This window comes from Tetrao urogallus (assembly GCF_951394365.1).
Source record: "Tetrao urogallus genome assembly, chromosome: 1".
Lineage (NCBI taxonomy): Eukaryota > Metazoa > Chordata > Aves > Galliformes > Phasianidae > Tetrao > Tetrao urogallus.
In genome coordinates, this window is record NC_136813.1 from 139783690 (window position 1) to 139843360 (window position 59671).

General features: G+C 42.0%; 2 protein-coding genes across 3 annotated transcripts; one reads left to right on the plus strand and one right to left on the minus strand.

The window, feature by feature from the left end:
- Positions 1-299: 299 nt before the first annotated feature.
- On the plus strand, positions 300-16911 carry HCFC2 (host cell factor C2; the record flags this gene model as incomplete). Its single annotated transcript, XM_079532563.1, has 15 exons — positions 300-465; positions 2710-2858; positions 2989-3149; positions 4137-4345; positions 4814-4898; positions 5954-6057; positions 6605-6793; positions 8087-8272; positions 8691-8794; positions 9727-9889; positions 10574-10774; positions 11932-12002; positions 13216-13353; positions 15403-15588; positions 16519-16911. The coding sequence occupies 15 exons, from the start codon at positions 300-302 to the stop codon at positions 16909-16911; spliced, it is 2505 nt and encodes an 834-aa protein (XP_079388689.1).
- An 11542-nt stretch (positions 16912-28453) lies between these two features.
- On the minus strand, positions 28454-35437 carry NFYB (nuclear transcription factor Y subunit beta; the record flags this gene model as incomplete). Of its 2 annotated transcripts, XM_079549225.1 has the most annotated exons (6): positions 28454-28486; positions 28697-28776; positions 30721-30802; positions 32746-32943; positions 34714-34844; positions 35344-35437. In XM_079549225.1, 6 exons carry the CDS (start codon positions 35435-35437, stop codon positions 28454-28456), a joined length of 618 nt encoding a protein of 205 aa, XP_079405351.1. The 2 variants fall into 2 exon arrangements, with proteins under 2 accessions (XP_079405351.1, XP_079405352.1); XM_079549226.1 differs by lacking the exon at positions 32746-32943.
- Positions 35438-59671: the final 24234 nt, after the last annotated feature.

Below are 59671 nucleotides of genomic sequence, written 5' to 3' on the forward strand. Positions count from 1 at the left end.
ATCTCATGGGCTGAAGTCAAGTGGACAGGGCAACAGGCACACACTGAAACACATGAAGTCAGCGGCCTATCGCTCAGCACACTCAGCCATGGCCAACTTAACAACAACCCTGTGACACGTTTCCGAAGGACGTCTCCTCCCCGCCTCTCCCCTCAGGGCCGTAGGGTGCCCGCCCCGCCGCCATCACGTGACCCGCGGCGGCCGCCCCGCCGCCTCCCGCGGGCTCGGCGCTGCCCCTTCCTCCCTCCTTCCCCGCGGCCTGTCCTGGCCGCGCGGTGCATTGTGGGAGCGGCGCTAAGATGGCGGCGGCCGCCGCTGGGCTGAGCTGGAGGCGGGTGTCTTCCTTCACGGGGCCGGTGCCTCGCTCCCGTCACGGGCACCGCGCGGTCGCCATCCGCGAGCTGGTCATCATCTTCGGAGGTGGCAACGAGGGCATCGCCGACGAACTGCACGTCTACAACACGGGTGCGCGGGGCGGGGCGGAGCGGCGGGCGCGGTCCCGCCGCGGGCGGGGGTGGGGAGCGCGGGGCGGCGGGGAGCCGAGCGCCGCGGCGCCGTCACGTCCCTGCAGGGTTCGGGCGCTGGACTCGGGCCCGCTGCTCGGCCGGGGGTGGCGCCCTAACACCGCCCGCAGCCTCCCGCCCTGCCCTGAGGCCACTGAGTGGAAAAGCGTCGCCCGGCTCGGGCAGGGCTCCGGGGGTCTCGCCGCGCCGCGTAGCGCCGGGTTCGTTCATAGGGAAGGGAGCTGAACGAGCTGAGACGCACATCTCGCTGAGGAAAGCGAACGTGCTGGCATCGGGAGGTTTTCCAGGCAAGAAGCTGCTTCAGTCTGGTTTGTGTGCGGAAGATGGGATGCCTGAAGAGTTACTCCGCGCCGTGCTGTATAAGGCTGGGAAACTTCCGCGCGATTTCAGTCGTGGGCCTGAAGTGGGGGAGCTGAGCGGCGCTCCGCAGCTGCTTCTCGTTGGCTGCCGGCAGCGTGTATTGATAACACGAAGGCTGCAGCGTGTGGGCTGTGCTTTCAACTCGCCGACTCTTAGGAATCATTCAGAAATGCCTGCCTTCCCCACATACTCCAAAAAGGAGTTTGTTTTTCCGTGGTAGTGTAAAAGTGTACTTGATCACCTTTTCAGGAGGCAAGGGAGGGGTCTCTTAACCGTGCTCTTGTGACAGGTAATCAAAATAAAGCATTTTGGTATGAACATAGGTCGCTCTGAAAGTAATGCCTCCTATTTATTTCCATGGAAACTGCAACAGATGCAAAGAACACAGTAACGCTATTTGATAGAACAAAATCGCAGCTTCAAAAGACTATTTTTTTTTTTTAACACGGTCACCATAATTAGCTGTGCGTTTTTGCCACTGATGACTAAGAGCCTGTATACTGTGCGCATAAAAATCTGCACTGGCAGAGGTGACCCAGTGTTTCACAGTATTTCACCACCCACCACCTCACTGTGCCTCACATCTATTGTTTGGTCTCCGTAAGCATTCAGCAGGTGTCAGTGAATGTCAGCGGGTGTCATTTCTTTGCATGGAGGAATTCAGTGGCGCACCTTTGCTTCGTACACAGGCTACGTTCTGTCAGACTGTCACTCTGCAGTAACATGTAATGGGGCTTTGGTGGGAAAGTTCAACCTTTACTGCTGTACTAACAACATCCTTCTCTGACGTTGTGAGCCAGCATCATAAAATAGAAGGCATTACATTTGGAGCAGCTTTTATATGCCTTTTAGAACAAGGGCTGGGATTGGTGCCTTTTCAGTGAGTCTTAAAATCAAATTTTTATTTTTCTGCCCAGATTCCAAAGGCATACCCCCCTTTGCCACAGTAGCAGGAAGGGCCATGACTCAGTTGTTGCAGTCCCGAGGCAGGTGTTTGGTTCAGACCAATGATGTTTTTTGGCTGAGGACTGAGGTGCAGGGCTGTGACCTGGAGTGCTTGAGCTTGGGATGGCACCCATTGCTTCTGTGTGATGACTTCCACAGACCTGGCACATGGGAAGGACTCCGTAATCCCTTGCAACAGTGGTCACTGGAAGCTTTGAAGTTCACACATTTCTTGTTCTTAGCCATGGAAAAAAAAAGCTTTGGAAAAGGAGAATGCAGTGTTTCCTTTAATTCCTTAGTTCTAACACAGTTTAAACAACAACATGCTACTGTATCAGCCAGTCTCAATTTTTCTTTCCTGCCTCTGTGTTTCTCCTCTCCCTTTTCAGTGCCATACTCGGTAGATACAAACATTGGTCCCAGAGTTGTGTAATTACTTTTTCAATAGGGCTATTAAATCCAGGCACACTGCCATGTTGTTGCAGCTACGATAATTCTGTTTCTAGGACTGGTACTCTGACTTAGTGTAGTTACCTCTTCTGTGTGGAACAGCACGTGTATTCCTTGTTAGCTTCTTTTTTCAGCAAGTCTATTAAATTGCTGTATGACCCTCAGTAAGTGTCTTGGTGCCCTGGAATTCATATACTGAGTAACACTGGTTTCATAGAGGTGTTGGGAGATTGTTTGGGCTTTTTTATTTGTTTTATTTTTCTTTCTTAAGTGTTTTGTTTTAAGGCATTGTGTTAAGCAGCCCATTCACAATCACCTACTGGAAAAGGTAGTTAACAGTGGAGATGTTTTAAAATACACTTTTTTTTTTCTGTGTTTCAGTGTTTAAATCCCTTTTTTTTTTTTTTTTTTTTTTTTTTTTAAACTGTAGCTACAAATCAGTGGTTCCTTCCTGCTGTAAGGGGAGATATTCCTCCAGGCTGTGCAGCACATGGATTTGTTTGTGATGGTACCAGAATACTAGTCTTTGGAGGAATGGTTGAATATGGAAGATACAGTAACGATTTATATGAATTACAGGTAGGAGATGTTTGAAAATGTTCCAATTTTGTGGAGTACTTCATTTATCTACTGAGGAATAAGCACATTTTACATTACCAACTGGGATATGAATGAAGGTATTTCTGATTTTGCATTTCTTGTGTTTAAGGCAAGTCGATGGCTCTGGAAGAAAGTAAAACCTCAAGCTCCTTCCACTGGATGTCCGCCTTGTCCTCGACTTGGCCACAGCTTTTCTTTGTATGGTAACAAGTGCTACTTATTTGGTGGCCTCGCAAATGAAAGTGAGGATTCAAACAATAATGTTCCCAGGTATGCTAGTTTGGATTGATTTCAGTGACTCAACAGAAAAAGACTAGATGCAATAACTTTGAAGAGGAACGTTCTAGGGAGACTGTCCTGCATGATGCACTGATTGCAAGGTGAATGAATTGCGTGCTAAGAAGCTTAGATGTTCCTTCTGTTTATCACACTGAACAGAGCATGGACTGAAAGCTCTGACTTTTTTTGAGAGAAACCTGAGTAGACTTTGGTACTTTCCCTGGCTGATATTTTTAAGAATTCTTGTTAGTTAGAATTAAATAGGTGAAGTCTCATGGGTCATCAGGGAATTCACAATGGAATTGTCACCTATAATACTGTGGAAGATAGTTAAAATCTTTTCAGAGTAACAGCTGGAGTTGCCCTTATTATCAGTAAAAAAGTTCTATGGCACTGAAATTGAGTACGGTGTTGACCTACAGTTGAGAGTGCTTATATCCACTTAGCAATTTGAAACTCATTAAACAAGAGGTACCCAAAGTGAGTGCCAAGATTCAAAAGTTACCTAAAAATAACTTACCAACATCAACACATGGCTAATTGTCTGTTGGGCAGCCTGAACACGTCAGAAAAGAAGCAGCTTCTTTTCACCTTTGTTGCCTTAGAGTTGCAGGAGTTCTTGAACATCCTGTGTGCGTTTCTTACAGCTCTGCAGTTTGTTCCAAGTTTCTCCACACGTAGTAATTTCAGCTGAGAATGTTGTTTGCTGGTTTGGAATGTTTATTTGATGAACCGTAGTGCATGAATTACGATATGAAAGACTACTATCTTAGAGGCAAGAAGCTACCATAGTTCATTTTATGTTCTAAATTAGTTTTGTTTAGGTGCTGCCCTAATGCCATCAAATGTTCTGGGATTTTAAAATTTTCTCACTCTTTCAAGGCAGAAGTCATAATACATGGAAACAGTAGAGGTTTAAAGCTCACTTACGATCTTGTTAATAAGCATGCTTTTCATGCTTCCTCAATAATTCTCCAGATATTTAAACGATTTCTATGAGCTGGAGCTGCAGCACGGATCTGGGGTTGTTGGCTGGAGTATTCCTGTGACAAAAGGGATCTTGCCATCTCCCCGAGAATCACACACGGCCATTGTGTACTGCAGAAAAGATTTGGGAGTTCCAAAGATGTATATTTTCGGAGGGATGTGTGGCTGTCGGCTCAACGATCTCTGGGAACTTGACATAGGTGAGTTTGTTTGCCAGTACAAGTGCGAGGACCTCGCTGGCAATGATGAAATTAATGTATGTGAGGATTAATGGCATTCTGTGGTGCTATTGAGAATTGAGACCTTTGGTAATTTTTGAAATGAGACAGATACAGCATTGTTTGCATTTATTATCCTCACTGATTTGGGTTATGCTGTGAGGTTGTCATCTGAGATTGCTTTAAAAACTCTCGCTGTGGTAACTGTGTTGAATAATCATAAAGTGGGTTTAATATATCCTTTTGAAAAACAGTTGTTGAGAATTTTGTATGATTTTTTTTTTGAAAGAAGCTCTAAGTGCGTGTTATTGCACTTTCTTTTCTAAATTGGCCACCTTAAAAGGTGAAATTTTGTTTTGTTGAATTCTAGAGGCATGTTCCCACCTAAACCCCAGGTAGTATAATACACAACAGTAAGTTATTTGAGGATTTTTATTCTTTTTCTTTTAGAAACCATGACCTGGTCAAGACCAGAAACTAAAGGGACAGTACCACTTCCTCGCAGTCTGCATACGGCCAATGTAATAGGAAACAAGTATGTCTGTTGTTAAAAGCTCAACTATAGAAAGGTACACCTAGTAGGAGAATGGCGATGCTTATCCACTACTGCTCAGTATAAACCGTCAGCCCTGTAGAGTGCTTCTCTGCTTCTGTTCCTCTACCTCAGTGGAAATTTAGAAGTATTATTTTTGATTTAGAGTTATCAAACTGTTGGTGTTTCCATACAGCAGGATGGTCTGCTCAACCCACAGGCATTTTTCCAAGCTTCTCGATGCATCTCTGTGCATTCTGTGGCAGAATCAGCTGGACCTGAGCTGGCTCTGTCAGAAGCCAACTTCAGTGCCTGTCTGTCTGTGACAAGGAGATACCTACACAAATTAACTGGCCCAAATAATAGAATTAGTTCTAGGCAAAATCATTCTGTATTTTTTGTGGACCAGTTTTTCTGTGGTCTGTTCTTCATTATTTCACAAGTCAGTATGACTTGTTTTGTCAGATAGAACTGACAAAATGGACTTTTAAACAGGCATTTCAGTCCATTTTGTATCAGTTTACAAGCCAAGGTGAGGAGAAAGAGGCAACAGATGGGAAAAAGGTGAAAAAAGCTTTGTGTTTTCTGAGTCAGGAGCTTAGCTTTTTTTTTTTTTTAATACATGAAGTTTTATTAGGTTGTAGCCTGCATTGTGCTTTGAAGTTTCGATGCCTGACTTAGATACCTGCCTTCTAACTATAGAATTATTTACTGAAAGATCTACAATGAAAGTGTAGAAATTCCATGTAAATGCATGATTTTTGGAGAGTCTCAGCAGTTTAGTTGTGTGTGAAAAAATGAAGTAGTAACTTCTGTATCTGGGAAGTTGTTTGAGTTTGTTGTTTAGCTGTTCTATTTTCAATCAGTTAACTTACTCAAAAATTTCGAAAGGTAGATGTCTGCAACAAGACTCCCATATAATCTGATGTAAATCAAAACTGTAAAGCACTGGAAATTTTCTGTTTTGTCCTAGATTGAGAGAGCACGTGCAGCAGGTCTTGAAATGTTAATTGGCTTTTCTTTTCTTTTTCCCTCTTCCTTCTTTTCTTTCATTTCAGAATGTATATTTTTGGTGGATGGGTTCCACAGTCAGCAGGAGGAGAAATTTCTACTCATGATGGTGAATGGAAATGTACCGGTTCATTTGCTTATCTTAATTTGGGTTAGTGTTTCTGCCTTTCTGGGAGTGGGCATTTTGAATAAATACTTTCCTAACAGAGCAGAATAAACATTCTGAAGACACTGAGAAAAGTTTGAAGACGTACAGCTGCAAACCCAGCTGACTATAAAGATACAATCCTTTTCTTCAACTTTCTTAAGAAGTTTTTATTTCCTTTGGAACATTCAGCAGATTTGCTGATGCAAATCTTTGTTCATGCATCTTTAGTACTAGGTAATATAGATAGTACTTCTCCATTTGGAGTGGGACTCAAGAGACAGATCCTGACGTGAGTTTTTTCTGAATTGCAACAGAACTGTCCCTGATGTTGTGTTTGAAAATTGATCCTATATTAGTTGAACATAGCCTGCAAATTAACTGGAAAGTGACCTTCATGTTGTAGTATTGAGAATGCAAATGTAGTCATTATAAAAACAGAGTTATTTATCCTCTCTATTTATTTTCTCTGAGCAGTTACATGTATTAACATACGTATTGCGAGTTTTGAAAAAACAACTAGAAACTAAATTTTCCGAGTTTCATTTGCTAGATACCACAGAATGGATAGGCCTCATCTCGGATTGCCACGAAGACAAAAGTAACTTGTTACCAGGGCCAAGAGCAGGACACTGTGCTGTAGCAGTTGGCACTCGTCTGTATATCTGGAGTGGTAGAGATGGTTACAGAAAAGCTTGGAACAATCAAGTTTGCTGCAAAGATCTTTGGTACCTTGATACTGGTGAGTCAGAGATAAATAAAGGAATTGTTCTATGCTCTGTGTTTTATTAATGTGTAGGAAGCTGCCGTGATCAGAAGCTCTGAAGCTGTAGCAAACACAAAGGTGTTTTAAATTTTAAAGCTTATTCCCGTGAACCGTACGTACTTGGCAGTCAGCTGTTTGAAGGCTACAGCTGTAGTTCCATCTGGAAAAAAAAAAAAAAAAAAAAGAAATAATAAAAAGTTGTGTTTAAAGCCCCTGAAAGAACGTGGCTAGATTCGGTATTGCATGCCACAGTTGATAGATACAAGATTCTCATGGAAGTTTTACCTGAAGTCTGAGTTCCTTACATTTCTTCTGAGAGTGATCTTTTCTGTTGTTGCTACTTTTTTTTTTTTTTTTTTTTTTTTTTACCAAACCCCTCCTTCTCATGGGATCATTGCTGCTGCTGCTGCTGCTTCCTCATGTTCTGGACCGCTAAAAGATACAGAGAAAGGACCAAATTGTTCTGCGGTTGAAGGAATTTTTGGAGCACTGATTGCACATTAGTGGCTGAAATGATGGATATTTATTTGATAGCAGGACCTTGAGATAGTACTGGGAGTGAGGGACTAGAATAGTACTTTCAAGTGGAAGTTCCTGTCTACTCGAGCAGAAGTGTGAGTTATTGGAGACTGTGAATTATTTAAGGCAGGGGAGAACGTGTTTTTGTTGAGTTTTTTTGGTGGTTTTGTTTTGTTTTTCCCCCTTTGAAAGGGTTGAGTAAAAAAAAAAAAGGAGCAGTAAGGGAAGAGTGCATCCTAGTCAGGCATCAGGGCAAGCGAGGGGAGCAGGTTGTTGGCATTGAATCATGCCTGGGCTTCAGCCTGCACAAGCTTTTGAGGGAAAGTTCACTTCAGCTATAAAGAGCAAGCAGAAAGGAAGTGCAGTGTTCTGTGAATTCTTTCCAGGAATGTGTAAAGCATTAGGAGTCAGAGCTGTGTCCAGTCTTCTGGGAGAAGACGAGGATCTCTTATGTGTGTAATGCCTATGGTGATGCCTACGCAACCCAAAGGCATAGCAGCAGCAGAAAACCTAGCTGTCAAAACCCTAAGAAAAGGCATAAAAATGTTAATTCTGAATGCTCTAGAATGGCAATTTGCAATTTTTTGCTTGATTTGGCACTTTTGACACTATCTCCTGCTTATTTTGGTATATATTGTACTTATGTGAAAAGGGAACTCTTGATTTTGCTAGCATTACACAGATATTTCTTAAACTGTTAGAAGAGAGCCATTTCAAACATGGCACCTGTGTCTTTCTGGTTTCTTGTAGAGAAACCTCCAGCCCCCTCACAGGTCCAGCTGATAAGAGCTACAACCAACTCCTTCCAAGTGAAATGGGATGAAGTACCCACTGTTGAAGGATATCTTCTTCAATTACATGCTGACTCACCGGTGCCATCAGCAGCTGGAACACCTGGCACTGGGGTTCCTGAGACATCGGTGCTGAGTTCACAAGGTAGTCATCACATCACTTCATGCTATTGCTTGTGCAAAGGCAGAGTAGATATTTGTGTAAGTAATGAATACGAGTTTGTTTTAAAAAATAAGATAATTTTGAGAGACTCTATTTTCTTTGACTGTTCCAGAAATACATATGTCATAGTTGTAGAAAACTCAGCTTTAATGTCTCTCTGTCTGTTCTGGTCAGCAGTCTGAATGCTGAAGATATCTGTGCAGTGCTGGATTGTTTGAGAGCAGGCAGTGAGGAAGGGATTATAACTGACTGTTTGGCCACGCAGTTTCATTTCAGTTTAACACCTGAATCGTCCTTTAGGCAACTTCATGTTTCCCTCTTGCTTTCTGGAATGGATCCCACCCAACGTAATACTAAGCTTTGTGTAACTGATTGCAATTTGCTTTTGTTTACCTGAAAGGTGGCTCTTCTCTACATCAAAGTCCACAATCGTTGCCCAGTGTCCCCTGCCCAGAAATGAAGGTGGATCATCCCAGCCAAGCAAATAATGTCATTCCTAATAATGTAAGTGTAAACTGACAAACACCAAGGTGGCAAAGTAGTGTGGGAAGTAAGGGATCTGCCAAATAATTTCCCAGTTTTTAAAATCCCTGCATACATTTAAACCTTAGAAAACCGCCAAATCGAACAACAAAGAAGACACCTGAAGTGCTTGTTTACTTCCTTATATTCATCTAATTTTCATGATTGATGCAGTCTTAAAAGTCCTCTTTGTGGTAATGTGTAAAGGATATTGTGACTGTGTTGACTTCCAGAGTGCTAACTGGGAATCTTGTAACAGTAGAGATATTCTACATCCTCAAAATGTTCGTGAAATTAACATGGGAAGCAGGAAGGATGATGCGTGTTTCTTCTTTGTTAGGGTTTTCATGCTGTTTTAGATATTCCACTGTTTTGGCAATTTGAAAGAAAGAGGAAAATCTCTGGCGGGAGGTTCACAGTTTTAGAAATGTAGGTCTTTTCTTAGCTGGGTAAACCCTCAGATCTGTATGGAATCCATAATATACTCTTACAGAAAATGAATGTAGAAGTACCGTGAATTTTGCTAACAATAGAAATCTTAGATATGTACCAGAAGAGCAATGGGTGAAAGTTTTTCTGATTGTCATTTTGCTGTACCCCAGTCCCCATTTCTCATCTGCCTCGTAGACAAAATGTATGCATCAATGCACTTCCACATAATAAGAATTTGAACTTGCTCAGATAAAATGTAGTATGGGCTAGGGGTACTTTTAAGTCAGTTTAGAGCTTGAGTCCTTGTTTTATGTGGCTAAAAGAATGTGGAGTCTTAGGTTGCTTGCTTGTTTCAATTTAAAACGCTAAGGGTATTGGAGGATTTTCATTTGTTGCTTTTGAGCAAGCCTTTTCATGTCATGTTTGCAACTGACAGCTCTGAACTTGGCAGTTACACATTAACCAATGTATTGTTCTGGTAGGTCCAACTTTGCCTTTCATCCAACTCACTCTTAAAAATAGAAGGAAAAGAAAAGGCTGCAGCACCCGAAAACAAGATTACACAGGAGACCATGAAAAACCGTGCAGATGCGACAGCGTTCAAGGAATCAAATGCCCCTTCTCTTTTGCCTGTTTGTACTTCAAGTAAGATATCTATAGAGTAAAAACTAATAAAAAAGCAAGTGTTAAATTCATCTAATAAGCATAAAGTAAGATTATTTGTCTTGCAATTTAAAATTAATTTACCTGTCCTTGTGGTTTATAAAATTCCTTGTGCTAGCTAATACTGTGCATATTTCTAGAAGGTATGAGGAGAAATGAGATGCCAGGCCCAAGCACACAATCTGTTTATATTTGATGTTTATGTAATTTAGATGGCGTGACCATTTTTATTATCCTCAGTTTAATTTAAGTATTGCCTGCAAATTTTGGGTCTTAGTACTGAGTGAGAAAGAGACTTGCACTGTTGGCGATGAAGTTGTTTGTTATGAAACTCTGATGATCATTTGTGTGGGTGTTTCTTTTTTTTCCCAAATGAATTCTTTCGTCACCAAATGGGTATGAAATACATCCAACACAAATGAAATTGCAGTTTTAGTACAACTGTGTACATATATTTATATTTATTTACGACTGTGCAGACAGGGTCTTATTCAGCTATATACATAAAGCATCTGCTTTATTTGTTCACAGTATTCCTTATTGATTTCATAATCAGATCTAATCTAAATCTCTGTTTTTATGTGAAACTAAAGCCATTAGATTAAGTTGAGGTCCATGTTGGGTATCATCAGTATTGAATTCTGTTTAATATTTTCTTTTTCTAAGGTCCTCAGACTTCAGCAAATGTAGGTGAATTACATGACTTGGACAAACGAACTGTAATTCCTGATGCTTCTGTATCCAGTACTGTCTCCAGCACACAAACTATGGTAACCCAGCAGGCTGTTAAAACTGAGTCATCAAGTACAAATGGGGCAGTTGTTAAAGATGAAACTTCACTAACAACATTCAATTCAAAATCTGAAGGTTTGAAATGTGTTTCACATACTGTATTTTGAGCCATATGTATCTAAGGCCATCAGAGTTCCTGTGGTGTGGTGGGGTTCCCATCTTGACTTAGTACCTGGGTTAGAGATAGGGCTTTGGGCTATGGAGGACCTCAGGCAGCCTGAATGATCTCTGCTATGATTTACATATCTCTAAAATCAGGATATTCTTATACTTTAGTAAGCTGCTTGGTTTTCTGTAAGTGAGAAGTCTTTCAAATCTTTATGCAGATGCCTGTTTTATAAATAGCCATGGTGGGCAGTTTTGTTGCCTGTGAGACATTTGCTTTCATCTGGCGATTGCTTTTTTTAGTCAGCAGAAGTCTATTGTTTGTAACCTCGGATTTTCTTCATTTTAAATAACTGACCTCTGTAATGAACATGGCAGCTCACGTGGCTGGCTCACCACTAGGCAGACGTGGTGACCTCTCTACAGTCTGTTTGAAATATCCAAAACAAGCATCAGTACAGAAGCTAAACATATGGGTAGTTCTTCACATCTTGTTTTTCTTGGAAATCACCAGGATGTGCTTGCTGCTTTTTGAGTGTTAGCTAAAGAGTGGTATTCTTTATTGGCACTGAGTAGTGTACTTTTTACTGGACAGTATTGTTCTTTAAAAGCAAAACACAAACACAAGAATAGAGTACTAATATTCCCTTGTATTGTTCATGTGCTTTGATTTATTTTTAGGAAGCATTATTTTCCCATTTCTTAGGATTGCTAAAAGATTAATTGCTCTTATTACTGCAGTCTGAATTCTTTATGTCAGAAACAGTGCATTAAGATTTTAGGCTTAGTGATGACACTTGTATGAGCAGCCTATATGCCTCGATCTGATACTTTGATTGTTTGCAATATTCTCTGTTGATTTCATAATTGTGTCACACCTAAGGATAGAATTTCTGAGACCTGCCTTCCAAGTTCTGTTATCTGCAGTTATCTGTGGTGTCAGCTTCTGTGAATATGAAGCAAGCCAAAATTAGTTGTCCGTGTTATAAATAGAACTGCATGCAAAAGAACTTTGAGACATGCTTTTGCAGCAAACGCTTGTAAATGGCTGCTGAGGTCAACTCTGTGGACTTCGTGTTAAATTTTTCTTAGAGTTAAGCTTTTTCAATGTAACTTTTTGTTTCTAGCTGCTGAAACTGCTTATTTCATGCCTTCAACAAAGGTCAATACTGGACAGGCAAATGATTCACATTCCTCTGTAAGTCTGCAAAAGCAAAATCAAATTGTATTCTGTTGATTAGTTGTAAGGGTTCTTCTGTTTTTCTTCAACCGTGCCTCTTTGACAGAGAAAAAAAGAGCTGGAAGTGAATAATACAGGGGTAAAAATTTTCTGTTGTAAAACTAATTACGTTGTGCGGGTTAGATTTGAGTCTAAGAAGCAGTTGTTTAGTTGGGAGGAGATCCAAGAATGTGTTTCAGCTGTTGAATCATTTGAATCGACTGGCGCAGTGGAATGGGCTTTCTGCTGCATGATGTGCAAATGTGGAATGTTCTTCTGTCTGCACAACTGAATTTAAAATGAGATATGCATTAAATCAGGTGTAGTGTTTGCTGCTGATGTGTAGGTTTGAAACGTAACTGAACTGACATCTTGATGTTTTTCCCTAGAAGAGATGGGGACTGACTATGCAAGCTGTAAATACTTCCTGAAAAAAGTAAATGCCTCCTATTTCACCTGCTTACATCTTAATACACAAAACCAAGGTGCAGTTTTTGCCACCAAAAGAGTGGAGCTAAGGATGGGAAGAAGCAGCAGCTAGTTAAGAGTTGGGTTGCTTTTGCCAATAGCAGCTGACACTTCTGCCCCTTTTCCACTCTAGCAGGAACACCATCTGTCTGTGCTGGATTGCCCTGGCCATGCAGGTGCTCTTCCTGGTGCCTGGAGTCAAACAAGAAAGATAGCTTGTCTTTCTGGGTCAATCCACACAGTTCCCATGCCTTCTACAACCACTGTGCCATGCCACAGCAGCAGTTCTGCTCTGAGCTGCAAGTTTAGCAGTTGCTTGCTGCAGGGAGTTGGGGCTGAAGTGCAGCAGAATCCCAGACAGAGCTGCTGATGTACGACCACGTCACACTTTTGTTAATCGCTGAGCTTGTGAGTGATTACATGCTGCTCCACACACCTAGTTCTACAGCTTTAAGCTTCTTCCCCTCCCTGCTTCAACTAGGATGTCAGAGATGACATCCCAGCTGCAGTTACTCTTATTTTTTTAAGTGATGATCTGTTCCTAAATTTCTGAGAACCTGCTGGTTTTGAACAATGTATTAATAATAAATGCATATTCGTTTGAAGTATACAGAGTTACTCACTGGTATGGAAGGGAATTCTACATATTCTAGAATCTTGAAATGTTCTTTTAATGCTATATTGAAGTATGGATGGTCTACATAACCTATTCTTCAAATACTAGAGAACTCCACAAAGACAGACGGCACCGGTGAAATCAAGGGAACGACAGTGGTATGATGTTGGAATTTTTAAGAACAGCAGTGCTGTGGTGAGCCAGTTCTACTTGCTGCCTGAGGAAACTCTGAATGCCTCTAACAAGGTAACTGCTAATTTTCCTCTGATGTAGTTTGCACTTGTGCATTCTCAAATATGGTGCTCATATGCTTGACGACAAAATATGTGATTTTCTGATACTGCAGCACAAATGTGTCATTATAGGTCGTATTTTATTACCATGTAGTTCCTGGTGCATTTGGCCTATGTTTTTCCTAAACCAGATACATCTTCTGTTGCTTTCTCCTAATTGTATGGAACATCTTATTGTGCTGTTGCTAATTCTTTCCATCTGTCTGTTCTACAAATAGTTCCCTTAGGAAGGAGCTTTCAACTTAGTAAACTTTCAAGTCCCTGGAAACTGAACAGTTCAGCACTTTGCAGTCTGTGATTTCACTAGAGCATTTCCAGTCAGTTTCTTCTCTGTCTCAAGGATCTTCGCTTAGAAACTTTTAAAAATACTAATAATGCCTAGTGTAGGATGTTTAAAAAGATCAGATGTGGAGGTGTAGTGATTTTTGTATTTGATTTCTGTAAGTTTATGTTGTTAAGCGTAGAAGTTTGTATATTAACATACTAAATGTGTGTAACTTGCAAAACATTTGTAGTTTTGGTGGTGAAAGTATAATTTAATGATGACTAAGTGGACTAGGAACAAAACTAATTACTGTGTCAGCTAAATGGCCAGAAGTGCCTACAGTCAGGAGGCGGTTCCTCTTGAAAAGATGTCTGAGTTGATTTCAAACTCAGAAATCAGTGTTCACTTACACACACCTGACACTTACTCGTGTGTGATCTGGCCGTCACCAAATGGCCAAGTATTTAGCCATGCTTTCCTTTTACCAGAGCAGGTCTCTGCTTTACCTGAACTGTTTAGGTCTGCTGCTTGTAGATGGAGCATATGAGGGAAAATAAAACCCACAGAGGATTTTGATCTCTGCTGTGTATGTATGTGTAAATGGGCAATCTGAGCACATTTCTCTCTACTTCTGCGAATACTGATTATGCTGTCCTGTTATGTAAGGTACCTATATCTTTCTAGAATGTATTTGCAGGATTCATAGTATAAAATTGTTTGTTAGTTGCTGAATGTATTCAACATACTGTCTTTTACAGCAGTTTGTATAGATTGTGATTGCTTGCACATTATTTGCAAGGAAAATAGTTTTGAATAGGTTGGTTCAAGGATGTATCAGTGCGCATGGTAAGCATGGAAATACATTAGTACATAACATGTCAGAATCATAGAATGGCTTGGGTTGGAAGGGACCTCAAGGATCATCAGGTTCCAACCCCCCTGCCACAGGCAGGACTGTCAGCCACTAGATCAGGTTGCCCAGGGTCCCATCCAGCCTGGCCTTGAGCCTCCAGGTTTGGGGCATCCACAGCTTCCCTGGGCAGCCTGTAGTAGTGTCTCATTGCTCTCTCAGTAAAAACTTCCCCTGGTATCTAATCTAAGTCTCCCTTCCTTTAGATTAAAATCATTCCCCCTTGTCCTGTCTTTATATACCTGTATAAAAAGTTGATCTCCTTCGTGTTTGTAAATTCCCTTTAGATATTGGAAGGCCACACTGAGATCTCCCCACACCCTTCTCTTCTCCAGGCTCAACAATCCCAGCTCCTTCAGCCTGCCTTCACAGGAGAGGCGCTCCAGCCCTCTGATCATTTTTGGGACCCTAACATACTTGTTACTAACTAACTGTGCTTTTCTTTAGGAACATTGTGATTACCGTTTCATAAAATGGTACCTTCTAGTTATTGGAATGAGTGTTCTTGAAAGAAAAATATTTTTGAGGGTAGGGGAGTATACTAATTAAATCATAAGCTATACAACTGGAGAAGCTACTTTGCTTTTACTTTCCCAGGTAAAACTAAGCCAGAGATACTGTTGAGTTTAAATGAGTGTGCAGATGTGTGGGTATGCAGTGTGCTTCAGTCAGAATCCTTCTATAAATCCCAATGAAAGTACAAAAATGTTAAATCAGCTTTTTATTTCAGTTAAACTTACCTTGGTTTCTTGCTATCACTGTATATTTTTTTAGGTAATTGTGTTTAGAATGCTTTTCAAAGTATTCTGATGTTGCTGTATTTTCAGAAGGAAGATGCAGACGTACCAGACTACAGGTTACTTAAGAAGCAGGATCTTTTTCCGGGCACAGTGTACAGGTTTAGAGTTGCTGCAATTAATGGCTGTGGTGTTGGGCCTTTCAGTAAAGTGAGTGAATTCAAGACATGCATTCCAGGTTTTCCTGGAGCTCCTTCAACAGTCAAAATCACTAAGGTGAGAAATGCAGATAATTGCTGTGTTGTTATTTATCTATCTATCTATCTATTTATTTTTAATTCAAAGTTGTCATATTAAATAGTGACAAATTCTTCATTGGTGAATTCTGCCCAATGTGATATGCTTGAAGAAACTGCTAAAATGAAAATATTTTAAGCCTTAATGATCATGTTGCAAGAGGCATCTTAATCATCTGATAATTTTTCCATTATTTTCTTTTCTTGCACTCTTAATTTTGTAGGAGTCTAATATGTTAATAAAAAAGAAGTGTCAAAAGATAGGTTATTACCTCCCAAGGATGATCTTTTGGCATAAAACAGTGTGATTTTGCCAAAATTAGAGGCCACTCCTGGGTGACATGAATCGACACACTAAAATGCATTTTTATCTCTTAATCTGCTAACTTTCAAGTCAGATGGCTTTTATAAACCTCTGCCCCCACAAAGTCCACTTTAAAAGTATTTGGGGAGGTTTTTCTTCCTTTGTTTTCTGGGATTTGTAATTTGTTTTAATGGTAGATGAGTTTTATTGTTTGGTTTCACGTCACCTGACATCCTTCTGTACTAGTGACAACTCAGTACATCTACAATGACAAGAAAGGCTGTACTTTGGAAATGTATTGCCATTGGTTTGTATTCCTCCTGTGTGAATCAGAAAATGAGTATTCTTGTTTTTCAAAATATCCTTTAGCATCTGTGTTGTCTCTGCACAAGTATCAGTAGAAAGAAATTGTTGCTTCTTGAATGCAGGAACAGTGACAGAATAGGTTAGAATTTTAAGATGCTCCTTAGAGATGTGTGTGTATATGTATGCATATATGTGTGTGTGTAGTAAATATATTATAAAGATGTTTTTATAAATTATATGCTTAGTTGAATATCTGATGATTAACCGCATAGTATCATATTTTCTCTCTGTTTTTTCCAGAGTGTAGACTGCATTCATCTTTCTTGGGAGCCTCCTGCTTCACCTTCTGGCAATATTTTAGAATATTCTGCCTACTTAGCAATACGTTCCACACAGTTGCAGGAAAACCCAAATCAGCTTGTATTTATGAGAATATATTGTGGTCTCAAGACATCTTGTGTAGTGACTGCTGCCCAGCTTTCAAACGCTCACGTGGATTACACTTCCCGACCTGCTATAGTGTTCAGGATTTCTGCAAAGAACGAGAGGGGCTATGGACCGGCCACACAAGTTCGATGGCTTCAAGGTAATGTTGGTGTCAGTGCAGCGTGCGAATGGGCCCTAGCTGTGGCAGAGCTGGTCATGGCTCTAGAAACAACCCTTTGCTCAGCACGGTGCTTTGCACAGCAGTGAAATATCAGTTTGTTCTTTACAGAAGTTTTAAGAAAATGCAGTTGTTCAATTTAGCATTGTATTAAACACAGTGATATTCGTCCACGGGCAAGTAGTGAATGCTGGTTATGGAAGCTTACTTCGTCCCTTGAATAATGAAATCTTAGTAAGCTTCCTGATTTCCCTGGTCTTCACTTCAGCTTAGCAAAATTTCATTATAAAAAGAATCCAGTTCCATGCATGGATGTAATCAAGTTTGGTTTTTTTTCAACCTTTTTCCCTTCCGTATCAGAGTATTTTTTCATAAAGTGACATAAGGTGTATGTTTGTGATTGATACGCTTTTTGAAGTCTGTATTACAGTTACTCAGAATAGGCTTTATCGTCTCATTTCTGCACTTGAATTTATATGGGCTTATGATTAGTTGGGAATGGGAACAGGCCGACTGGAAACTAGGCTTCATTTTCAGCCTGTTCAGTTCCCTCGTGTCCATCTGTGCAGCTGCATAAATGCTAGCACCAACACAAAAGCACAAGTGACTGCTGAGAGAGGGACTGTGGCTCCTAATGGCAGCATATAATCTAGAAGCACAGGTGGGGTTTAAGTGATTCTTCAGTCGCAGTTTCCATTTTGTCATCTAGGCAGTTCTTGGTGCCATCAGTTGATTGTATTTTTTCAGTTTTGCAAAATAACCTTTCACTTTCTGCCTTAGCTTTCTGCTAGCTGCGAGTTGACGTGGCTCAGCAGGAGGTGTTGTGAGCATGGAGGGAGGTTAGGAAGGGAAGAACCAGGGGAAGCTCTGGTTTTTACCCCCTTTGTTTGCACTGAGCTATTGCTTGGTGTTTAGCTGTCCTGCCAGTCCACTTGCTGTGATGTGCAGGGCGTAGCTGACAGAGTGCTGTTGGGTGCCTCACTGTTTGTTTGGAACATGTAATTTCTGAGATGGAGAGCAACAATAGAATCATAGAATGGCCTGGGCTAAAAAGGACCACAACGATCACCTAGTTTCAACCCCCTGCTATGTGCAGGGTCACCAGCCACCAGACCAGTCTGCCCAGAGCCACATCCAGCCTGGCCTTGAAGAATTGTCTCGAGTTTAAGATTCCAGGATAGTGTTAACCTTTTATGTGGTAAGGGCTTGGGCCATGATCTGCATCCCAGAACTGTGCAGGAGTTGTTTTGATGGTGTTTGACCTCACGCGCTATGTGAAATTATGAAATGTCTAACAGTGTCTCCTTCTTTTTGCAGATATGAAAACATCAAGCTCAAAGTAGAGGCAGCGTAACGCATTTCAAGTTTCGAATGTAGTGTTTAATGTAACTCCTGTACTATTTGTAAATGCTACAAATATTTTATTTTTGCATTGTTTTTATCTTAAAAGTATATAACCTTTTTTACGTTTGAGACATTGGCGTTATATAGCCTTGCTCAGGTCTGAGTACCAGATAGGAATGATACTGAAGATGCTGGAGTGGAGGACCATACTCTGTCCAGCAGCTCTTTTTCTTAGTGATAATTAAAATGTGATTAAATATATCAATTTTCAAATTAAAAAAAATAAATTGGCAGTAGTATTTGAGGTAGAGTTCCCCATGATTGCCACAGATCTTGCATAGACAATTCAGGAAGATTTGGTATGTGAGAGAATTCTGTTTGGTTTCAGTGTCTTACACCAAATTCTTCCTTGTGGTGTCTGAGTACAAGGCAGAATTTTCAGTTATTATATAGTAACTTAAAAATTAAATATTTTAATATATACTTTTTTGTAAAAAAAAAAAAAAAAAAGAAAGAAAAAGAAAAAAAAAGAAAGAGGACAAAAACAAAAATGATTTTTTTACTCTTTGTAACAAATATAATTCTGAAAGATATTCCCCTGAAAATTTAAAAGGAAAAAGATAAACTCCGTCATTTCTCTCATTACAAAAAAAAAAAAAGAAATGTAAATTCATTGTAAATGCACTACTAATATTTAGAATGATCCTTTTGTAGTTGTACAAATCTTCAGCTTGTAAATACCAATGTTTACAAGAGACCTTTGTGGTCTTGTATTAAAACTTCCACGAGATTCATTCTCTTTTTTTTTTTTATTTTAAACCCATATGCTTTGCTTTTAGCATATGCTTGCTTTTTGCACTAATAATAACTTACCTCATTCCTGTGTTTGTAATCACTTGTGTTGCTTCCATCATGTTTCTGTACAACTTCAATCTGAAAATTTTAACCAAAGTTTAGAATACATGGTAAGCAATTTTGCACATACTGTATGGCAACTATCAACATATTTATTCCAGTTAATCTTCTTAAGTGCTTGTTTGCTTTACCAGTATATTCTACCAATCAAGTTCCGTATCTCCTTTTACTATGCATCATTTTACATTAACTAGCTAGCTGATAAGTTCAACAAGCATTACTTCTAGGAATAGGTTGATCCATTCCTACGCTAAATGGGAAAAAAAAGTGTTCACAGTAGTGAAATAAAGGTAAACATTTTAAATGCTATTTATGTATCTATATATAAACCTATGTTTACCAAAGTGTAGAGGAAAATGGCTGAGTCGGACAAGGTCATTAGGTGAGTAGATGGAGGCACCTAAATAAGATTTATTTTAAAATAAAATCTAAATTACTTACCTGTGCAATGAAGTTTATACTTTGCACTTTAATTTTGCCCTGAATGCCAAAATATTACACATCAAGGTAGGATTGCTTGCCTCTGTCAGTTAAATTTGTCTTAAGAGCATTTGTAAATAACTCAACTAAAAAAACAAAACAAAACAAAACAAATGATGTGCCTGGTTTGGTGGGAGAAGTATCGCTGTGGCGTGAGAGGTGTAACAGCTCACATGCTGAGCAGATTTTATAGCCAAGTTTGAGCTACCCTGCAAGTCAGGGTTGTAACAGAAGTGCTGATACAGCCTTAATTATCGCAACACATCACAAGCTATAGTAGCGTATAAAAAGTGCTGGGGACCATTAATTGCTGTAATAGTGTTAATTGTGGCACAGGAGTAACACGTGGTCTTACTCCAGAGAAAAATCTTGTGATTAGGACAATGGCAGATATCCCAGACTCACTTTAAACAGTGTTTATAGTATGAATGTATAGGATTTTTCCAGGCGTTAACTGGCTTTAAAATACTTGTGTTTCAATGATCCATTTCATCAGGTATGATCTCACCACCAATACTGTCTGATAATTGAAATTTTACTGTACATGAGCTGTTAACTAGAGAAAATATAACTTGGTTTTCCTTATTAGTACTGTGAAAGAAGCCTTTAGAGAAAACACTTGTGGCTTTGGTTTTGTTGGTTGATAGCTGTGATCGTAGAGTTGTTATTTAAGAATAAAATCTGTTGGGTTATGTCTGGGTGGAGTTTTTTTGCACTTGGTTTCACATGCTTTGCACAATTTGTTTTTCAGTGGGTGTGTCACAACTACCAAAGGGTACAGCTGTGGCGTTTTCAATGAAAGTATGATTTCCTTGTAAGTGTGCTTTCTCCAGCTGACTCAACATGAAATGTCACTTTCTCTTCTTTGTCCGAGTTGGGTGATGTTGAATAGTGACCATATGCAAATCCAGTTCCTTACGGTTTTACTTTCAAATGCAATTGTGGTACATGCTGTAAAATACACTTGGTGGTCTGTTTTTAGGATTGTGTTTCTAACATGTCTGAATCCCACCCGTTTGCCTGCTAACTAGATACCAGGCAAATACTGATTGTTCAATTTGAAATTAATTTAAAGAAGACTCTTGACGTCGACTCCTTGGGGATCTGTGTTATCCATTTGTTTCACGAGTCACTAAACAAGGTGTAAGAAGCTGAAATCTGTCGGGTGGCAGTGCCCGTGTTGTAGGGATGTCTAGGTTTACTCAGTTCATGAGGGATGTTGTGCCAGGTACGGCAGGCGCCGCTACAACTTCACCGTTGTAATGTTCTTGTGAAAGTGGGAATAAAGTGAACGAGAACCTACACTTTGTGTTTTCAAAGTAATTATAGCAATATCTTTTGAATGTAGTTTGGAGTAGAGCACACGATCATGCCATAAACTCTGAATATAAAATAAGTATTACTGTTGTTATCTGATATTTCAGGATAGCGAATTTGACGTGAACTTAGTCTTACAGCCTGTTACTTAATGACCTCTACAAGGAAACTGACATTTTGTACAATTAAAGTTGATTGGTCTTATTTCAAAGCGTTGTTTGTTCTTTGTAATAAAGTGGTTGTCCTATCAAACGCATTGTAAACAGTGATGTGTGCGTCTGCTTTTTCCAATAGGACAGTACAGGGAAGAGAGAGTGCTTGGGAGGAAGGCAGAGGGTTATTGATGAGCATTGTAAGAGTGAGTGTTACTCTTTCATAAAAAGCATTTCTTTTTTTTGGTTCTTGGTTCTTCCCTTTTGGACTTCTTGGTTACGTTACGGTTTGTTTGGTTGTTTGGGTTTTTTAATTTCCTGACTGAGGTCTCTCAGTTCCCCACCACAACCAGCTCCTCTCCTGTGCTCTCTGCCTGTTCTCTGCCCTTTCTGTGCCTTTGTGCCACACAGTTTGCTGACTGCCCTGTGACATGGCTTTTCAAAATTAATTCTCCACCTAAGCAGCAGCTGTGTTCAGAAGGAATGGCAAAGAGTTTTGCTACAATTTCTGAAAAGGGTGGGGTTTGAGGAAGTGCTTAACGTCGTCGGAAAGCTTCTAACGTCCAACTCTGCTCCGAATGCTAGAGCCTATGGGCAAGCTCCTGAATTTGTATTGCCATTGGCTATGGGGATGTCCTGGGGAGAGAAGTACCACATTTCAGCCCCCAAAAACAAGCTCCTTGATTGAGGCTGGTTTTGATTTGCGGTCATTGCTTTATTGAGGGAGCTCTTGCGTTGCACAAGCATCTGCTTTTAATATATGACATCATTGCTGAGTTGGTATAGCAGCTCTTTAAAATGAAAAATAAGGCTCAGATATGGTATCCTCAAAGGGAAATAGAAGAATTTCAGTGTGTCCCAAATGGTACATAGTGGTGAGAGAATTATTTGCGCTGTGAGCTGCAGGTGAAAGTAATCAATTGGAAATTGCTTCCATGTGGTTCTTAAAATACGCCATAGGGTGTGTGCCATCCTGTTTCCTCAGGCTTGCCTCTCGCTTTCTTCTGGACCCTGACGTTACTTTATATGGTCCTGCAGATTTGCTGTTGTGTGTAAATTCTCTCATGTTCATCCATCTTAGAACACTGTCAAAGCCATAGATGCAATTTAAGTGTGATTTATCAGTGAGTTGGGATTTGGCTTGCTATCACAGACTTCAGTCAGGAAAGGCCAAAAGTGTTCTGGACTGCATTAAAAAAAGGGGTGGCCAGCAGGGAGAGGGAGGTGATTGTCCCTCTCTACTCAGCTCTTGTGAGGCTCCATCTGGAGTGCTGCATCCAGGCCTGGGGCCCCCAGTACAGCAAGAACACGGAGCTCTTGGATCGGGTCCAGAGGAGGGCAACTAAGAGATGATCAGAGGGCTGGAGCACCTCTCCTATGAGGAAAGGTTGAGGGAACTGGGCTTGTTTAGCTTGGAGAAGAGAAGGCTCTGGGGAGACCTCATTGCAGCCTTCCAGTGCTTGAAGGGTGTGTATGAACAGGAAGGGGAACAGCTGTTTATGAGGGTGGATAGTGATAGGACAAGGGGGAATGGTTTTAAACTGGGACAGGGGAGGTTTAGGTTAGATATTAGGAGGAAGTTTTTCACGCACAGGGTGGTGACGCACTGGAACAGGTTGCCCAAGGAGGCTGTGGATGCCCCATTCCTGCAGGCATTCAAGGCCAGGCTGGATGTGGCTCTGGGCAGCCTGGTCTGGTGGTTGGCGACCCTGCACATAGCAGGGGGTTGAAACTAGGTGATCACTGTGGTCCTTTTCAACCCAGACCATTCTATGATTCTAATTTTCATATAGATTTCATACAGATTAAATAGAATTCTGTTTAAGGGACAACAGTGTTAATGAAAAATATTAACATCCTTACTTGATAGAATTGGCAAATTCTTTTTATTTTCTAGAATTTATGCTCCCTTCCTATTAAGGAACGACCTTAAATAATTTGCAAGGTAAGAACTCAGTATATGAAATAGCAAGTAGAAGGCATCTTATGCATTGAGAAGGTTTAAGCAAGAGAGATAGATAAATGGAAGTTGTGGCCCTCAGTCCAAGAACATACACAAGGTAATAGCTGCCAAAGGCAAAGGATGCCTTGTTGGCAAAGCTCTGCAGATCTATGGCCAGCAGCCTGATCTCAGCTATTATAAACATGGATCTGATAAACGTTTATAAATATCTAAAGGGAGATCAGAGGCAAATGGATGAGGCCAGGCTCTTCTCAGTGGTGTGTAGCGATAAGACAAGGAGCAATGGCCTAAACTTGGACGCAGAATGTTCTGTACTAATGTGCAGAAGAATTTTTATACAGTGAGTGACAGAGCTCTGGAACAGGCTGCCCAGAGAAGTTGTGGAGTTTCCTACGGAGACGTTCAAGACCTGTCTGAATACCTACCTGTGCAATCTATCATAGGGTACTTGCCTTGACAGGGGGTCAGACTCGGTGACCCCTTGAGGGCCCTTCCAGCCACCAAGATTCTGTGATTAGCAGACTTTGTTAGTACTTAATATCCCTAAGATCTCTGTAAGAATAGGACTTACTATGTACATTCCTTGAGTTGATGCACCTTTATCCAATTTAAGGAATTATAAGCAGAGTTTTGAGGCTCAAGTGGGACTGATTGCACAGTGCCTGACATCTCAGCCATTGCAGGCTTTGGGAGCATTTTTCTGCAAGCCCCTGGTAGCAATCCTAAACGGGCAGTCATAATGGATACCCTGAATATGCAACTCCTGGCAGACTGCAGAGGAGCAGAAGGCAGGAACATGCACCTGGGAGAGCCAACAGGGTGCAGAGCACTGGTGTGTGTGGAGTATGATGGACTCCCACAGCCAGGGCTCTGCAAGTCAAAGAGCAGCGGGTGAGCTGGAAGTCACTTGTCCAATGCCAGCTTGAAGTTGCTCTGGAATAACTGATCTTCTGTTAAAGGTTACCTAATTGACAGCCTTTTGTCAGCCCTCCCATTTGCTCATCCCAGCTGTCTCCAGTCAGAGCCTTCTCACACCAGAGTGTTGGGAAAACGGCCTTGCATCTCCGTTGAGGTTTGGATTAGTGGACTCAGGCATCTGCCTGGGCTTGGATTTATGGCCAGGGCAGAGGAGTTGAGTGCCTCAGTAACAAATCCACATATCCTGGTGTGATGCTCTTCTCTCCAGCAATGGGAGCTGATGTGGGGTCAATGATGTGCATTTGGGGTGAGTCCTGAGCCGCATCCCACTGCGATTTGTTAGCCAGAAGCCAAAACCCTTTACAGAGATCTGTCCCAAAGTCAGCTGCTGTCTGATCCTGGAGGAGCTGAACCAGATTCAGTCTTAGGCACACAGATTCAATTATCAGCCTGCAGAACGCTGCTCTCCCCAGCATATTTAAACCCTCAATAGTTTTCTCTCATACAAATGCACATCAGGTGTCTCATTGCGCCTGATAAATGGATCCTACTGCCCCATATTCTGCAATAAGGTATTGCAGGAAATGACCCTGGCAGGTTGCCTGGGAGGTTTCTTAGAGCAGGACTGCTGTCTCTGAGCTGCTGTGTGCTGCCTCTCGCTGGAGACTGCAACTCAATAAGCTTGCTGCAGCTGGCACCAACGTGGAGACTGTTGTGCATACAAGCAAACCACTCACTCCCCAGGGGGTTTGGCCGTGGTTATGAGTGTGGAATTTGCACTGTGTTTCCATAGAGCTTCATATTAAATTTTTACATCCAGAGGGTCAGAAATGGCACGCAGTCCCTCACCATGCCAAATCACAATTCGATAGGTACACAGATCAATATGCCACTGCTTAAGTATAATTTGGATAAGGCCCTGAGCACCCTGATCTAGTTGTGCTGTTCATTGCAGGGGAGGTCCTTTTCAACTCTAAGAAATCTATTATTCTATGAATGTTTTTCAGCATTTTGAAAAATGTGAGTGACCACACCTTATTTTCAAGAAGGAGAATTTCAAGGAGGAGTAAAGGGCTCATGTTCTGAATGAGGCATCCTTCTACCATCACTCTTCATTCCACCAAACCTTTTGGAAAAAGGAGCATAAACATAACCATCACTTGAATTATCAACATTTACCTTCTTCCTATGGACTGCTTGGACTCAATGTAAAATAGTTCTTTACAGCATTATTCATCCCAGAATTGATACATGGGCTTCTTTAATTTACAAATAGAAGAAAATTCACTTCATGTTTAAGTGAAAAAAATCCATTATTTTATTCAGTACAAATTGAAATTGAAAAAAGTCTGGCTTGCGTGATCTGGGAATGTGGCAATTTACAAGCAAGTTGTCTTCTTTCTTTAAATAGAATGGAAGCAGCAAGCCTGCATGACAACTGGAACATTAATCACACCCAAAGCGCTACAAAATGAAGAATTTTAAGCTACAAGCAAGGCTGCTGCCAGCTCTCATCATGACAGCAAGGCACTGGGGAAAGGCCTTTGGCTTTCCCCTATGCTCAGTGTCGCTCTGCATTGAGGCAGCTCCTGTGCGTGTGCAGTGACCCATATGTTCTCCTCCTGCTGCTGGCCAGAGAGGAATCGATCTCTATCCTTCTGCACCTATAGCTGCTTATGGTACGTTAGTGGGGGCACCATCTCTGAACGACAGCGGGGCCATCTGCTTATCTGACACGATTCACAGCACATTTACGAGGCGTTTCAAGAGGACAGCTTTCTAAAGCATCACACTGATTTTTGGCTACAAGGCAGATAAGCACGGTCAGCTGGTGTTTGGGATGTCCCACCTCACATTTCCCAAACACCCATTTAGCGTGCAGCAAAGACCAGACCCAAGGAATAAAGAGAACAGTAAAGATGTATGCTTACATCAGCGAGATCGATAAAGGCAGAGCACCAGCTTCCATTGAACATCCAATGAAAACAGGGCACGGAAGAACTCCAAGCTTAGCTTTCCTTATGACTGCATTTTGATTACAGGTATGTTGTTTCCGTGCTTTTTTTGTACTGGGCCCACTGTATGAGTGTCACAAGGATCATTAAGTTAAGGCAGAAAAATCTGTGTCATGGAGAGGTACCTGAGAAAGTCACTGTTTGAAAAGAGGTCTCTGAGTATCACTGCTATTTGTTTCAAGCATCCTTTTTTTCAGCTTCTGGAATAGGCTGCCACTGCTGTCTTGACCTCACGCTCAGTTCTGAGCTGTTTTAGTTCAAACAAAACACTCGGACAGTCAGAAAGACTGCAATTCTACAGAAGCAGATGGAATGTAGCAGAAATGGTTACTACCATTTAGTCTTTAAAAGTAGTTTATATCATGAGCGCTGACAAGTAAGAAGGTGAGAATATGTAGAGGGCTGGCCGAGTTGTGGTTAACTACCACTGACTGATCCAAATTCAGACAAGTTCCCTCCATTATTTCCATACGTAGGGCCATACGTACTTTATCAGCACTGTAATACCCTACAAACAATTACTTCCACAGCTGTATTTTCAGGAAGAGAATGGAACAAGGTTGATGCAGCTTTGTCCCTCAACCACATGGAGTGGGGTGGGGTGTGAGAGGGAGTACAGGAAAAGCAAAACAAAGTAATATTGACTCCTTTGCTCTGATGATAGTCCATAAACCATGAATTCAAGAGAACTCCTCAACCTAAGCTCACAGAAGAGCAGGCAGAGCAAGAAAGATGCAATTGATCTCAAGCAAATGAGTCAGACACCCTTCACTCCCTTTCTACACATCCAGCTGCAAAACCCCTAGCTTCTCCTTAGCAGTAATCACAGCTCTGCAGCCAAATTTGCAATGGGAAAAGGGTATGGAGGCCTTAAAGAAACTGAATACAAACCAAAGGGGCTCCTCTAGTGACTGTGTTGTCCAGTTGTATATCTAATGAAAAATTCCATTTGTTTAGAGGTGTAGCTGCTGAAGAACTGCAGACCGCCACAAACCCCAGAACATCTGCCTGGACTGCTACAGCATACACTGTGCCTCCCCTAGACGCTCTGCCAGCATCATGCTGGCTTGCAAGAACACTGTTTAAATCCACACATACATTGAAGTTTTGGAGTAGCACAGAATTGACTATTTCAGGCTTCTGAGATGGCTCAGTTGAGATATTTTTCCAATATTAAATGGTTACTTGTTTGTTTACCAACAAGAAATGGTATGGCAATGAAGGCAAGGTGTGATCTGTTTAAATTAATGACAGGTAAATGGAAAAATAACAATTACACGTTAGTCTCTTGCAAGCAGTAGAAAAAAAACAGAAGGTTCCAAATTGCAGGCTATTACTAAACCCACCACCCCTATCTTAACAGGCTAAGGGCATCTAACAAAATCACCCACCTGGCTATTAAAGAAACAGCAATGTTACCAAGAACAGTTGGCTAAATATGCAGAACTACATTCTCTAGTTAGAGTTTATTGCAAAACCAGAAAAGAGACAGCAAAGTTGAAGTCTAGTTGCAGATTTGTACCGCTTGTCCCAGTTTCAGCCACTCGCACGTACGCGCTCACACACACGCTGTACACAGAGAGCTGCTAACACATTTCAGTTCCCACAGTCTCACAAGCAACCTGAAAACATTTCAGTAGAAAGTTAAAATGAGGTCTCTTACCACAAGGACTATAAAACCCCCCCCACCCCCCACTACCGTAGAATTTCTAAGTTTTGAATACTAAAAACCATACATAAAAAGGAAGAGCTATTTTCAGTAGCACAAAGACCACCTTAAACTTACCGAAATCAGTCTAAGGAGTCTAAGGAGCGACTGAAAAAGAATGAAATGAAGACCTGCATCATACACCATCAGTGTTTGCATTAACACCGTTGACTAGCTCTAAGTCTCTAACCGTAGGAGAGTTGCTTGTTTCTGATTTACTTCTAAGTTTCAAGTTACATAAAAAACAGTTGTAGCAATGCCTCTGAGCTGCACTTCTGTGAGAAAAAGTCCCTTTCAAAATTTCAATAAATATAATGACATCTAAAGTTAGCTGAGGTTGTCATGCAAGACAAGTTACATAACCAAGACCAACTCAATCTTTATAATAAAGGCAACTTGCATTCAAAAATGAACTTTACCCTTACCATTTTATTCAAAGGGTAAACATGAATTAACCCAGCTGTTTACCTGAATTACAAAAGTAACATGATTCAATATGAAAATAAGAAACTGTCTACAAATCTCTGACAGTAATAAATTGCAATATACAATGCATACAGGAGTTATACAGAGCAACAAACTCTTGTACAAAACAAAAATACTTTAATACCTTTAAAATCCAATTTGTTTCTTTAAAATTATTCATGAAAAAGATTTGAGTCTGAATTCATACCTCAATTAGTCAAGCTTCAGGTAGCTACATTACAGCTATTTAATATACAAAGAGAGAAATCTCTTCACCAGTCATTAAAACTGTCTTTTCATTAGAGTTGCACAGCTTCTGCATCTCGCGTTCCCAGATCCAAAGTTTTCTTCAAATCATGAGAACTGAATTTGCTGAACACCGGAGATCTGGAGAAAGAAAATGGAAGCTTACATTCAACTTCACACGTTTTGAAACAGCATCACCATCAGCAGCCTTGAGTTGTCAGAGCACTGGGATGGCACAACAGCCACCAAAGTACTAAAAATATCATCAGTTTTTGCCTTTCAGAGGAAGGCAGCTGAGTTAGCATTTGAATTTTTGCAGCAGAAGGGAGAACAGATGATAGGATACTGTACCTGCTGATACGATGTTGTATAGACCATAACATTCTGCTGCTGGCCGTCTGTAGTTATTAAGCCCGCTGGCAACTGATTAGCTGAAAGAAAAAGCATTTTAAGGAAGTTAGACAAGAACCACGGGATACATGGAGCCCTGTTTGAAGTGTGTATTCCCTACAAAACATTTAGTTGTGGCATGCTCTGGGTCTGTGGAACAGTTCCTCTCATGACAGCTACATCACCAAGCTCATTACCACTGCTACATATCTCCATCAGCAGTTCAGAACCTAAATTCACCTGGATTTTGCATCGGATAAGCTAGAAGTAAGACACGAATGTGAGGTAGAACATACACAGCAGCACACTGAGGACTGGATTTTGCCATCTGACCATCAAAAAAAAACCCAATCTCCAACATTCAATACTCTAAGAAATCTGGAGAATTTGGAGTTTGTTTAGACATAAGATTTAGCACTTGAGTTCCTCGTGCATGTGTATGCTCAGGGAAAAAGCGGTACTTCTTTATAAAAGCTCTAACGTGGAGGCAGCTGACATTATGCTGCATGACTTCAGCGTGCCTTTCAGGTTATCTCTGAATTTTACAGAGGAAAGATGAGGCCAATGAACCGAGTAAAAAGTACTTCTGACATTTATAAAGAAAAATCAGGGATGATGCCCTAAGCCAAACCCCTACAGTAATGCATAACAGTAAGCTCTGTGACATTCAGAGTAACTACATGCTGCAAGTGTTAGCTGGAAGTAAAGCTTCCAAGTTGTAAGTTAAGTTGTTATACAGCATAGCACTCTGTACAAGAGGCAAAACCCATAAAAATATCAAAACAGTGTAATCCTAACAGCTTCAGTACAAAAGCTGAAGCTTGTTTTTGCTTTCCTTCATCGTATTAACTTTCAGACGCTTAAGTTGGCAAGTTAACTGAGGCTTTAAAGATCTCCACAGATCTAGACAGATTTAAAATCACAGCACCCTCCACCACATATGTTGAACAGCTTAATGCCAGCTCTCTGACCCAGATGTGGTGCAGATCTACAAGGAAGAACTACAGGCTATGCTGCAGCAGCACAGCTATTACTGCTGCTGCCGCGAGACCACAGCCCTGAAGGGATCCATAGCTGCGCCCCTACAGAGAAGAAATGCCCGCAGCACGTGACACCATCACTCACTTCAAAGAAATCCCTCTCCCTGCCTTTCTGCTACTGCAACATCTCCCTGGGCATCCTGCCAACACTGACTGTTCTCTTCCAAAGCTGCTCTCTTCAAATCACAGCAAATTAATGCTTATTTCATAGGGCACTCTGAGCCTCCCAGGCCTGGGCTATTTGAAAAAGGGACAAGGAACAGATCTTCAGCCTTCTGCCACTTAATGGTATAATAATAATAATAATACAGTATCAGATTTGTTGGGACAGATGATCCACAGATGGAATAGGAATCTTTTTTTCAGTTGTACAATTCTGTGTGTGTGTGTGTGTGTGTGTGTGTGCATGTGCGTGAGAGAGAGAGAGAAAACAGACCACAAGCATCTCAGCTGCAATCCAGGTTAATGAATTGGGCCTAATTCACGCCTTACCACTTCTGAACCAAAAGAGCTATTCCGTAAGACAGTGCAGATAAAGATTAGGAAATCCAAATAGTAAACTCTTAATTGTAAATTAAAAGAATGAAACCCACATAACAAACAAACAAAAAAATCTTACATCTGTCATTACAATCCATGCTTAAGTATAGAGGAAAATACTGGCACTAACGTATGTGTGCTTAGAAGTCTCCCACAGTTGACAGGAGTTACTACTACTGTGTCAGTATTTCCCACCATCTTCATTTTGATATAAATTCTGACTGGGATAAGTCAGAAAAGCAGAGGGTATCCTCCAGATTTCTCAAATGGAAGTCTCAGTGGATCATAGATACAACACAAGTGGCCCAGAATCTCTTCCTTGGTTAAGAATTATCATGTCCTAAAGGACGCATTGTTTTAGAAGACTCGTAACGATAACGAAAACAACTAAAGAGTGTTACTTACTAAATGCTTCTTCTGTGAGCTCCTCACTTAAACCATCTCCAGTTGTAACTGTTCCCCCAATTCCCTTTTCTCCTTTCATTGCCTGGACAGAAGAAAAATGGGTATCCACATTAGTGCGTTCTTGGCATGAGACGGCTTGCAGAATCCAAGGTTTGGAAGTTGAGCTGGACTTTGAAATCCAAGACCCACAAAACTTGTGTTTAAGACTGTGCATAATACAAGAACAGGTGAAGGGCATTTTTTTAATCTTAGTCATACTCCTCAGCTCAGAAGCCAGAACTCTGCAAAATTAGTATTGTGTAGTTCTAGAAGTTTACTTCTGCACAAAGTCAGAGATGTGCAACAATCCAGAAGCAGCAGCTAGCATGTGTATATGGAATCACAGTCTCAGAACCAGTGAGTGCACAACCTTTGCCCACCAGCCATATTCAAGTGCCATCATCATACAGCAAAGGGTTGACATTTAAAACCAAGATATTGGATTTCTTCCCCTACAGCAAGGACTGCAGCCACAAAGGATATCAGCACAGAAAGCCAAGGCTCCCAGTCATCTGTGTGCAGTTCTTTAATTATGAAGTTTGATGATCTGTACTGTTACATAAGAACCTGCAGGAAAAAACACTAAAAACATATTAAAAAAAAAAAATAAAAACCTCTGCCATTGTTTGATGTAGAACAAACATAAAAGCTACAAAACAGAAACCTTCATGGAGTACCTGACAGAATACAGAATGGAGGCTTAAAACTGATGGCCAGAACTGTCCAAGGCACCCAAAACCATTTAAAAAAGTAATCACAATACTCTGCTACCATGGCATACACATCTGCAAAAGATGGACATTTCAGAAGAAGAGCGGAATAGATCCACTTCAGACTTCTCCAGAAGTACCACAACTAGATAGGCATCACTTGCTTTAATTAAAGCACGTGCCTGTGCCATCAAAAGTGTTGTTACTGCTATACGGAAGTGGGAAAAGACAGCAGACAGCCGTGCTTCAATTTTTAGATTTCACCTCCTGTTACTCACAGTCCATCATAACAAATGACCTCCTGGGAAGTGGAAGCTTCAAGTGCTATCAGCAAATTAAATACTGCTAGTGAGCCTAGCCCTGTTAATTGAAAAAACTTGGATTTACAGAACAGACAACATCTGAAGAGCATCTCTTCCTACAGCAGTGCCAATTCAGACCTCCCTGCTTCACTCATGCCAGTAAAGCCTCTTTCCATGATCATTTTGATCCTGAATAATTTCTTCATTCAAGATTTAAGAAGAGAGGTCATCGGATGAAAATGCCTTTGATTTGTTTGATTACAACTTGTACTTTGAGGTAGATAGAATATAGAATAAAGAAGTAAAATTTTCTTTAGTCTCCAGGTAGGAGGAAGTGGGAAAAAAAAAAATCCCAATTACATTGCTGAAAGGCGGAAAAAAAGCCATTTTCTGCTAGAGAAAGGATAAAGGAAAATGCCTCGATCGCATACCTAGCAGATACAAAGTATCAAAAGCAAATTAGCAGACAAGCAGTAACAAAGAGCAAATTGGAATACCACTGTAATAAATAGTCCTTCATTCAAATCATTATTCCGACGCGAGAAAAAAATCTTTTTCAGATCCAAAGCCCAAACAGTGGGCATTAGGCCAGATCCTCAGAAGATGCCATCCAGTACAGTTTTATGGATAGAACCCAAAGATCAAATTCAGTATTCTGAATAGGTGCTTTTAAAGAATTTAGTGCTTTACTTCCATATATATTACAGAAGTTACTCGGAGGAAGCTTTAACTACTTTGAATCAGCAAGTCTAATCAAAACGCTTGCTTACTCTTTTCTCCTGAGAGCTTCTGAAACGTTTTAAAATGCTACATTAGTCCCCATTATTCCCTGACAATTACTGTGAGATACAGTGCAAGTCAGCCATTACAGAAATCCAATAAAGGGCTCAGAATAAAAAGTCAGGATAAAAAAAAAAACTCAGAATAAAAAAATCAGGACAAATAAATGAGGAAACATTGAAGTATAGACCAACCTCTCTGAATTTTTGGAGGTATAACTTCAGAGGCTCAACATAGCTATCAAATCCCAAGGTAGACATGGCAAAGAGAATATCCTCCCCATTGATGGTCTTTCTTTTCTCTTGGTGACACCTCTCACTTGCTTCTGACGTTATAAAGCTGATGAATTCACTTACACACTCTTGCACACATTCTTTTGCATCCTTAGCAATCTAGAAGAGGAAAAGCATCATAAAATGATGAAGATCTGAGAAAACTAAAAATAAATAATAAAAAAAAAAACCAAGAAGGTTAGATAGTAATAGATAATAAAGGAAGCATCCCACCATCAGGTGATGCTGCCATTTAGGTATGTATGTGAGATAGCCACTGGATGTCATCACTACTCTATGTAAGCACAGCTGTAATGGTTTTAAATGAAGCTTTACTATTTCAGCAGAACTGTCAGCATTTTCTGAACTCATAATTGTGCTCTGTATAAAGTTTCATATATACAGGTATGTATCAATACTGTGCCTGGATTTGCTTACCCACTCCTTCAAATCTGCTCATTACAATGTCACAGCCCACTTACATCTTCCTTTCAATAGACCAACAGTTCCAACCCACTGCAGCACATTCTCACCAACCTGATCATGATGAGGTTTTTTTACCCTGACTGAATTCAGGGACTGAAATACATGCCTAGCAGCAAGCTCCTCTAGTGCTTTAATATTCCTGTATAAATTTGCCAAATGAGAATTCAGCTGAAGAAACACAACATGCCTCTGGCAAGAATGAAATAAATTTATTTGATTCTGCTTTTCAGCTGGACAAAGTAATTTACCTCACTTAAAATAACAGCAAGCATTGCTCAAGATTATTAGGGAAGCTGACAGGAGCCAACTGAAGGATTATAATAATTAAGATCCTTATTCTTCACATGAGAAGAACCTGTTTGTATTCCCCTTAAAATAACAAAGTGGTAACTACGCAGGATCTTCAATTCCTCTGATATTTTCAGAGGAATAGAGCCAGATTTTCAGAAATACTCATCAGCCAACAGCTTCCCTTGCAGCTTTTCACAAAGACCTCCCTGATTTTTTCAAGAGAGCTTGGCATCCCATATGCTGAATTCTTGAGAAAAATCTCATCTTGATTGCTAAAAATTTATGACAATATGGACCAGTGAAGAATTTTTCACAGCAAAGATAAAAATGTAACACCCAGATTTCCAGAAAGCCCTGAACACTGTGAAAGTATGAGCAGATGCAAGAAAATTATGCCTTGCTTCTATTTGAAGGAATGTTAAAAAAAATAAAATTCAGCCTTAGCTAGGAGTTAAAGCAGCAAGTAATAGGAGCCCTGCAAAGTTTTAACATAAACAGGTAGAACATTTAAATGCTTATCCTGTTGCCAGCTCAGAATTGATTTAAGAGTCTATTCTTAGAAGAAAGAAATAAAATAAGTCTTCCAATACCTGGCCTGCTTGCTATGTGGTACAAAGCAGGCTCTTAGTCTGCTATTGCCTGAATATCCATATCCAAACGCTAAAATGACCTGAGTGTTCTCTTTCCTTCAGGAAAAGAAATGGATTCTTATTTCATCCAAAAAGTTCCACTTATTCCACATTTGAAACAAGTCAAAGCAGAAAGTTATTTAGGACATAATTCCATAGAAAAAGTTCTTAGTGATGTGGGATTGTCACCAAGTTTGACTTGTTGACAACATCAGGGAAAAGACCTATGAAAAATAATGCCCTTGAAAGCCCTATAGGAGCCCTGTTGCAGCTCCTGTAATTAGGGAAATTACTAAAAGCTTTCTGAAACCTAAAAAAAAAAAAAAAAAAGAAAAGAAAAAAGAAAAAAAAGAAAAGAAAAAAAAGAGAAAAGATTTGATCTCAACTGCCCCCTGTCCATAAAATGCAGCTCTGCCAGCTTCAGTTCACTCAGAGAAAGGAACAAAACTCAATACTAGATTTTGTTTAAAGATGAGAGTGTTACCTTTCCTGTTTGGGGTATGGCGTTTTTCATTATCCTTGCCACATTTGCAATTGGAAGATAGATATCTTGTTCTCTAAAGCTCTCTTTTGAACCATTTGTATCTTCATGATCATTCATGCTGTCCTCTGTGTCTGAAGAAGTTAACAGAAATTGTATTTGATAGATAACAGGCAACAAGTCAAGTTGAAAATCTTAAACTGAAAGATTAATGACTTTTGAAAGCCCACTGTATTAATAATGTAGAAATAACCAAAATGAAAACAAAAAAACCCCAAACCCACAGATGATAGATGTAATACCACAGTACCTTCATGTGCGTTTGGCACCATACTTATCTCATTATAGACAGAAATGTCATGTCAAAACAAAAACTCTTTCCTAGAAAGGCAAGGTTTTTGTCATTACCCCCAGGGACTCAGTAGCAACACTGATAACTCCCAAAGTTACCTTTAGACTGCAGGAAAAATGCTTTATACAGTAAGGCATCATAATGGATGCCTTACTGGATGAAGCCTTAATGGATTCATAAATACAAACAATTATCTTAGCTTGGAAATGATAACAGAGAAGTTCACAAGAACTCAAATGAAATTATGTAGAGGCAAAAATAATAATATTTACATTTCTTACCATCGTGAGGCTGTATCACGTAGTGACTGCCACCAATGTAATCTCCAGCAATTCCTAACTGAGAAGCATCCGTCGTGGAGTTATCACCATCCATCTAAAACCAGAAGAAGCAATGCTTTCAGGTACATTTGTTATATGCTAAGAGCAGCTACAGCTGGAAAACAGCGCTTAATAAACCTACAACTACGAGAACCAATTGTTACAGCCTGAATATTTTGCTATTTGAGAACTCTCATAGTTGCTGCACTTTACTAATTGCTTTGATTTGTTCCTTCAGATGCAGCACACTGAAGAGCAATTCTTGCAGCTATCTCATTCATAGTTAAATAACTTAGCTAAAGAGAGGTAGCCACATTAAAACAAAGGTTAGCACTTCCTAATAGCAGTTTTGGTTTTAATTTGTGGGGTTTTTCTTTTTCTTTTTAATGACAACCTATAGCCCATCCCCAGGTCAGGCATGGCCCCAGGGCCAAGCATCTTTATGAATGAAAAAGCAAAATCCCAGGCAATCAGATTAAACTGCAACATCATGAATTTGAACAATCTTGACTTTTTTCTCATTGATGCCTTGAAAACAAACTTTTGCAGAGCATTTAGTTCCCACAAATCTCAAATATCACTTTTCTGTTTTTGTTTTCACCTGTGTAAGACTGTAATGATGCTGTTTCTAGAGAGCAGAAGCAATGCAAAAAAAAAAAAAAAAAAAAACAAAAACTCAAGGGGCTCCCAGCGTGTGCAGAATTCTTTCTACAATGGCTCAGAAACCTAGAGATATTTTTGAGCACCTTTCCATGCACAGTATCAGATTTTCCTTCACCTCAGACTTTCTTGGCTGTGGATGCCACACACTTCTGATAACATTTTGCTCTTTACCTGCTCACTCTGTCATCCCCGTTCTATGCCCTGAAAGGCAGCAGAGGAAGGGAGGGAGGAAGGCATTTGATTGTGCTGTGGTCACTGCCAACAAGAGCCTGCAGCTCCCATTGGCCTACAAGAGGGTGAGGGTGAGACAGTCCTGTGCTATTTTTACACCTCCCAGAAATATGAGAAACCAAACCTCTCTCAAATCTGAGCTCTGAGGCTGCAAGGGCTGAGGTTTTGCTTACAAATGTTGAAGCAACATCCGGTGCCATGCTCAGCCACAGACACACATGAAACCTGAGCACTGCAGGCATTCACAGCAGCATTACATAGCTGGATGCAGCCGTAGGAGCTGGTTAAAGGAAGAACTCTTCTACCTCTTCTCCAGTGCACAGCACTGCCCACTGCTTCCTGTAAAGTACTTCTGATCCCTTCCGATGGGCTTTAAAACAGTTTCATTTCACACACAGCAGCTCTATCTGAAGAAGGGCAGCGCCTTAAGCTTTACCTTCCTCATGCCAGGTGTCACAGCAGACTGCTTTGTCTGTGTGCTGCAGGCTCTTCATAAGAAGACTTCACTTCTCAATTTTCCAGCATCCAGAGTTTGCTTACTCAGCTCACTGTAACAACTGTGAAAAGGTTCCTCAATCCTGAGCATCCGGAACACCAAAACTGATATTGCCTTTCCTCAGAACAGCCATGCCACTCTTTTCCTTCTGTAATTCAAAGTGGTTATGTTCTGTAGTCTGCTAAATCCCAAAAGCTGATTCCAAAATTAATTCGGGATTTTCTGGTAGTCTTGTTCCCAGAGCTCAGTTTCAGCTCTGGTCCCTGTTCAAATTTAACTCAGAATTATGGACTCCACAAATCCTAAGCATGAAACTCATTCAGCCCCAGTTCTAGCTGAAATGCCTTGAGGTTCCCCCACAGCCTTTTATGAAGCATGCCTTTCAAGATACTATGATGGGATAGCTCATCTGCTTCCACCCGCCCATTCTGCAAGCTGCCCCCCCCCATCCTCATAGCCAAGTCCCAGTAACATTGCTTAGGAAACTCCCATTGCTTTCATCAGCTCTACTCTCCTTCAAAGGACAATTCTTGTTTGAATCTCTTCTCAAAGCCCACTGCATCTCTTGGCACTTTTGACCTCATTAGATTAATGCATTTTTCAGGTACCATTTTTGCTTTTTTTCTCTTATGTCCACATTTCCATTTTTACTTACATGTCACCTGATAATTAGCAAGGGTTTTTTTTGTGTGTGGAATCTTATCACCATTGCAAATCAAAGCCAGCAATTAGATCAGTAGAACTGAAAGGAAAAGGCTTGCACAAAAGAAACAGGTAGATCTATCCCAGATAAAGCAAACAGACACTGGTAGCCTTATACATACTGAAATTATTTCCGTGGTTAGACTGTAGGAAAGGTTTTTAAGACAACCACAGCACAGTGGTTGGATGGACAGTGTAACACCTTTCTGCACAGCCAAGTCCCTAATGCAGGAGCGCAAGATAATTCAGTTATCTCACAATGAATACAATTACCTGTGCAGGTATTACAGGTTCAGCTTCAGATGGTCAGAACTCAAGAAGACACTTGGATCACCGCTTATTTAACAGCCTGCTCAAGCCAGTGCCCACAGTACATAACCACATAATCTAACGCTGAGAAAATACTGCTTGAAGTACAACATTTCTAATTAATTGCCTTTTTAAAAAGGAAAAGCTCTCAGTATCACTGGACTTGCTCTAAGAAAACACTGAGAATCACAGAATCATTTAGTTAGGAAAGAGCCTTCAGATCATCAAGGCCAACCATGCATTCTGCCTGTCCCTGGTACCTCTAAAGAAGGAGACCGTTACTAGGAAGATACAAATTAACAGCTCAGGGAAAGTAACACCAGAAATATTTTGAAAGGGAAACACTTCAGATCAAAGACATCAAAGAAAACTCAATGATGAGTGAAAGTGAGTGCATGTACAGTTTTACACTACCATCTCGTAGGAAGTCTTCTGGAGGATGCTTAAAAAAAAAAAAATGCTTCTGTCAGCAGCCCACAACTCACACCGTTCCTAGAATACATCTACACAGAACTGATAAATCCTCACTACCCTGAAGTAAATCTTGCATCCTGCTTAATCTAAAAAGCTCTCCTAAAGAGCAGTATCTGTGGCTCTGCTAAAGGGTAACTGCAACAATGCAACCCTGAGCTGCTTTTGCTGAGAGGATGGGTCTGATGCTTTCATCAGCATACAAGGGAAAAATGGAATAAAAGCTAGAAAGAGCTTGTCTTCAGAATTACCTGACAAAAATTAGTCTGCAAAACTGGTCTCTCAAGGGAAACCATGTACCTCTTTGGCTCTAAGCATCATGCAGTATTTATGCAGCTCATCCCTCTCTCACACTGCTACTTCAAATGAGGGACAGCAGAAAATTCTATGCCACAGACTGAAGAATGAGGTACCTTCTTTGTAGCTGCCACAGAAGCAGGACAGATAAGGTAACTAAAGGTATAGGCAGTTAACTATATCAGCTACCGTAGTTTTATTTTGCCACCTGCCCATAGCATAGAAGATGTAAACCTGAAAAGCAGCACATGACATCCAGTGGGGACAACAAGGTTTTATCTGAGCTTTCTGCACCCTCACTCGCTGTACCTACAGAGAAAATTTCTGATTGAAAAATACAGTATTAATTCCCTTTTATTGCCAGTGATTTCTGATGAACCGAATCTCCACTGAATTCTCACCTGGCAGCAAAGCCTCCCACAGCAGGAAATGCTGCCTGGTAAATGCACCCACGGGCACAGGGCATCACTCCAGCACATCCGCAGAAATATAAAGCTAAAACCCCTTGGCACATGCCTAGAACACAAACAGATGCCACCCTGCCTCTCCCAATCTCCAGCTCCTCTGATCTCTCAACACAACGTTTTCCCCAACAGCAGAAAGGCATCAGGAACAGCAGATTGATGCTGAGAGGACCTGACAGCTTCACTAACACTCGTTAGCATCCAGGCTGTATTGGGTTCCTTCCCCTGGACTGCTGTGAGAAAATCTCTCCCTTCCAAAGCCCAGCAGGGCCCACCCAACCCTTCCACATTCCCACATCCATCAGTATTACCAGCAGTAATGTCACACCATGGCCTATCTCACCAGTTCTACTGTCCTGGGCCACGAGTTGGTGCTTTTGCAGAAGCTGAACAAGGCGGCAGCACTGAAAGGACTCAGCCTCAGCAGCTCCTTCCTGCTGCAGCACTGACTGTAAGCACTATGCTTCCATATGGGGTTTTTGGTGTTTCCCTAGCATCTTTGGTGAAAAACTAAGCTTATCTGTTTATTAAAGCAGCAAACCCTGTCTTTTTCATTGGTGAACTGGTTATGCTTCTCCTTCACTGTGGCAATATGTCAATTAAGTGTTGAGAAGTTTCTCCAGCTGCAGGACCAGGAGGAGTTTATACAAAGCTGGTTCAGGACAGACAACTATTTTCAGCAGAATCCTCAGACTTGCTAATGATTTCTTTCCTTCTATCAACATCACTTATAAAGGTTGCTCCACACATGCATACACTGTGACCACTTGCATGTTTTCCCAGCATCATGGCACTAAAACATCATTTTCCAAATTCCATATTTCTCTGATGTACTGTATCAAAAATCACACCTGAAAAGCCAAGTTTAAAGCATCAGCTGAAGAGAGCTGCAAGAGCTGCAAGAGAGCAAGCTTCCTTCTTTTCCTCCTCGCCCATTTTCTTGGCAAACAAAACCAGATATGACTACAAAACAGTTATAAAGCATTTCATGCTTTGAATCTTCAAGTATTCTCGATCTCCCTCCTGCCTCCAAAAATAAAGAGCTCTGCACGCTGTCTCCCTTCACATAATCATTACTACAAATAAGAGTTCTTATTTATAAGGTTCTGTAACTGAACTTTGAACTCTTATAAGGTTCTGTACTGAACTTTGAACTGCTGTAACTGTCAAATATTAAAGCCTGAAGAGTAATATCCCATGTTCCTGGCTTCTTTCAAATATAGCTTTACGGCTGTCAGCACTAACAGCCAAGCCTATATATAATCACCTGCTCAAAGTAGAGCATGAGAAACAAGCAGAAACCTCAACGATAGCGATTCAGATTAAGCCACCTCAGATCTCCCAGGGAATTACAACTGAATTCTTCCCTAGCATTAAAGTGCAGCGCCATAGGCCACATAAATAAATACAAGTAATCACTGACCTTATTGTTAAGAATATTGTGCTAATGATTACGCATAAACATCACTTCTGCACTCCTGCAAGTCAATTAAAGCCAGGCTGTGAGTAATGCCCAAAGCAGCACCTTCCACTTAACTTTTTGCCACTGCTTTGTCTGGGCTCCTTTTAACAAAGCACTAAGATTTTTTAAATGCATTTTTTATTGATGACAACTTCAATCTAAATCAAACAATGTAACAGTGAGACAGGCACAGGTTACTCAACACAAAGGATGCCATTTGAGGACTGAAATCCACGCATCCACCTCTCTGCCTGCCTAGAATCACTCAAGTCGCTGCCCTCCCAAAACTCACCCAAGTCCACTAGATAACTTTTACATGAGAACAACAACTTTTTGGCTAAGTCTGAAAGAGACTGGTAAAGCTAGAAGCCTACTGGTTTTCTATGATCTTCTGTCATATTACAATTCCATTGGGATCTGTAACACAAAGTGAAAGAATTACATATATCTTAATAGCTGCAGAACTATGGTTCGAACAGGTGATTGTTTTCCTTCCTGCTCTGATTGTCTATGAATAACTCACACAATATACCTCTTTCCAGGATCACCAGCTGCAGTTTCTGGACAGAGCAGCAGCTGGCACACAGAGGTACACCTGCGAACAGGGTGACCTGCTCACTCGCGGCACCTACGACAACTGTAAGGTAGACACCTAGCAAAGGCAGGCTTCCATGTCCCCGACCGTCCCTGTGTTACTGTTTAACCCGCCGACCCGACTCGGTCCGCAGCCCGGCGGGCTGATCGATCTCTCTTCCTGATGTCGCGCCCTTCAGTGATGCAACAGCACCCACAGCGAGGCACGGGAGGGAAACCCTATTTACGCACATTTCCTCACTCCAGAGCACGCCTGGTCGGCGGTCACCTTTCATGCCTTGCTTTCAGATGGAACGAGACAACGTGCTCCCAGGCGTTCAGCAACTTTATTGTCAGCCACCTCGCCGGGCAGCGCTGCAGCGAGCCGATAGAGCCGCTCTCCGGCCGGGGCCCCGCAGCACGCTGCCGGACAGCCATGCTCACCCCATCCCGGAGCCGCTCCCCGCGCTCCACGCCCGCGCACCGTTCCTTCGCGGACCGCAACGGTGGCGGCGCGGCCGCTCCGCTCCACGCCGGGCCGGGCGCGGCGGCCATGGGCGTGGTGTCGGGGCCTCCCGCCGCACCGCGGGGAGGGGGGCACAGCGGCCGGGCCGCAACAACGTGGGGCGCTCGCCGTGCCCGCCGGCAAGCCTCCTCCCCGCCGGGAAGGGGACCCCGAGGCTGCACGGGAGTAGCACAGCCGTTAGGGCCCGGCCCGCGGCGGACACGGCCGCGGGGCAACCGCGTTCCCGCCTCCGCCTCCCCCCGCCTAGGCCGCAAAATGGAGCCGGAACCGGGGGGGCACCTCCCCGTCGAGACGGGGGCAGCCGCCGCACCGAGACCCCCCGCCGCCGCCGCCTCGCTTCTCTCCCCGTCCGCCCGCCCGCCTCTCTCCCTCCCTCCCTCTCTCTCCCCGCCGCCCGCTCTGCACCGCTCCCCGGCCGCGCGGCCCCGCTCCCTCCGGCCGCACAAAGAGGCGGGCGAGCAGCCGATGGCGGCGGGGCCCGGGGGCTGCTCGCCCCCCACTTCCTGGTCCCCGCGGCGGCGGCGCGGCGGCGGCGCCGGGGCCCGAGGAGGGAGACGGACATTTCATTCGAGCCTGCAGTGGAACCGGTTACCAATCATTGGCCGGAGCCAGGCACAAACCTCCAGTGCGGCCCTGGTTGGCTCCCTCCGCAAATCGGCTGTTTGGTTGGACAGAAAATGGCTGCGAAGGAACCAGTCCCAGCGCGGAGCCCCGCTTCCCGCAGCCGGCCTGCCCTCCCTCCGCGCCGCCTCCCCGCCACGCGCGCCGGCTCTTCCCCTCAGCGCGTTCCCTCCCTCCGCGCTGCCGGCGCGGCCTCCTCGGCCCTGCCCGCCTCCTTTATGCGGACGGAGGCGCCGGACGCAGGGCGGGGGGACGCCCCCGGGAAAAGGGGGTCTCAGCCCTGCGGTGTAGGGCTGCCGTTGCTGCTCTTTGGTTGGTTGTTGGTGGAGGGTCCTCACAGCCTGCCTTGGCTGTCCTACACCTGCCCTTGGCTCGTCGGGTTGAGAGGGAAATAAATCGTGTGTCCCCCATTGACTTTGCTGCCTTCCTCATCGCCCACGGACTGAGAAAGAATCACAGAATTGTAGGGGTTGGAAGGGACCTCCAGAGATCACCTAGGCCAACCCCCCGCTAAAGCATGTGGGGTTCCACAGGAAAGCATCCAGGCATGTTTGGAGTATCTTCGCAGAAGGGAACTCCACCACCTTTCTGGGTAGCTTGTTCCAGTGCTCTGTCACCCTCACAGTAAAGGAATTCTTCCTCATGTTTTTATGAAGCTTCCAATGTTGCAGTTTGTACCCATTGCCCCTCCTTCTGTCACTGCACAGGGCTGAAATGCTAAGAAAGATGAGGACAGTAAAGGAGGAGGAAGGCCCACTCTTGGTCCCAGCCACGTGCTGGAATAAAACCCGAGGGGAGGGGTTCTGTGGCTCAGCCTTGCCCCTTCCCTTTGCAGAAGTAAAATCTCACTGCAGACCTGGAAGGATCATTTCCCCTGGTGACACAGCCTGGTGAGCCTGGTTTCCTCTCACCTTCAGGTTTTGTTTTAGTCCTTAATATACAGGCTGCTGGGTGAAGATGATGGTCTGGCTTCTCCTCTGAGACTTATAAAACTCCCTTGTGAAGAGTTTATATGAAACACTTCATAATCCACCAATCCACCATTTACTGGAACCAGAGAGTGATTTTCTCTCAAGCAGAAGCAGCCAGAGACATTCCACACACCTGCTGCCAACAGCGTCTGTGTGCAGCCTCTGCAATGGAAGTAACAGGAATAACTCGGGAGACTTCAGTATTTCACCTAAACACATGAAAATCATGTTTCACAATGGCCTGTGTTAGCATTCTTCTTCCAGTTAATACATAAATATGTTCCTCTGCAAGTTTTCTTCTGGTGTTCGAATTTAAACAAAGCAGAACTCATAAACCTTATAAATCTTGCTATTTCCACTTGTTTTCAAATAAGAATGTTAGTTTCTTGTGTTTCAATACATCAGAAAGATTCACACTCGCTCAGAATGTCCATGGGTTTGGACTGAGTTTCAAATTTAAATGCAAACATCAAATGAGACAAATTTTGCATGGCCTCAGGTTTTTACTCCAAATGCTATATATCATTCTGCCTCCTGTGTACTGTGAGCAGTAATTAGTTAATTTTTTTTGAAAATGCCTGGAAGATGTAAAGTAATAATAAAACATTCACTAACTGCAGGGCCTTAGGGAATACATTTCCCTTCTATCCGTCTTGTGTACCATAAGTATAATACCACGACAATACAGCATTCATCTCGCTCTGTGGTTTCAAGATCTTTCTATGGATTCTCTCATCTCAAACTGGAATTTCACAGGGGAAAGACAAACACTGACATTAATGCAGGTTCTTCAGGGCATAGAGTAGATGGTGCCCTTGGCTTTGAACCGCTCCGCTGACATTTTGATTGAAAATGTGGCCCTCAAATCTTACCACTGTATGTTTTTCAAACTCAAAGCAAAAAATACTGATTGTTTTGCCTGTGATGTTTTTGCTGGCATTTACAACTTCTTGAATTGATTGAAAACTACTTCTCCAATGATTCCAATGATTTTATTGAGCTTTTTTTTTGGGGGGGGAGGGGGGGGGGGTAAGGGCAGGATAGTGGGAACAAGTTCTTGCTGTTACTGTTGACAGAAAAGAACTCATAGTTAAATATGTCAGCCAGCTGAAGCCAGAAGATCCAAGACGAAGTTACTCTTTACATACCTTTTATCTCGTGTTTTACCATTGGTGACAGCTTCTATCACATCTTTATTGTGCGGACTTCAATTGGCTAAATATCTTACCCATATGCTAAGCACATTTTCAAGCTCCATATATTCTCATGTGTTCTTTCATGCTATATATCCTAAAAATGTACATTTCAGCATACCAGTCTGCCTTTCCCATGTGTACATTATTAGGAGTTTCTTGTGTGAACCTTGCTGTATCATAGAATCACAGAATCTTTTGGGTTGGAAGGGACTTTTAAGGTCATCTAGTCCAAATCCCCTGCAGTGACCAGGGACACCTACAACTAGATCAGGGTGCTCAGAGCCCCTTCAGCCTGATCTTGAGTGTCTTGAGGGATAGGGCGTCCAATACTTTTCCGGGCAACTTGTGCCAGTGCCTCACCACTGTTATTATGAAAAACTTTTTTCTTATATCCAGCCTAGATCCCCCCTCTTTAGTTGGAAATTATTTCCTCTTTTCCTGTTACAACAGACCCTGCCAAAGAGTCTGTCTGTCCCCTTCTTTCTTACAGCCACCCTTTAGATATTAAAAGGCCATTATCACCTGGTATAATGCTTGCTGCTTTATTATCTAGCTGCTTATCAAATCTCAAATTCCTTATCATGTCTTTTAGACTTTATATTTTCCAGAACTGAATGTAATTCCCCTTGTATGCAGTGCATTCCTTTTAATCTGTGGCCAATCTGTTTCTCCTTTTAGATCAGCTCAAATTCCGTCTTCAAAGAAAGAGAAGAAGAATGTTTAAGGGCAGGTGGAGTTAACTGCAGTAAGATGTAAGGGAGAGTTGCCTGAGGTTGTGATCTATACTGTGTGAGGTCGTCATTGGTGTTTGAAATTTCTGCTCTGCTTAGTAGATGTTAGCTAAGAAAGCTGTCAGAGTGTGATACAGGTGTTACTAGAGAACTTTCTTTAAACTGGGATACATCGGTCTGCTCCAGAATGTGCCTAACTTGTGCTCTGGGCTCTGTCACGTGTGTTTGGAACAAGAAAACAGAGTTTTTTAGAGAGATAGCATTACGAGATCCATCAGGCTTCTGGAATTTCTTTTCTTTCTTCACAGTGACCTTTCTAATACTTTCTATCTGCTCTTGTAGATGAGAGCATTCTTATTTGTATCAGAAAATCCTGATTGAAAGAAGATACTTGGACGATACCACTGAGCCTGCCAGTGCTGCATGAAAAAAAGTTTACATATGTCAATGCATGTGAAACAATTGAACGTGGAAATCCAGGAGAAATAATCTACAGGTAATTAACCAAGCGTAGGAGTCTCAGAAGTGGGAGATCAGATGGAACGTATTAAAGTTCAGGACATCTTTCATTTTCCCAAAACTCTCACATATGTTGAAAAAATTATTTAGCAACTCCAGTGTGACTTGCTTTTAGATTGTGTTGCCCTTTCAACACTTTGGTGCCATCCATGGTGTGTGGTCCCACAGATCTGAAAGAGTCCTGAGCAGGGTCTGTATTGTGACAGCACACCTGAGAGGCAGCGCTCTGATAGTAGACAGCTTTGCTATCCCCTCTATGAGGTCTGAAGGAATTCTGAGGGAATTGGTACCCAGCCAAAAGGGTGATGGGCAAAGCGTGATTCTGAAATGGCTACAGCTCATTTGGGCATCATGGTCCAAAGAGCAAGGTGCGAGCTTGGATTCAGTTCCCTGCACTCGACTTGTATAACCTTGGACAAATCCAGGCCATCAAATCTGAATTGAGAGCTAGTCATTTGATAGTCTGTTTTGTTAACTATATTTTGCCTCAATTCCCTGTCTGCTGCATCAGTAACGACACTACTTTTCTAGGTCGAGATGAACTGTGAATTACTTAGATGCAAGGATGCTTCTGTACATAGGTGCTAAGGTCCTTAGCACTAGATACTAGTACTAGGATGCTAGATACTAAGATAATGGTATCACAACTTACAAGAGGCAAGGGAAGCTATTTCCCGAAAATTCTTGAGGCTGAGCTCCTGTGTACAATTTCTAATAGATGAACAAATTTTTGAGCAATTTCCTCTCACTCAACTGCCTTTCTTGCAAAAGAAGTACAGAAATAGAGTATGTAAATTTGATTAAAATTGGCCAACATGTCAAAAGTTAATGAGGGAAATGAGACAAATAGGCAATGCATGAATGCATATGTCTCGCTCTTTCAGATAGAAGAAAAATCACCTTGTTGTTTTCACCAGTAAAACAGCTAGTGAAGCAAGTACATCCAAAGGTACCACTTGAAGTTTACATGTACTAGTTAATTTTTTGCCAGGTGGTGCTTAATGTGGCTAGCAGCAATCCCTTTGAAATGTGCCTGCAGCAGAACTGACTTGTAATCGGGTAATTTATATGTTAAAACATGTCTATAACATCAAATGTAAACATACCACAAAAGCAACCAAGAACTTGGAAATACACATGCAAGAAGATGGTGCATACAGAATTGTTTGAAGGCTGAGATGAGATCTTGGAAGAAGCCTCTAACTTGGCCATGAGTAATACAGCAACAGTTAGAGATGAAACCGTAACAGTATCTACACTGGCTTGTCTTCAACAAAGCAACTCCGCACTGTTACTGAGATGGAATCTGACAGAAGCCCTGCTTCGCAGTTGTGCAATTATTGCCTCTTGGATAGAGAAACACTTCATTGGTTTGGGCTCTTTTTGAAAAATGGGGAAAAAAACACAGTACTTGTTTAGCAAGTATAAAATGAAAAGCCAAAGTGTCTCTATTAAAATTTTAACTGGACATTTTCATAGCTAAATATATGATGTTTTCAAATGTCATTCACATGGATTTGTTTGTCATCTGCATTTCGCTGTGGTTATGTGTTTTTTGTTTTCTCCTGTTATCAGCTGTATGTGGGATTGAATTTATCCAGTAGTGTGAGTATAGTGAAACACATCTTAATTCTACTATGGAAGAGGACAAGCAGCTGCTAAATGGCCCTGCGGTGAAACTCTACATCTCCCGTGGGCTGGAAAGCTGGGTTCCATTACCACTCTGTTTTGAGTATTGCAGAGAGAGCCAGAAGATATGTATGTCAGATGGAAATGGGAAGTGAGGAAATGTGAACTGTTGTCCAGGTCAGTTGTGATGACGAAGCTGCAGCTAGGAAAGCCTCATGACTGACAGTGCTGGGGCTCTGGGGTCACAGAGTAGGGGCTCTGGAGGACTATAAGTCTAAAATTTTGCACTGTATCATGAGAAGTTCTTTTCAAGTTTTGTCTTTGTGTTTGAATCTCAAAATGGCAATCAATTTGATTACTTAGTTTTGCTTGTCATGGCTGGAGGAGCGCATCACGTTCCTGGAACTATTTGAGTTTTCTGGGAGCTATCTCACTTGTCTCCATTTGTAGTTTCAGCCAGCATGAGTTCATGAGAGGCAAATTCTACTTAACCAACAAAGCTTCCCCTAATCTGTACATTTCCCCTAAGCCTGGGGGAGACCTGATTGACCTCTGCAACTATCTGAAAGGAAGTTGTGGTGAGGTAGTGGTTGGCCTCTTTTCTCGTATAACTAGCGATTGGACCACAGGGAATGGCTGCAAGTTGAGCCAGGGGAGGTTCAGTTTGGATATCAGGAAAAATTATTCTTCAGAAGAGTGGTCACATACTGGAACAGGCTCCCCAGGGAGGTGATGGAGTCATCGTCCCTGGAGGTGTTCTAGAAACGTATAGATGTGGTATGAAGGGACACAGCTTAGTCAGGAAATATTGGTGATGGGTAGATGGTTGGACTAGTTGATCTTGGAGGCCTTTTCCGGCCTTGGTGATTCTAGGATTCTGGGATTCACCTGTACAGGTCACTCTGGGGGATTTCAAACTGCAGAATTGAAAGTTTACCACTGTATCAGATCACTGAAACTAAACTGCTCTCCAAGCCAGAATCTTTTGCAACAGTTGAATCTTAACTGTGCCCCTTAACTATCACTAACACTGTCACATTGGTAGTGTAGGCAGAAGCATAGATTTCTTCTGTCAACTTAAGCATGAAAACTGAAATTCTCACTTGAATTTGTCCAAACAAAGGGCTATGGATAGATAGGCCCACTCTTCAGAAGTGCTTGTCTTTGGAGGGATGAGCTACCATCTGGAGATGCCTTTCTCGGTTGGCTACAGAGGGAGTTTAGATCAAGAGCTTATAAGAGAGGCCAAATTCTTAGGTAACCAATGTAAGAAGAATCTAAGTTTGCAGAAATGTCAGTTATTTCAATGGCATTAATATTCAGAAAATGCAAGGACCGTGCGAGCTGTAAGGATGTAAATATCTAGGTGATTTTTGTGTTCAGCATCAATAATTCTGTAATTTATAAGAAGGTAGCACTGTGGGCTCCTCATTTACTGACACTAGCCTTCCTCCTAGTTTGTGTATGGAAGGAACATACAGAAATATTTCTGAGAACAGAAATTATAATACTATTTTAATGATCACTTGTGTAGTAAGGAGTCATTTAGCTCAAAGAGACTGGCCCTACTAATGTACCATTTAGATTATCACAGCTCCATTTCAGGGTTCTCCAGCAGCAATCATGCACCAAATACATTTGCTATGCATTTTCAAGATTTCAAGATGAATTGAGCACTTCACATTTCATTTTTTAGAAAGAACATTATCATTTAGTATCTTACTGCAATTGCTATTTTTATTATTAATTCAGGTATTTTGTAGACTTCTTAGGCATTAATTGAATTTATTATAGCTGATCTCTTAACATCAGCAGTGGTATTTTACACCATCTGTGCTTTACAGTAGTCCAGTATTCAACACAGGATGCTATGTGACAGATTTTGAAGCCTTTCCTTTTTTTCTACAGATATTTCTAATGGGACAGTTGTTGCTGCTTCTTAGCACTACAATTTTGAAGATTTGCACTAAATTTTCATGTAGATGGAACTAACAGCCTAAAAGACAAGCTGAAAGCGTATTTAAATTAATACTTTGGAATCAGACTGAAACAGGCTTTCAAAGACTTAATTGGTCAGATCTATCTATGACTCCAACAGCGATTTAATTAGTGGCTGTATGAAGTAGATGTTACAGGAACTGGGGCACTGTCAATCTTATGATCCTGAAGACTGTTTTCCAGCATGTGTCCTTGGTATTGGAGAAGGACAACATGAAGATTATTTATGAGGAGGACAGCAGTAGAAATTGAAATGTCAAGCATTTTCTAAACAGAGAGGAAGATAAAGTCTCTCTCCCAAGGTGTATAAACAGAGAGAAGAAGCCAAAGAATAAGGAAGAAGTGTATAACATACAAACAAGGTAGCAGGAGATCACACTATAAATACTGCATTTTTTTCTTTTATCCTCTTTCTTCTTGTTGGCATTCTTGTCATCACATTCTGATTTCATTTCAGTGGCCCAACACCAGACCTTGTGTATGTCTGTGGTTCAGCCAGCTAAGGATAAATTCTAAGATAAATGGATGTACTTTTTATAAGCCTCAGTAAGTTTTTCTTCTGTGAGAAATTGAATGAAAAAGATGCTTCTTGGATTTGCCTAGTAGTAGATCTTCTGTGGGGAATGCTGTAATAGAAAAGTGCCTCTGTGGGAGATCACATAAACAAGATAAAGAAATGGATAACTGGAGAGAGGATCATCTGGCAAAATAACAAGTCAACACAAGTGAAAAGAGTTTACAGGACCACGGTGTTGATCACAACCTGTGACTCATGAGAAAGTATGAAGCCAATGGAAGATGTTGAAAGGAGTTATCTTAAAGAGGCTGTGATAAGGAGTGGCATGATTAAAATAACTGTTGAGGAATATAAGTAAGTACTCACGCTGCACTTTGAATGGCCTGAAGGCAGTATTAGTGAGGCTTTCTAGTGAGGATAAGTGGTGAGGTGTGCAAGCAAAGCTGTGTAGGAAGAAGCAGCACATTTGGAGGAGTGGGATGAAGATGGCGAAAATGAATGTTAGCCTTCAGGTGCAGCATCAAGACTCTATTCTGCAATGACATAACATTTGGATTACTACACTTAAAATTAAAATGTGATTTTGGAAAATTAAGATTTTAATTGCACTTTTTTTTTAGTATTTTGAAACACTTCAAATGTTGGACTTAATTTTTTCTACTTCCTCAATGAACTTTCACTACAGCAATATGAGATCTTTTTTTATTATTATTATTTTCTTAATGAAAGGAGATGTTATGAGAACATAATTGCAAAACAATAAACACAGTGAAACACAGTGAATGATTTCAAGGACAGTAATAGCACACCAAGGTATTTTTTAAGCTTGTTTCGTTTTCTCATGTTGACTGATTGTCAGTTGGTAGTCTCCATTTTATGAAAATATTGAGATGGTGTTTGACAGAACAGAGTTCCTTCCCTAAGCTTATTCATCAAATGATTTTAATAACTTTAATTCCAAAGCTATAATAATCCCTGAATGCATGTAACAATTATTATCCTCATTATTATCACAATTTTTTATGTTATACATATCTATATTGAAGATATCAATTCTAAAATTTCAGTGATCATTGTCACAATGAATTCAGAGATATTTTTCCACTTATAAGCTTAGTTGTAATTTTTTTTATTAGAAACTCCAGCTGACACAGGAGGTATCACTGTGGAGTGAATGAGTAATATAGCAGCACAAATGGGAGCAGCTGAATTCCTCTGTGAAAAGAAAAAAAGCTGAGGACTGGGAGGCAGTGCCTCATAAGCCTTAAAATTCATAAGTTATTATCCTATTCTGTTTTCCCTTTCTATGAGTCCTTTGCTGTCACTACTGTGGTGGAGTAGAGAGCCTAAGTGTTTTATCATTCCCTAGGAGAAGCATTACTGAGGTCATCGCATGTGATCTTAAAGAGACACAGTCTTTGCATGTTACACTGAAGGACACTGAACATGAATGAAATCAGAGGACCACAAAGCAACTTCAAAGCTGTGTGAGGAACTGCCCAGAGATGTGGTGGATGCCAGGCCCCTGAGACATTCAAGGTCAGGCTTCAGAGGCTCTGTGCAATCTGATCTAGCTGCACATTATTGAATTAAATAATTGTTAAGGTTGAAAAAGACCTCTAAGATTGTCTACTCCAACCATCTAGTGCCACCAATATTGCTCACTAACCATACCCCTAAGTGCTACATCTATATGTTTCTTGAACACCTTTAGGGATGGTGACTCCATGGCTATCCTGGGCAGCCTGTGCTAGCACCTGATCACTCTTTTGGAGTAGAAATTTTTCCAGCTATCCAATCTGAACCTCCCGCAGCGCAGCGCAGCCATTCCTTCTCATCTTATCTCTGTTACCTGGGAGAAGAGGCCAACTCCCTTGTCACTACAACTTCCTTTAAGGTCACTGTAGAGAGTGATGAATCTCTCCTGAGTCTCTTCTTCTCCAGACTGGTCAATGCCTGTTCCCTCAGCTGCCCCTCAAAAGTCTTGTGCTCTAGATGTCCTTGCAGGGGAGTTGGACTACATGATCTTTAAAGGTGCCTTCCAACCCAAATTATTCTGTCATTCTACATACTGGGCTTGGAGTTCCTGAGTCTGTAGCATGCATTTTGTCGCAGTGCTTTGGCATTCAGCATTTTTCCTTTCCGAGCACAGCAGCCTTCACACTCAGCATGCAGCCCAGCACGCGACCTGTGTAACCAGAGAGAAGCTTCATCCGCCAACAACACTGTTTTAGTGTGGGTTTTGTGGTGGCTTTTTTTTTTTTGTTTGTTTTTTGGTGTGTTTTTTTGGGGGGGAGGGGGGGAAGGGGACTGGAACCTTTCAAAAAATGTTGGTATTTGCTCTAAGAATACAAAGGAGGCAAATTGCTGTGTTTGTTGTAACAAGTCACACGCTTCCACATGAAACATGAAGAAAGTTCCAGTTAAAGCTGACAGCAACAGCGGATATCTGCGTGCTAGTCTGTTGGTGGTCTATGGGGCCACAGGTTTTCTCGTTCACTCGGTTTATGCCAGAAACCTAAGCAGACACTTGGCACGGTTTTGCGTGAAAGCAGGTACAGCGGGGCCAGGACCCGCGCTCCCGGACCTGCGCGGCCCCGGGAGCCGCAAGGGGTCGCGCCAGGCGCGGGGCCGAGCCTGTGGCCGCTCGGTCGCCATGGCGACGGGCCCGGGCTGTGGGCGCGGAGGGCCGCGCCATGGGGAGCGCCCCGCGGAAGAGCTGGGCGGTGCGGCAGGCCCAGAGCGACGGCGCCCGGCAGGTAGGCGGCCGCCGGCTGAGGTAGAAGTTCGCAGCGGGGCGGCGGGCTGCGAGCGCCGAAGTACAGAGAGCGGCCCAAAAAGCCTCGGTTTTGGGGTAAAGCGGGTGAGGCTCGGCAGGGAGCAGCGCGTTTGTGTTTCGGCTTTCGGAGCTTCAGCCTCCGGTGCTCTTTGGATGTGGTTCGTGGTGCCCGCACTGGGGCTGTACAGCGGTCCCACCTACCTTAAAAGCGCTCAGGATGCAGTATTTCAATGAGCATTTACTGCTGAGGGCGTGTTGAGAAAGGGGCCTGTTTGTAAGGGTGTTCTTATCAATGCAGTAATTGAGGAACGTTGAAACTAAAACGCCTTGGCAGCTTTAAGATGTCACAGAGCATCTCAAGGCTTATGATACACGATGGAAATTGTCAGTGATGCGGCAAACAGGAACAGAGGTGCCCGTGAGGTAAGGATCTGTGTAAGGCAGGAGCTGGCAAATACAAAGATGAGGTTTCTAGCTGCTTTAGACACTTGAAATAGGTTTATTGTTATGGCTGCATGTTGCTTAGCGTCTTTCAGTTGTATAAACACAAAGTTCTATAAGCTGATTTGAAGGCATGGCATTGGAAACACTGGGTATTCCTTTACTGTAACCAGAAAGACTAACAAAACAAAACAAAACAAAAAAAACTTTCCAGCTGCTGTCAGGGAAATTACTGGCCTTATACTTGGGGGCAGTGCAGCTCCCTGGGAAGAGTTCAGGTACTGTTGGTAAGCTCCCTCTCCTAATACTGCCACGTGCCTATTATGTGTAGAAATACCTAGTTTGGCTTTACATCAGCTGCTGAATGCTAGGCAGCTGTGGTAGCATGGAGTTTGGGGCAGAATGAACAGTCTGTAGCCAAGATACCCAAACTTAATTCCTCTTGATAGCAATGTTATCTTCTGACACAAATTCAGAAGTGAAGCCTGCATCTTAATGAGCTGCTTCTACCTTGTGAATCTGACTCATTTAGGCAAACATGACTTAAAAGAACATATTCAGACTTCAGATTATATGATCTGCTGAATCTTGTTGGTTTTTTTTCAGTGTAAGAAAGTGTAAGCCATTCAGAGAGACAGTTTGGAGCAGTGGGCCCAGGAGAATCTCATGAGGTTCAACAAAGCCATGTGCTAGGTCTTGCACCTGGGTCACAGCAACTCCCACTGTCAGTACAAGCTGAGGATCAAAAGGATAGAGCACAGCCCTGCTGAAAAGGACTTGGGGGTACTGGTGGATGGCGAGCTGGGCATGAGCCAGCAATGTGCCCTCACAGCCCACAAAGCCAATTGTATCCTGGGCTGCATCAAAAGAAGTGTGGACAGCAGGGTGTGGGAGGTGATCCTGCCCCTCTGCTCTGTGCTGGTGAGACCTCACCTGGAGTGCTGTGTCTAGGTGTGGAGTCCTCAATTGAAATGCAAAAAATGTGAGTTAATTAACAATTGTTTAACTGACCCTGAGGCATGGAGAATCTTAAATTAACCCTTTTCTGTAGTTAGTCATACCAGGGAGTAGACTGTTGGTTTTTTTAATGTCTACATACATCTCCCCTACAAGATATATTTCAAATTCTGTGTCCTTTCAATAGTAGGAGGGTGAAACGGGGTCATTCCTAGCAGTAAGAATTTCTTAATTACTTTCTGCATTTTTTCCCACCCTTCCATTATTTTGTCAGTGATAACAATAAATTCAAAGTTAGTAATTTGCTGAAATATCTTAAGGATATTTAACAAAAACAGACAGTTTAGTGCCAGTAATGAGCAAAATAGGCAAGGAAAATGTTGGCTAGCATTGGAAAATGTAAAAATTTTAAGATAAACAGCTTACATGTGTTTTACGTAACATAGCTATTAAAAAAATTCCCTTAGCCTTAGCTTGTGTTTTTGAAAAGGTTGTCCTGCAATCCTCAAATGGTATTTGGTTTACTTTACTGGTTACAGTATTTATGACACATTTTGTGGATGTAAAAGTATGAAAATTGGAATTAACTCAGAAGATAATGCTCTTCTGAGTTAATTTTGCTAATCTATCTTTGTGGTATTTTAGTATTTCTGTGTTATTAAACATGCATTTTATTGTAAAAAAGGAATCATGAGAAAAATCAAAGCTAACTAAAGTTACATGACTGAAAATTAAAATAGCACGGCTTTCACCTTTTGCATTATAAAATACACTGTTTCTGTATGGCTCTCTCTTGTTATCACCTCATGTGGGATGAATTTTACAAGTGGCTGTGTTTTCAGTTCAGTTTGGCTTCCACGTAAGTTGAAGTTGCCCAGTTCCTTTCGGGTAGAGCTAGAAATTTCTTACAGACTTGGAATGAAATTTGGGTCGGACTCTAGGAAGCGAACTCAGATAATACTTTTCAGAGCATTACTGCTTGGTTTTGGTCCTAATATGAGAGATCCTAGCTTTGTGCTGGAGTACCAACATTGGGGGTGATTATGTTGCTCTGATATTTATGTGCGATGATCAAGTGAGTAATAAGACCTTAAAATTATGTATTTGTTTATTTTTGTAGTATTTCCTGCAAAGTTTCGACCACATGATTTGCATGTGAACTGCACGGGTGTCACAATAATAGATGTCATTGCACTCTGTGGGGAAGACTTGCCTCCTGGAGGTGATGTCATGCCTGCTCGTATGCTTCCTTCTGCCCTGGTTTACAGTTAGGCCACTCCTTTGACTTCTGCTGTGAATGGGAGCAGTGCTTGTCCTTCACAATGTACTGGTTGTCTTTTTTCCAGTCCATTCTGGATTCTCTGTTTTCAGGACTACTTCTTTCATGCAGCCCAGGATATGGTTGGCTTTCTGGGGTGTGAGGGCGCATTGCTGGCTTATGTCCAGCTTGCCATCCACCAGTACCCCCAAGACTTTTTCAGCAGGGCTGTGCTCAATCCTTTCATCCCCCACTTTGTATTGGTAATGGGGGTTGCCTCAACCCAGGTGCAAGACCTAGCACTTGGTTTCGTTGAACCTCATGAGGTTCACGTGGGCTCACTGCTCAAGCCTGTCTAGGTCTCTCTGGATGGCATCCCATCCCTCTGGTGTGTCAAGTGCACCACAGCTTGGTATCATCAGCAAACTTGCTGAGGGTGCACTCAACTCCGCTGTTGATGGAATTGATGAAGATACTAATATCAGCCCCAGCACCAACCCCTGGGGGACACCACTCATTACTGATCTCCATCCAGACATTGAGCCATTGACCACCACTCTCTGGACTCAGTCCTGCAGCCAGTTCTTTATCCATTGAAAAGTCCACCCATCAAATCCATATCTTCCCAATTCAGAGAGAAGGATGTTGTGGAGTACTGTGTCAAACGCCTTACTGTGGTCCAGATAGGTGACATCAGTGGCTCTTCCCTTATCCACTGATACAGTTACACCATCACAGAAGGCCACTAGGTTGGTCAAGCAGGATTTGCCCTTGATGAAGCCATGCTGGTTCTCCCCTTTCTCCTTCCCTTCCATGTGCCTTAGCATAGCTTCCAAGAGAATCTGCTCCATGATCTGTGGCGTGGATGGGTAACTAACAGGTTGGTTATTCCCAGGGTCATCCTTTTTACTGTTTGTAAAAATGGGTGCAATGTTGCCTCTATTCCAGTCATCAGGGGCTTCACCTGATTGCCACAACTTTTCAAATATCGTAGAGAGTGGCTTGGTGTATGGGAACTGCTGAGTCACGGCCTGAACCTCTGATTGATCACCTGAGGCAAACCATGAGTCAGCCAGAGGAGCACAGGTGAAGGCAATTCTGGATTCCAAAATTAATAGGTCCAAATTCCTGGACCTACTTAAGAGCTGGCTACCAGTGGGGAAGGATCTCATCTGGAGATCCCTCCTTTTGGTGTTTTGTGGTGAGCCTAGCATAAGGGTAAGCCTCCCATTTATTCTCTCTTGTTATCATAGTCCACTTTGCCTACCTCTCTTGTTTATTTTGTGATTGTAACATCTTGATATCCATTGATTATACACTTGGCAACTACATCAGTCAACTCCTGGGATGCATCTCATCAGGACCCGTAGGCTTGTGGATGTTCCTCAGGTGGTCACACACCTGATCTTTGCTTACAGTAGGAGAGACATTGCTTCCCCGATTGCCTCCTACCAAACCAGACATTTGAGGGCTGTGTGATGAGCAGTTATCAAGGAAGACTAAGGCAAAAAAAAGTTAAGTAACTCGGTCTTCTTCTTGTCTGTTGTTACCAGCCTGCCTACGTCACTCACTACGGGGAGTGTGCCTTCCTGGACTTTTCCTTTTCTGGTTGAAGGACCCGTTGAAGACTTTCTTGTTCTTTTTGGCATCCCCAGCCAAGCGAAGAGCGGAAAATTAGCTTGGCTTTCCTTAAGTTTAGCTCCCTAATCTTACTCTTCACCTGTCTCATGTCCCTCTGGAGTATGAACTCAATGACAATATGATCACTGTAGCTCAGGCTGGTTCCAATTCTGATGTCACCAATCAGTTCATTTACATTGGTGAGCCATAGAGGTCCAGTATTGCATCCCTCTGGTGAGGCCATCAATTACTTGACTCAGGAAGTTATCTTCAGTGCATTCCAGGAGCCTCCTGGATTGTCTACAGCTAGCTGTGCTACTTTTCCAGCAGATGTCCGGGTGGTTGAAGTCCCCCAGAAGGACAAGCGCTTGTGATCACGACTCTTCCTGCAGCTGGAGGTGGAAGGCCTCACTGACAGGCTCTGACTGATCTGGCAGCCTGTAGTAGTCACCAGTCACAAGGCTCCCTTTGCTTCCTCGGTCTCTGTCACCCATAGGCTTTCAACTTGCTCATATCTGTTCTTTAGGGACAGCTCTTCACATTCCATTCCTTTCCCGGTGTAGATAGCAACATTCCCACTGCTCCTTCCTCACTTGTCACTTCTGAACAGTTTGCAGCCATTGATAGCCATGCTCCTGTCATGGGAATCATCCCATCAGGTTTTGATGGGGACAACTATATTATGGTTTCCAAGCAGCGCAGTAGCATCCAGCTCCTCCTGTTTGTTTCCCAGGCTGTGTTTATTGGTGTGCACTTCAGCTGGGCAGCTGATCTTGTCACTTTCTTAAAGGATAACTCCTTAGTTCCTTCTGGGTATTTCCCATTGCCTTCTCCTGTTGCTCCAGCAGTCGCTGCTTCATCATCATAGAGTTTTGTTCATGCTGAAGTGTTGGAAGCACATCTCAAGGCAGCGGGTCCTTTGAGGTCTCTGCCAGCATCCTGTTCCTCTAATACAACTATGCCATCCCCACACCTTATCACAGGAAGGCTTACTATATCCCCTGTCCCCCTTCACACCTAGTTTAAAGCCCTTCCAATGAACCCCGCTAGCTTTTCCTCAAGGACCGTTCTCCTTTGAGAAAGGCTAACCTCATCTGGTGCCCACAAACCTGGTACCATGTAGGATAATTGTCAGAAAAAACCCCAACAAGTTCTGGTGACAGCACCAGCCACAAAGCCTGTGATAAGAAGAAGTGATCCTTTGTTGTTTATCTGTGTCCTTATACAATACAGGAGGCAGAGGAAAAAAAGATGATCAGAACATTCAGTTCCTTTAGCCATCATCCCAAGGCCCTGAAATCCGTTTTGATTGCCCTTGACTCATGTGTAGCTGCATCATCTCTACTTATATGGAAAAGCAGTAAGGGGTTGTGGTCTGTCAGCTGTACCCCAGGGTAGGTAGTTTCCTGGTGATGTCCCTCACCTTCATGCCAGGAAGACAGAAGACTTCTTTAAGAAGAGAATCTGCTCAGAATATTGGATGTTTCCTCACCTTCAGCTTGGTTTTCTTTCCATTTTTTTTTTCAGAAAGCTCACAGATGTTGCTTTCCTTACCATGCTGTCATTCCTGCATGTAGCCCCTACACCTTATATTGATACTGTAGTTGGGCTCATCTATGTTAAACCCTCTGTGATCCCTGCTATTGTTGGCTGTCCCAGTGCTATCTGACCAAGCACTTCTATTTGCATACTTCCTCCCTTTGCAGTTCTGTTTCCTGCTATTAGAATCTTAACCAGGTGTCTGAAGATTAGATTTTGTTTCCCTTCTAATGGCATGTGTCACTTTCACGCATTGGTTTTACTACTTGGTGTGGGATAGAAAACAATAGGAGCCTGTTATAGTGTAGTCCTAAGCTTTTCTTCAAGAATTTAGAAATGGTTTTTAGTAGTAAACCGAGATGTCCTCCTATTTCATGTTCTACAATAGCAAGCATGCCAGTTTGATGTGTAGAGGTAATTACTCAGAGAAGAAAGTATTATTTGGCACAGTGTCCCAGCTGTGGCAGTAAGGAAGCTCTCTACTTCCTCAACTCCACCACTGCATGCATAGCCTGACACAAAGCAAGCACATTTCTCTACATTGTGTCTCACTTCACAAAAGTGAACTGTTTGTTGTTTTCCACCCATCTTTCACAACCATTTCCAGTTAGACTTTTGTCTGAATCTGTATGCTTCAGATTTGTGGTATTAGTTACACAGCAAGGAAGTTTGAGGGCAGTGATCTGCAGGGATAGGGTGTTTTGATTAGCTTGTACAACTGCTGAAACTGTTTGCTGAGCTGCTAGAAGCAGGAATCAGTTGTTACACCTAAATTCTTCTGTTTCTCACAGCTGAAAAACTGATTTCTCAGGCCTAAAATAAACACATTCCCCCCCTCTTAAAATAGTCCTGCTTGGATTAAAACCAAAAAAGTATCTCAAACATTCAAGCTTAACTGCTTTTCACAGTGTGGTACCAGCATTAAACTTCTTTTACATTCTGGGAGACCATCTCAAAAACCTTGTTTTCTTTTAACCTAGTTCCCTTTTAACACTGACTTGTTCGGCACAAAGAAAGAAATAAGATTCTGGGTGAGATGTTTTCCTCCTTTTTTTTTTTTTTTTTTTTTTTTTTTAAATGTTCCATGTGACTCAAATGTAGAAAGAGGAATGTGAGAATGAATAAATGACTTCATTGTGATAGAGACAATAAAGGCGTGGCTGGCAGCAGTATGGCCTAATGGTGGTACAGTACCAGGAGATTCTGTTTCAAATCCCACTGAACACTGTTTCACCTCCCTGTGCCTCAGGTCTCACACTTGTTAAAGCATGGCTGGTGGTTCTTCCTCCTCTAGCGCGGGAGTATTAATCACAGTTTGT